Raw genomic sequence first — 72089 nt, 5'->3', positions numbered from 1 at the left:
TGGATAAAAACTGCCTTTTAGCCTGTTTGTTTTTGTACCCAGAGCCCTGTAACGCCTGCCTGATGGCAGCAGCTCAAACAGTTTATGTCCAGTATGGTAGGGGTCTCTGATGATTTGCTTGGCTTTCTTTAGACAGCGACAGGAGAACAACTCCTCTAAAGAGGGCAGGGGACAGCTGGTGATCTTCTGAGCTGTGCTGACCACTCTCTGAAGAGCTCTTCTGTCCGCTGCTGTGCAGCTGGAATACCACACACATAAACAGTATGTTAGGATGCTCTCTATGGAGCTCCGGTAGAAGGCCACCAGTAGACTTTGGGGTAGATGGTTAGCCCGTAAGACCCAAGGAAGTACAGTCTCTGTTGTGCCTTCTTGATGGTGGCAGTGGTGTTGGTGTTCCAAGTAAGGTCGTCCCTCAGATGCACGCCCAGGAAGCGGAAATCAGAGTCTCTCTACACACAGGCCCCATCGATGACCAGCGGTTGAATGTTAGCCTTTGTCCTCCTGTAGTCCACTATCAACTCTTTTGTTTTTGTGATGTTTAGGAACAGGCAGCCTGTCAGTCTTGCAGGGAATGACGAGGAATTTGTGGCTGAACAGACTTCGCTGGTTGGCAAAGACTGAGTGCAAGGGGTGATGGTCATTGTCCATTATAGAGTCCAATCTGCCCAATGTCCCCATTTCAGCTGTGGTACTAAGAGCCTCCAGTTCTGTATCACCTTTCCTCACTAGCTTGTCCAGACGTCCAGCATCCTCCTCCTAATGCTCCCGCCCCAGCATAAGAAAGTACACTAGCCATGACAGACTGGTAAAACATCTGGAGGAGTCTGTTGCAGACGTTAAATGATTTTAGCTTCCTCAGAAAGTAAAGCCTGCTCTGTCCTTTCTTGTAGACTGCATGTGAATTAACTGACCAGTCCAGTTTACTATCCAGATGTACCCCCAGATATTTGTAGGTGCAGACTGTCTCCACTGTCTCCCCCTCAATATAGACAGGCACAAAGGGTGGGGTTCTAGGCCGGAAATCAACCACCATTTCCTTTGTTTTGATGGTGTTCAGCTGCAACTGATTGGTCCTACACCATCTAACAAAGTTCTCTACCAGTCCCCTGTACTCCCCCTCCTGCCCATCTTTAATACATCCAACAATGGCAGTGTCATCTGAGAATTTCTGCATGTGGCAGGTCACAGAATTGTAGCTAAAGTCAGTGGTGTACAGGGTGAACAAAACCGGGGAGAGCACCGTTCCTTGTGGAGCTCCAGTGCTACTGATCACAGTCTCTGATGTTAAGTTACCCAGTCTGACAAACTGGGGCCTTTCTGTGAGATAGTCAGTAATCCAGGTAACAAGCCCTGTTCCCACCAGTGTTAATTTCGTCAACCACGACGATGACGAAAATATTTCGTCAACGCCCCTTTTTCCCTTGACGATGACGAGACGATGACGCACTAAAAATTGCCTCCAGCAAATAAAAATATGACGAAAATAAAAAAATATTTTCGTCAAGGAGACTAAGACGAGACGAAATTTACAAGCCATGGACGAATGGACATTAGAAAATATCACTATTTATAATTAATTTGTAAATTGTAATTGTAATATAGGCCTAGGCTTAAGTGTCTTGAACTTCATAGGTGATTGCGCGCTCACGCTGTTGCCTCGCTTGTCTCTCCCGGCAGCGAGTGCATGGCTCGGCTCAGTCAGTAGTTCTATAGCCTAGTAGTTCAGTGAGTCCATTTAAGTTGAGTTTAGGTCCTAAAACATTCCCAGAGAAAGAGAAAAAATAGCCGACGTTGAGGGAAGTGTTAATTTTGAAACATGTTCAACAACCCTCTTGTCCATGACGAAGACATGTGTTTCTGCAGTAATGACAGTCGCGCCAATCCTCCTCTGATACTGTCATGTTAAACCTCCTCGAGCTTCCACTATTCTCCTTTTCACTTAGGCTGTCTTAGCCCGGCGTTCGTTGTCTGTTCTTTTTTTGTAATGTTTGCTATATTTGTTGGAGTAGGCAGTTCGCAAGCAAATCATGAAGGTCGGATTTGTGAATTTATTTAAATCAGTCACCGCGGGAGCGCGCGCCAGCAGGGGGAAAGTTGGCCTGTCTAAACAGAGGCACGGCTACTGTAGTTTTGAAAAGAATCAATGGATGGGCGATCGCTAAGGAGTTTTAAACTGTTGAGATTTGAAACGTGTTGAAATTTGAAACGTCGAGGGCAACGCTAAAAGACCCAAGGAAGTCTACAGCATTTCCATGCGTCTGCAGCATCTTCCTAGGTTCCAAAAACTCTTTTCAGGGTCATGCTTATCGAGCCTCGACACCCCCGACAAACAAAACAACATTAGTGTTTAAATATTTGTGTGCAGGGCTCTAAATTAACTTTTTCCACCACCAGCCAATTTGGCTAGTAGACATTTTTTCTTACTAGCCAAATGGAAGGTCAACTAGCCATTTTTTTCTCACCAAAATAAACCATGCGTTAATTATGTTGCTTTTAATTATTTTATTAAACTAGGCTATGTCCTCAACACAGATACACAATATAAATATTATACTCAATATAATTCAGTCTATTCTATAATTATTTAGTAATTATATTTTTATTACCTGCATTTCATTATTTTTCATTCCATTTCCATATACTGCACAGACAGCCAAACACTAGCCTATTACCTCACACACCATCACCCAAACCTCACATACAGTATAGGCCTACAACTCACACAAACACAGCATGCCTTCAACACTAATGTCACACACATACCAGACTTTCAACATACACTAGCCAAACACACACACAACCAAACACTGCAAAACCTCATATCCCCTACACAGAATCACTTCACACACAGTGGGCCAAATACCATGGACAATGCACAGAAGGCAGGTGAAGGGGAGAAGAGATGAAGGGAGGAGAAGGAGACGAGAGAAGGACAGGAGACACCCGCACGGGCGCGCACGCACACACACACACACACACACACCTACACAGTGCGTGAATGATGTCTGCATTGTGTGTTTATTTATGCTGCTGCTGCGTGACACCTTCAAGTTCCTCCAGGTCAAATTCATATTAGCTTTACTTACGATGCGCTTGGAATGACAATTACCGTTACGCTATGTCAACTAGATATCCAATAACACCACGGAGACCATGCTTACTTTGTTACTTTCGTCGCTAGTTTTTGTTATCTTTTTTTTACTTACTCGTGTCAAACTCGTGCAGGGTCTTTGCGATGGCGTGGGCGTTATTAGGAAACGACAACTCCATCGTTTGTAGTTGCGAGGACCTCGCAAATATCAGACGGCTTCTGACGGCAACGACACTGTTTTGACAGACAGCTGTTTTGTCCCTCCATTCACTCACGCCGTTTTCGCTCCACCAATACTCTATTTCACCGTCACAACAGTTACACTGCTATTACTTGCATTCATCGACACATAACCGTGCTTTAACCACTGCCACATTATTTTTCATCTGACCAAAACCTACAAACCACCGCTCATTGAACATATTTTATCAACACTAGTTCCAGCGCGCGGGTATCAAACACGCAGCCAATGGATGTGATTCTGCCTTATTGTGATTAACGGTCAGCCAATGGGTGTGGGCTACATCATGACGGTAGGACTAATGTTCATGGGTAATGTAGGCGACGTTTTAACGTTCATCAGACGGCAGCTACAGATCTGTGCGGGCAGCTGTTTAACATTCAGTCGGGCGCGCGCTACCGGCCAATTTGGCTAGTGGATGATTTTTTCTACCAGCCAAAATGATTTTTCACCCGCATTTGGCGTGTTGGCGTGCGTTAATTTAGAGCCCTGTTTGTATGTGCATGTCCTTTCTATCGTCCAGTCTGCATAGCCCTGCCAAACTATTTTTCCTGGGTATACGAAGTGTGCTCTCGCAATCTATTTAAGCCTATTCCACGCATGCCGCACGAGTCATTATCTTTCTCTGCTCGCATTGCCAATTGAAAACAAAAACCGCTAACTTGCATAGTCTGACATCAGTAATATTTTATCTGACTCGTGGTCATCGGGAAGCCACTATCAGGGAGACTTCTTGAACTTCATGGAGACTTGGGATGTCTGGTCTTACCACTGCCGGCAATCTGCAGGCTTGAAGGCACGCGGTCAGGTGAAGAAGAGCATGTAGTTTCCTCCGTGATCAAACTCAAAATCAAATAATATGCAGCAGCTTCTAATGCACGAGAGAGAGAGAGAGAGAGAGAGAGAGAGGAGAGAGGGGAGAGAGAGAGAGAGAGAGGAGAGAGTCAGAGAGAGAGAGGAGAGAGTCAGAGAGAGAGATAGGAGAGAGAGAGGCAGACAGAGAAACAGAGAGAGAGAGAGAGAGAGAGAGAGAGAGAGAGCAGCCTGCACCTGGAAGTGTGTGGGCACATGTGTGTGTATGTGATGCTCTTTTGCTCTATGATGTTGAAATGACTGATTTGGGTTTTGGTGGCAAATGACCAAGTAACAAGGTGAATATTTGCTGCAATAGGCTATTTTATTAATTCTTTGTGAAACAATAGCCATTGTAGGTTATTTATTTTACACCACAATATTGACTAAAATGACTAAAATTTGAAATGTTGACTAAAATGACTAAAATGACTAAAATTTCACTATGACTAAAATTGATATTTGTCATTTAGACTAGGACTAAGACTAAATTGGGAAGGCAATGACTATGACTAAGACTGAAATTGATTTTCGTCATTGTGACTGAGACTAAGACAAAATTAAAAAAAGCTGACGAAATTAACACTGGTTCCCACTCCCATTTAGCTTGTCTCTTAACAGAAGTGGCTGAATAGTGTTAAAGGCACTGGAAAAATCAAAGAACATAATCCTCACCGCACTGCCTCCTTTGTCCAGGTGAGAGTGTACCCTATGTAGAAGATACAAGAGAGCATCCTCTACTCCCACACTGTCCTGATAGGCAAACTGGAGGGGATCCAGTGCATGGCAGACCTGTGGCTTGAGATGGTTAATCAGCAGCACACGTTCAAAGGTTTTCATGAGGTGTGAGGTGATGGCAACAGGTCTGTAGTCATTTAGTTATTTTGGGTGTGGCTTTTTGGGTACTGGTATAAGACATGATGTCTTCCACAGTGACGGGACCTTGCCTAGCTGTAGGCTCTTATTGAATAGGTGTTGAAGAGGCTCAGCTAACTCCACTGCACAGGTCTTCAACAGTCTAGCACAGACGCCATCTGGGCCTGCTGCCTTGGGTTTGAGTCTGCACAGGACTCCTCTCACCTGATCAGCAGTGACCCTGAGGGTTGAGCGTGGGGGGTCAAGAGATGAACCAGTGGATGTTGTTGGTTGGTGGTGGTGCTGGTAGGTTGCTCGATTGATTCCCAAGGTAGGGCAAGACAGGTTGGTGTGGAGTGTAGAGTATGCAGGGTTGGTAGACAGCGGTGGGGACTGGGAAAGTCTGTTGTCCATAGGGCTGGGTAGCGGAATCTTGGGGGCAGTGTTCACGCTAGAATTCTTACTGGCCGGACAAGTGTCCGGCTGTATTGCAGAATACCGGACATTTTAGAATATCTAACGGACCTTCCCTCATACAGCCAACACACACTCCCTAATGGGTCAAAGTGGCTAGTAAATTGGTCTTTTCTACCAGCAAAACTTAAATTACACTAGCATTGGGCCAGTTGGCTGGTGTTAAAGAGCCAGCTGCTTGTATGCACCTGGAGCAAACGCACGCTCTCTTTCACATACCCGAGAGCTCGAACGAACTGAAAGGAAAAAAAGCAGCCAGCAAACGTGCTGCGCGCTAGGGGTGTAAATCACACCCATCATGGCGATTCGATTCAGTATCGATTTCCTGACCCAACGATTCGATTTTTTTTCGATTCTCAAGAATACACCACGATTCGATTCGATTCGATTCGATTTCGATTTTTTTTAACCTTTTTTTTATCTTACAGGCTAGACAATGTTTCACATTTGAAATAAATCAATGAAAGCTGTAATACCATTATACATTTTATTTGAGAAACAGTTAAGTTGTACTTCACCTAGGCCTAGGCTATGACAACCACATTCAATGAAAAATAATAATGTCTGTTTTAGTTTCTGAAAGGCCTTGCATCAAAAAGTACTGTACACAGTACAACATGTTAAGTAACAAAAATAGGCCTATACCACATTCACTATAAAATAATACTCAACAGAATCAGTGCATTGAGTGCAAAAGTGCACTGGCAGAAAATAGTAACAAAAAATAGGCCTATACCACATTCAGTATAAAATAATACTCAACAGAATCAGTGCAATGAGTGCAAAAGTGCACTAGCAGCAAATGGCAACAAAAAATAGGCCTGTACGCCATTCAATATAAATTGACAATTCTACATAAAATAAGTGCAATGAGTGCAAAATGTGCACTAGAAGCAAATGGTAACAAAAAATAGGCCTGTACTCCATTCAATATAAAATCACAATATTCAAAGTGCACTAGCAACAAAAAGTAACAAAAACATAGGCCATACTCCACAAGGCCAGCAAAATCAGTCAAAATGTGCACTAGCAACAAAAAAGTAGGCATTTACTGAATTCACAATAATGCCTCTGTTATACAGAAGGGGTGTGGAAAAGAGAACAGTAAATTGAACCATTAAACTACAGCATTGTTACAGTTCAATACTTTCAATTGTGCTTCTGGACAGATTTTTCTTTAGAAAAATCAGCTGGTCCACATGCTCAGAGGATAAAAGACTACGTTCTGAACGCACAATGTCCCCTGCTGTACTAAAGACACGTTCTGATGGTACACTTGTACCAGGTATGCACAAGTAGGTCTTGGCCAAGAGAGGAAACTCAGCCTGGTGAGCTTTCCACCATTCTAGCACCTTACCACCCAGGCTCAGAGATGCTATGTCTCTGTACTTCCTAATCTCATCATTGACTAGCTCCTTGGATGTTTTCTTCCTGACACTTAGGTCCTCAGTGCTGAAGGAGTCACCAAACAAGTCATCCAATACTTTTGTTTTCTTGGAAGCTGGGGGTGCTTCTAAATTAAACAAAAACTAGATTGCATTCTCACAGAAAATGCTGGAAGCAGGCTTGCCTTTTGGGGCAGAGATGAAACAAAGTACTATTGAGAAAACAAAGCTAATAGAAATGTTGGGAAAAATCCATCCACCCAGTCAGAAGTTATGGGCCAAACAATTCAGCCATCTTGGATTCAGCCATCTTGAAAGTGTTGTAGCTCTGCATTTTGGGGATATACTAAATGACATACTGTACATGGTATTTTAAGTTGGCTAAGGAACACTGCATATGATATAATTTTGAAAATCAACATGGCTTCGAGCAGGATTCGAACTCACAACCTCCATATCTGTAATCCAGCCTCTTTGCCATTGATATGAAATGACATACAATACATGATATTTGAAGTTGGCTAAGGAACACTGCATATGATATCATTTTGAAAATCAACATGGCTTTGACTGGGGTTCGAACCCTCAACCTCCATATCTGTAATTCAGCACATTTGCCATGCATACTAAATGACATACATGGCATTTTAAGTTGGCCAAGGAACACTGCATATGATATAATTTTGAAAATCAACATGGCTTTGACTGGGGTTCGAACCCCCAACCTCAATATCTGTAATTCAGCACATTTGCCATCCATACTAAATGACATACATGGCATTTTAAGTTGGCCAAGGAACACTGCATATGATATAATTTTGAAAATCAACATGGCTTTGACTGGGGTTCGAACCCCCAAACTCAATATCTGTAATTCAGCACATTTGCCATCCATACTAAATGACATACATGGCATTTTAAGTCGGCCAAGGAACGCTGCATATGATATAATTTAGAAAATCAACATGGCTTTGACTGGGGTTCGAACCCCCAACCTCAATATCTGTAATTTAGCACATTTGCCATCCATACTAAATGACATACATGGCATTTTAAGTTGGCCAAGGAACGCTGCATTTGATATAATTTTGAAAATCAACATGGCTTTGGGTGGGGTTCGAACCCTCCTCCTCCATATCTCTGATGCAGCAGCATGCATTACCACTAAGCCAAGCAGCTGGCTATTATGCACTGTCCAGCAAGACTATATTACATTGCATTGCAGAGCTGAACAATAGACTTCTAGAATGGTTGCTCGCACCTGCTCGTTAAGAATAGAATCTTGAGACAGTGACAGTTGAAATGGAACCCTTCACTGGCTGCACCTGTTGTGATTGACTGAAAGACGGTTAGTATTGAGCTCTAAACTGGGGAGAAAATGAGAATGAGTTTTTTGTCTTTACAACATCGTTGTAAAAAAAACTAAAAGGAGTTGGCACGTGTCCTTTTCACAGATCGAAGTCATGCTTGTGATCTCTGTAACAGTCTTTGAATGAAGTGTATAGGTTAAATTTTTCAGGCACAAATGGACCTCCGTGTGGGACATGCGCTGATCTCTTGAAAAATGCACTTTTCGAAAGACTGGGATTCTCCATAGACCCAGGCCTGTTTTTTTTACAAACCTGCCATTTAAAATGTATTGGGAGTTGGGAGATGAAACTTTCACAATTTGGAGACATCCCATAGAGCTCGCTAACAACACGTCAACTAAACTTCTAGGTGAAAGTGTTGATGTTTTATGACCGAAAAAGCCTCCTACACTCTAATCTCTAGAGTGGCGGAACTTTGGATCATGAAGGTTCCACCATGGTTTTCAATGGGGACCCAGGCTTTCACAAAATCGCCAAAAACGGGAAAACGACAAGAGACACGGAGAAGCCTATAACTATACGCGATCTCCAAGCCGAGCCGGTCGTTTTAGTGTTTGAACGGTGTCTCTATCTCGAAAGGCCTAGGAGGAGATCCATTTTCTATTTTTACTGCCCCTGCACAAGAGAACCAAGAAACAGGACTTAGAGATTACTATAATCGGGCCTTGCTCTGCAAGGGCCATGCTCCGCAAGCCCGCTTAATAAGAAACAGGACTTAGAGATTACTAGAATCGGGCCTTGCTCTGCAAGGGCCATGCTCTGCATGGTCCTTGCTCCGCAAGCCCGCTTAATAAATAATAAAAGAAACAGGACTTAGAGATTACTAGAATCGGGCCTTGCTCTGCAAGGGCCATGCTCTGCATAGTTCTTGCTCCGCAAGCCCACTTAATAATAATAAAGAAACAGGACTTAGAGATTACTAATAATCGGGCCTTGCTCTGCAAGGGCCATGCTCTGCATGGTCCTTGCTCCGCAAGCCCGCTTAATAAGACAACAGAAGGAGTATAGTTAGAGTCAAAGTATAATATGGCAGTAGGCTTTAGCCATAGTAGTTTTAGTCTATAATATAGGCCTACATACATAAGTGTGTGTGTGTGTGTGTGTGTGTTTAAAAATATATAAAATGTACATAATGTAATATCTGTATAATATGTGTAATATGAGTAGGTTTAAGTAGGATCTTTATGATGTATCTGAATAAGCTTAAGTGTAGAATGTATGAACAGTAGGCTACCTTCAGTCTCAGTTTCCCATTCATCATCACACGTCTGGGCACGAGGAGGTGTTTTCTGGGCCTGGGCCTCTGCTTCATTCTGTAACTGTCACAGACACATACACTCATGAACACCAACTTACTACTAAGTTACATCAGAACGACACCCAACCGGTCAAAGTATTACCATAACAGCACTAACGACTACAACTAATAACACCAACTAATGATAGATAAATAAATAAATAGATAGATAAATAAATAAATAAATAAATAAATAAATAAATAAATAAATAAATAAATAAACAAACGCTATACTTTATATTTTTTAAAGTATATGATGAGAAACAACATACCCTCTGTTCCTTCAGTTGTACTGCTTCCTCCGCAATGCATTCAAAGGTTTGGTTTCTTTTTTCATCAGTCAGGAACGGGAGCTTTTTAAACCTCGGGTCCAACGCAGCTGCACTAGTAGGGTTGGAAAGGGGGGTCCACGCGCACCCCCCGGCTTTTTTTACGCCACCTGATTTTTTTGTATCTTTAAAGTGTCTACTTTAAGAATTTGACAGGTGCCAAGCTGAAATAATGTCCCTTGGCCTTCATTTTTAACCATTTAATGCACCTGACAGGAACCCAACAGATTGAAACAATGACAGAGAATAGGTCATAACTTTTGAAGTAAACTACATACAGAGACAAATTAACACATTCTCCTATACAATATTGACCTGAGGAATGAATCTAAGTTATTGTTTTTGACCTTTGACAACATTTAAACAGCATATTTGCTCATAAACAGCAATAAAATGACCAGAAATATGTAGACACTCAACGATCTTTTCATCCTTTTGAGTTTTGCGGTCTTTTTTTCACCACCTGCTCTTCCTTTATCATTTGCAGTGTAAATATGAGTATTAAATTGGGTATTAAGCTGACATTATGACCTCCAATCTCCATTTTTGACCCTTTAATGCGCCTGACTGAAACCCGACAGACTGAAACAATGATATAGAATGGGTCATAACTTTTGAAGTAAGCTACATACAGAGACAAATGAACACATTTCCCCACACAATATTAACCTGAGGAATGATATTAAGTGGTTGTCTTTGACATTTGACAACATTCAAACTGCATTTTTGGTCATAATCTACAATAAAATGGCCTAAAATATGTAGACACTCAAGTATCTTTTCATTCTTTTGAGTTTTATTTTCTTTTTGTCCACCACCTGCTTTTCCTTTATCATTTGCAGTGTAAATGTGAATACTATATCAGGTTTTAAGCTGAAATAATGACCCACAGTCTCCATTTTAACCCTTTAATGCGCCTGACTGGAACCCGGCAGATTGAAACAATGTTACAGAATGGGTCATGACTTTGGATGTAAACATCATACAGAGAGATCAACACATTTCCCCATACAATGTTGACCTAATGAATGATATTAAGTTCTTGTCTTTGACATTTGACAACATTTGAACTGCATTTTTGGTCATAATTGGCAATGAAGTGGCCTAAAATATGTAGACATTCAAGTAGGCCTATCTTTTCATTCTTTCGGGTTCTATTTATTGTTCAACACCTGCTCTTCATTCATAATTTACATTAAAAAGTGTATGATGTAAAAATGTACGAGTATTAAGCTGGAATAATGACCCACAGGGTTCATTTGTAACCCTTCAATGGACCTGAATGGAACCAACAGATTGCAGCAATGATACAATTCATTGGGCAGTCATGGGTAAATTGGGCTGTCAGCGGTAAGCGGTTAGGGCGTCAGACTTGTATCCCAAAGGTTCGACTCCCGACCCGCCAGGGTGTAATCAACCAGTGCTCTCCTCCTCCATGACTGAGGTACCCTGAGCATGGTACCGTCCCGCCGCACTGCTCCCCAGGGGTGCCAATGAGGGCTGCCCCTTTGCACGGGTGAGGCATAAATGCAATTTCGTTGTGTGCAGTGTGCAGTGTTCACTTGTGTGCTATGGAGTGCTGTGTCACTATGACAATGGGAGTTGGAGTTTCCCAATGGGCTTTCACTTTCTTTCTTTCAATGGGGGTTAACATTTGAAGTAAACCACAGTACAGAGAAAAGGTAACCCATTTCCCATACAATACTGACCCAAGGAATGCAATGAGCATTTTTTTTGCCTTTTATCAACTTTTAAATGCGTTTCTGGACAAAAACGGCATTTTAAAAAAGCCCTAAGTTTGTCAGCCATGAGTGTGTTTCACACTGGCATGTTACGCACACCACAGATGCTGCCTTGTCGTGAGACACCTGACAAAGACCTTACAGGTCGAAACGTTGTGTCAGTATTTCACGAATTAAATTACGACAAGGGAGCTTCTGTGGTGTGCGGATAGTCCTTGCTTTTTTCTTGTGTGTTCCTTTATGTCCTGCAGCAATTGCTTTTTGGGATGTGCCTTTACCTCACATTTTTTTAAGGTTCTGCAAATAAGTCATAAAGAAGCCTCCTTTGTTTCTTGAACCAAGAACCAAGGAGGAAGATATATTTTTGAAAATGAGATACTGTTTCAATCTGAAACTCAATAGAATAATCAAATGTATACTTTAAATGAGCAATAAGAAACACCCAATAAAACTTGAAAGAATGAAAAAAGACTGCTTATTTTCTACACATTTTGCATATTTTAATGCTATTTTTGTCTAGGAACACCATTTAAAGGTTGATGACTGAATTGAATTTCTTCATTCAGTATTGTATGGGAAATGGGTTAGCTTTTCTTCTCTTTTTTTCTCTCTCTTACTTCTGAAGCCAACCCACACTAGATCGTTTTATAAAGTATTATACGTTTAAATGTTGTCAAATTTCAAATCAACAACTTCATTTCCTTTGTCAAGTCAGTATTGTATAGTAAAATGTGTTAATTTGTCTCTGTATGGGTAGATGACGTGACGTATATTTTTTTCTGTCGCAGGCTCTTAAAATTAAGTAAATTCATGCTTTCGAAATTGTCAATGCTTTAGATGAATAAACTAATGTCGTTGTTGTGAAAAAGTAATGTCTAATAAATCCAGAGCTTAAATAAGTATACTTAATTTTGATTCAAATGTCACATTTGTCCTATGGTGTGACTGAGGCAAGCCTGGTTCTCCATATTAAAACATTTTAAAATAAATAATCAAAGCTCAGTCATTTGTCTAAACAACCCTGGCATGTTTTTCAAGGTGTCTATTTTAGCAAGTGGCAAAGCTTAATTTTTTCCCTGTTTTTCTGAGACCGTATGGACGCAGAAAACAATGTCCTGTGGTGTGACATCATATTTTTGGTTAATTCTGTGGATAATTATCTATTGTTGAAGCTCCAGCAGTACATAAATTGTGACTTTAGACCCTTAAGAAGCCAATGGCAAGGGTGGATTTTAGATTTTTCTCTCAGAGTTCTTCAGTCAATCAATTATGTTTTGCTACCACAAGATGTATTAGTTTTGTAGTCCTTTGGTGTGACAGCCATAAAATACATTTTGACAATAGTGTATATTTTTCATATTTTTTTCTTATGTAGATGTATGAAAATGCATCTTACTAAAGGTGAAATTGTATTTCAGTTGGCAACGACATGGCTTTAAATTAACTCAAAAGCTCAAAAGTCCTATGGTGTGATGGTAAAAGTCCTATGGTGTGATGGTAAAAGTCCTATGGTGTGACACTTTGGAGTATCATACCAAAGGACAAACAGGTCACACCAATGGACTAGATATTTGAGAAATAGCTTTTAAAACAACTGGTAGTACATTTTGTTTTTTTGTTTTTGTTTGACTAGATAAATATTGTGTATTCAAATTACTTATTCCTTTATTGGCCTTTGGAATTTATACTTTGATGCATTGTTGATGAATATTTGCTGTTGATTTTAGATTCTAGATTGTGGATGTTTGATTTCAAATGATGTAAAATGTCATTAATGGTGCTTTGAAACCATAAAATATAACGGTAACAGTGAAGGAAAGATCAGTGAGAGAGTATATAGAGGAGTATAGATGAATAAAGTATGCTGTGGAGAGCTCAATATACAGCATAAATGTGCTGTCCAGCTTGAGATACCAAACAGGCACTGGCCACTACACACTACAGGTTCAATGGTGTGACAGTCATAGCATACCTACAAAAGTGTGCAGGTTACATTCAATGACCGCATGGCTGTCATTAAGAGTTACGATAGGCGGATAATCGACGTTTCAAAGACTTATAAGTGTAAAGTGTAGCTCCATATTGACTACAACATTATATTATGATCAAAAAACAAAATAATCATGTTGATATATTTGTTTCTGGCTCAGTTTTGCATTTCTGTCCTTTAGCGTGACATGAATGTCCTACGGTGTGACATGTTTTAAACGCTCAAATATTTGTTTGAGCTTAACAATATGTTTGATAAACACTGAATATTGCATTAGGGAAGAACAAATTATCGTCCCTGAAAAGTTAGTATAAATTCGGACAATTTTGAAAATTTAAAAGAAAGATATCCCTGTTTTTCCTCGAAGGTTTCTAATAATCTCACATCTAATGGGGAAAAAAAATACTTAAATGGTAATTTCTCATTAAATTAAGACTTTAAAAAATTGCAATAAATATGAAGAGTGTAACAATGTTCATAAAACTCCACCAAGCCATTTCTACATTACTTAATATATTTATTTCTTAACGTCACACCAAAGGACATATTTTCAGCAAATTGCTTTATCAACGTAAATAAATAATCAATGAATAGACCAACATTATGACCACTTGGATTTTTTGAAAGATTAATTGCTGCACTACGTAGACATATACTTTTTCCCCTCATAAACAATGTTTTGTGAAAAAAATGTTTTTTGCTGCCTATCCGTCATCTACCCGTATATAGTTTAATTCAAAAGTTATGACCCATTCTATATCATTGTTTCAATCTGTTCCAGTCAGGCGCATTAAAGGGTTAAAAATGGACATAAGCCTAAAACCCGACATAATAGTCACATGTACACTGCAAATGATAAAGGAGGGGCCGGTGGTGGACAAAAGACAATAAAACTCGAACGAAAGAAAAGATACTTGAGTGTCTACATATTTTAGGCCATTTATTGTCGATTAAGACCAAAAATGAAGTTCAAATGTTGTCAAATGTCAAAGGCAACAACTTAATATCATTCCTCAGATTAATATTGTATGGAAAAATGTGTTCATTTGTCTCTGTATGTAGTTTACTTCAAAAGTTATGACCCATTCTGTATCATTGTTTTAGTCTGTCGGGTTTCAGTCAGGCGCATTAAAGGGTAAAAAATGGTGACTGGTGGTCATAATTTAAGCTTAATACCCGATATAATACTCACATTTACACTGCAAATGATAAAGGAAGAGCAGGTGGTGAAAAAAGACAACAAAACTCAAAAGAATGAAAAGATAGTTGAGTGTCTACATATTTTGGGTCATTTTATTGCTGTTTATGAGCAAATATGCTGTTCACATGTCATCAAAAGTCAAAAACAACAACTTAAATTCATTCCTCAGGTCAATATTGTATGGGAAAATGTGTCAATTTGTCTCTGTATGTAGTTTACTTCAAAAGTTATGACCTATTCTCTGTCATTGTTTCAATCTGTTGGGTTCCTGTCAGGTGCATTAAATGGTTAAAAATGAAGGCCAAGGGACATTATTTCAGCTTGGCACCTGTCAAATTCTTAAAGTAGACACTTTAAAGATACAAAAAAATCAGGTGGCATAAAAAAAGCCGGGGGGTGCGCGTGGACCCCCCTTTCCAACCCTACTACACGGTGTAAGAATGGTTCCTCGTCTTCGTACCGTTCTTGGAGATCCTCGGCCATGGCTCGTTTCATGTCTTTGATCAAGGGAGTGTCGTCCGGTGCACATTCGAAATGCGTCAGCAATTTCGTTCTGAGGGGTGCGATGACTGATACTGTGGGTTGCTTTTCTTCGCACATGAGCGTGGTGGCAGCTTTCAGTGGGGCCAACAAGCTAACCATTTGCTCTGCTGCGGTTAGGTCACTTTCCGTGAGAGTGTGAATGTCGCTTGCGCCTTTCCTCAGCTTCTTGTCCAGGAGTGTTGCCGTCACCGCAGGCTGTTGTTCCAGGAATCGCTCTAACATCTCGAATGAACTGTTCCACCTTGTCTTCACGTCCGATTTAAGCTTGTGGCACGGGAGGTCGAGCAGTTTTTGTTTTTCCTTGTACACTGCTGTGGCAACTGCGCTGCGATGGAAAAAACTCACAATTCTCCTAACTCGACCCAACAGCCTGTCCGTGGCTGCGATTTTGAGGCCATCTTGAGTGGACAGATTGAGTGTGTGCGCGAAGCACATGATGTGGGGTGACATCCCGGCCTCTTCCCCAGCCCTCTTCATGTTGGATGCATTATCCGTGATGAGGGCTGGCGCTTTGTCACTCAGACCCCACTCTTCACACGCAGCTCGCAGGACGTGTCCGAGGTTAACTCCTGAATGTGTCTCCGCCAGCACACGCGTCTGTAACACGTAATTGTGCATCTCCCATTCGTGGTCAATGAAGTGGCATGTTACTGTGATGAATGACTCTGTAGTGCAGGAGGTCCATCCGTCACATGTTACAGCTACGCGCTGTGCCTTCTGCAACTCTTGAATGACACCATCACGAACTTTGGCATATAACTTTGGAATCACTGATTCGCTGAAGTGCTGTCGAGAGGGAATGCAATACCTCGGCTCCAGAGTGTCGAGCAGGTAACGGAAGCCTTCGTTCTCCACCACGCAATAGGGGCGTATGTCTCTACATATGAAGAACGCGATTGCCTTGGATATATTCTTCGCCCTCTTAGAGCTGTTCGAAAACTTCTGAGGGAAAAGTGTCGTCAATGTTGTAGAGGGTTGTGCTTTTTCTTCGCCGAGGATATCTCTATGGCGTCTTTTTAGGTGAGCAGACAGATTGGATGTGTTGCCACAGTAGCGCGCTTCCCAACGACATTTTCTGCATATAGCCATATCCTTAATCAGTTTCCCTCCATCTTTACGGAACCCGAAATACTTCCACACAAACGACTTGGAACCGTGAGGGGTGTGTATGTCATCTTTTTCCTTCGCCACGTCTGTTTTGCCTACCTCTTCTTTTTCCTCTGCTATGTCAGCCATGGCTGTTTAGCCCACTGTTTGCGTGTGTGTGAGTGCATGCGGAAAGAGGGTAAAGGAAGCGAGGTAGGAGGATAAAATAGGTTTAGCGCCACCCGCAGCACGGGAGTCTGAATTACGCCCAGGAGCAAATGGATAAAATAGACCAGGTATTTTTTATTTATTTTTTTAAAACATGAATCGATACTCTTGCGGACGTGTCGATGCATCGTATCGTCGGCTGTTGGATCGATAGTTTTTTACATCCCTACTGCGCGCATAGGCATATCTGACCAAGTTATCGACTGAAAACATTGTGTTTTATCAGCAAACCAGAAGAGGATTTCCCTACTCAAATTGGGTAACGGTGTGATGACTGTAATGGTTGTGCAGTAACGGTAACAATGCTACTGAAATTTGAACTGTATTGCGTTGTGTTCCTGCGCCCTCAAGGGAATTGACACGTTCCGTACGACGCGCTCTATATTTGATATAGGCTATGTGGGCGTGTGAGATACATCCACTAGCCATTTTGGCCGGTGATGAAAAAAGTGATAAAGCCCTGCATGCACTTTTACTGGGACTTCTCATGAGCATATTGTTCTCTGAAATGTTTAATTTGACCCTCGACTGTAGCATAGCCTACTTGGAGATCCACCACCATTTTTCAGCAGAGGTAAAAGTGAAAGTGATTCGATGCTGCGATGCTGCGGGTCCCAGGCTTGACTTCGCATCTGGGCATGAAACGGTTTTGCAAGCGCAATGCCCTTTGTGTTTACTGATAAAATACAAAAAAATCCCTATATTGTTCCTCGACATCAGCCACAGCCAGCGTGAGTCAAGTGATAGGGAAGCAACTTGATTTGGGAGAACGCCGTGGGGGACGAGAGCGCAAGCAACATTGCGTGCTGTTTAGACTATGACACGGTCATTTACATAGGCTATTCATAACTATTTTCGACTTTGTTCAGTTTCATATCACTGGTGTTTTGTGTAACATTCAGTATTTAAAATGAGCTAATATTATTTACTGATTAATTTTAGTCATTTTTTGTCGGACATTTTGGCCGGTCACATTTTATTTTGCCGGTCATTCATGATGCAAAACGGCCAATGTCCGGCCACAGCCGGCTAACGTGAACCCTGGTTGGGAGTGACATGAGGAGAGAGAGAGGATGGGAGGGTTGAGAGTGAAGGGATGGTAGTCAGAGGTGGGGGCTGGGGATGTGTGTTGTCCATAGGATGGGGCGGAGGGAAAGTGGGGCTGGGGAGAGGAGAGATAGGTGGGACATTGGGTAGCTGTGGGGGGTGGGATGATGAGATGGCAGACAGAGAGTAGTCAATGTCAGAGGCAGGTGGGGAAGGTACTTGGGGAGTGACACTTAAACTCTCACTGTCCATGTCACTACTAGAAGTCACCCCAAAGCCAGAGTTATTGTCGAACCTGTTATAAAAACAGTTAAGCTCGTTGGCTCTGGAGGCGTCACCATCAGCCCTTCCTGCTTTCACTCCACACCCAGTCATTTTTCTTATTCCCTGCCATACCTCCTTCATGCTGTTGTTATGCATTTGGTTTTCTACCTTCCTCCCATATGCCTCCTTTGCTGCTTTAAGGCTGTATTTTAGTTGATGTTGTACAGTCCTCAGCTCGGCCAAATTGCCCTCCTGAAAAGCTTTCTTCTTTTCCTTGAGTAGCACCTTGACCTCACTGGTCACCCATGGCTTGTTATTGGGGAAGCAGCGCACTGTTTTTGTGGGTACAGCAATATCAAAACAGAAGTTCAGGTAGTCTGTAATGCATTCGGTTGCCTCCTCCAGGTTGTCACTACTCTGTAATACAATCAGTGCACCCAAAGCAGTCCTTTAATGCCTCCTCTGCTTCCGGGGACCATTGCCTGAAGGTGCATGTAGTGACCGGGAGTCTCTGAACTTTTGGGATGTAGAGTGGCTTAAGATGTACAAGGTTGTGGTCAGAGTTACCAAGAGGAGGAAGTGGGGTGGCACTATAAGCATCTTTCTCATTTGCATAAAGGAGGTCAATTGTTTTGTTTTTCCTGGTTGAACAGTTCACAAACTGATAGAAATGTGTGAGGGTGGAATTCAGCATTACATGGTTAAAATCCCCCGTTATTAAGAAGGCATCCGTGTGTTGTGTTTGAAGCCTCGCAACAGTGGAGTGGATCGCGTCACACGCGCTTTCTGGAATGGATCGTGGAGGGATGTACACGCAGATAACAATTACATAAGAAAATTCTCTTGGAACGTAATATGGACGTAAACTCACTGCAAGAAGTTCCAGGTCTTTACTGCAGATTGTCTCCTTCACTGTTATATGACCAGGGTGACACCATTTATTGTTGACATAAATAACCAGTCCGCCTCCCTTCTTTTTCCCCGAAAACGTATTGTCTCTAGCTTCCCGGTATAGCTTTTCGTTCCGTACAAGGGCATTCAGTTCATCGATCTTGTTCGCCAGCGAATTCACATTCCCCATTACAATCGCCGGAATAGATGGTTTGTACCTCCACTTTTTCTCTCGTCGCCTAGCTCTCACGGCAGCTCCAGCTCTGCATCCTCGAAAGCTGAAGACTTCTTTGGGAATATCCACATGATCGGCCACCGCACCAGCGAACTTCCGCAGAGACATCAGCTGGCTGCGCGAGTAAACAATGTTGCAGCGTCCATAGCAACGCACAGACTTGTCCGCATCCATTGGATATAATAAAATAAATAACTCCTTGTCCGAGTTTAGGTATAAAAAATCTAATCAATAACATACAAGGAAACAAAAACTAGTAGTTAAGCTAAGAACTGGTAAAATAACAAATGAAAAACGACACGAAAGACAATTACAACAGACATAAAACACGGAGCTACTAAACTTGCTGCCATTCACGCTGGCGCCCTATGACACCTGTGTGTGCGTGTGTGTGTGTGTGTGTGTGTGTGTGTGTGTGTGTGTGTGTGTGTGTGTGTGTGTGTGTGTGTGTGTGTGTGTGTGTGTGTGTGTGTGTGTGTGTTTGTGTTCATGGGAAGACCATGTGTGTATTGGCCACTCACAGCCAGTGTACAGTGTGCATGTCTGTTAATGAGAGCAAGTGTGTGTTATCTGTAGAGGTAAGTGTGTGTAATAATCAGATGTGTCATTATGTTTCTCCCAGGCTGCAGTATTGTAAACTCACAGACAAGAGTTGTGCGGCAATATCAGCTGCTGCCAGATCAACCTCCTGCAGCTTGAAGAGTCTTGACCTCTCTGGCAATATTATTCATGACACAGGAGTTCAGCATCTCTCAGAACTCCTCAAGGATCCTCAATGCAAACTGGAGACACTAGAGTGAGTATTAACACACAGCAACAGACCTGTGGGGGGCGCTAGTGATGGGGTTTGGGGTGTGTGATGGGAGGGATACACATGAGTAGTGAAACACTGTGATGGGAAGGATAGACATGATTGGTGATACACTGTGTGTGTGTGTGTGGGAGGGGGTATTTGTTAATATGTTAGTGTGTGTGTGTGTGTGTGTGTGTGTGTGTGTGTGTGTGTGTGTGTGTGTGTGTGTGTGTGTGTGTGTGTGTGTGTGTGTGTGTGTGTGTGTGTGTGTGTGTGTGTGTGTGTGTGTGTGTGTGTGTAACATGGCCATGGTGGAGCACGTCAGGGTTACCTGCACCTGTGTACATCACACTGCACCTGTTGTAACTGCCAGCACTAATGTAGAGAACTAACTTTGATATGGCTGACCTGTAGGCTGCTGCTGCACACACACACACACACACACACACACACACACACACACACACACACACACACACACACACACACACACACACACACACACACACACACACACACACACACACACACACTGCCGGTGCTTCACACACACACACACACACACACACACACACACACACACACACACACACACACACACACACACACACACACACACACACACACACACACACACACACACACACACACACACACACACACACACACACTGTTGCTGCTGCTGAATAGCTATTTCTGTCCAGTGGAGCAGACCAGCAGCAGCAACAGCCTCCAGTAGCAGAGAAGGAGAGAGATAAGATGTAGTGAAGAGTTTTGTTATCTCATCTTTTAACTGATTATCCTGATATCTGTGTCTATTTCTGCACTCTAGAGTGAGTGTGGGGTTTTTCTCTATTAATGTCAGACAGGCACTTTTGGTCCGGTGAGTTTCTGCAGATTTCTTTACTATTACTGCTCCAGAGAAATTTGGAACAGGGCAACATCCTAGCGATAGAACACCATTCTCGCTGATCTCCCAAGGTAGGATGCACACTGGCCTGTGTCATCCCAGAGCCTTTATACTCTGGGCCCACCCAGGCCCTTTACAGATGCAAATTAGCTTGACCACACCTCATCTGAGCTGGCACTCAACACAGATTACAATGCTGACACACTGGAACGATATATACATAAAGTCACAGACATATATCTATATTCCTGCATATACATGTACATATAATAATCTGCATATGAATCATATAAGAATAAAAATATTACCACATAGCCCCCCATTTTGAGTCTCAAAAAGACTCACAAAGGGTTACAATTTTGTATCTTATATAACTTCAATCTTCAATCTTCAAATTTCAATTCTTAAATCGTGGCGAAAACCTTCCTCTTGCAAAAAAAACAATTCTGCCAATTTAAGGGAAAAACAAGACGTGAAGGGAAAATTCCAACGATGGCTTCATTTCAATATGACAGCCCTGCATGTTCAGTTAAGAATTGATTTAACATGAATTTCTAACCATTCTGCATTAAATTTTAACTGAGTACTATAGGCCATCTGCAACCCTTAACCGTGTTACAGTGTTACACATTACATTATGGTTTATGTATCTGTGATTAACCCATGATTCTGTTGACCATTCTACATTGTCTTGAGTTATACTAAATATTTGACTAGTTATATGTCTCTTCGCTATTTGCTTATCAATTTACTGTCTTCAAACTACCAGGAATATCCAATCATATCATTTCACCAATACCTTGCACACACTTTGTCATCCTATCAATGAATATGTAATATCACACTGTTTCCACTCAGCCACCTATTCCATACATTCTCTCCATAGAATTTCTATGCTATTTATTGATGTCCAAATGCCATTACACTCTTCTGTAGGTTCTGATATCTTTAAACTTGGCATACGTAATACAATCATACCCAGAAATATCCATCTCTCTCTGCTGACACACCACAGTCATTCCTCACTTTTTTACTCATTGCATTTGACCCACTCTCATACATACAAGCTTCTTATCTCAGACCATTATCTAACATGTTAACCTATTAGACAATAAATACTTTGAATTTGAGCTTTGTATCCTGAATTTGTGCTGCCTAATGCACCTCTATGCTACCCTTGAAACTAGATAGTATTTCGCTTTACCACCCCAGGTATTCACCTTAAATCCACCAAATGCTGCACCAATACCAATGTGTCAATAGCCTATTTAATCTTTTCTCCTTGCCAAGAAATGCTGACTCTGTCAATTACCTTTATCTACACTGGTACATTGACCATAGCCTTGAAGTTGGCCCATTCTCTCTTCCCTCAGCAGACAAACACTTCCACCCTTTGTTCATCGCAGACCATTATCATAATCCAATCTAGGGTAAGCCTTCCTGTCTTCCTCATTCACTCCATGCTAAATTGGTTGTTAACTTTGAGCTGTTTCAGTCCCTCCTTTCCTTTGAAATGTTTAACAGCCAACTTTAAAAGTCTAAGAACCACTTCAAACCAGTGACAAATCAATTGCACACAGGGCCCCAGCCAGCCAGCCAGCTTTTTAAATCACCCTGGGTCTCCACCCCGAAGGCTATCAGTTACTCCTCGACCCCCTGGTTATCAATGCATTGCAAATATATGTTAAGCATTCTCAACTTAGTCTGTTAGTTGCCAGCACATTAACATCCATTGCTTCCCTTAATTCTTTAAGATCAGACATGTTAACTTTTCCTTCCAGCCTCCTCGGCACCTCTCCTTGACACACGCCATTTACATCTTAAAAACATTCAACCCCCTCTATGTTGGGGCAGACACAGCTCTCTCTCACCCAAACCAAGCCCACTAACTCTCTGTTCAGCGACTTCTCTTAAACACTTATTTTTTCCACGTTTCTCCTTTTTTATTTTATTTTATTTTATTTTTTTAATTTTATTTTAATATTCCATTCCATTCTGCTCTTCTCAAATGAAAATTAAAAGCTAGTTCCGGATTCCAGCCCCTCATAGTCATTTTCCACCTTCCATCTCTCTCCCCATTGCCATGGTAATTAAGCTTCTCTCTAGTGGCCAAACCAAGTAACACACTGTTACCGCCAGGTTTAAGTTGTTTTTTTTATGTTTTTTCCCCCTGTTAATTCTGTCTTGTTGGGGACCCTTAATTCCATGATTGTCCTCCACAGAATAGCAGCGCTCATCAGTGGCGGCACCTGGGGAGTGGGGCGGAGCGCTGCTGATAAAACAGAAGGCTGACCACAGATCGCTCTCCTTCTCCGAGCATCCGGCCTGTTGCCTACTTCCCGGTTGTGACTGCAGCTGTACCCTTTTGCATTTTGGAAGCCATCGTCTTTTTTTGTCACGTTTTGTACTTTTTCTACTTACAACTGGGGCGCGGCCCCCTTGTTTTTGTTCGCTCATACCCTAGACATTTTGCATCGGAGCTCGGCACCTCTTTGTTCACCCCCTCCCTTTTGTTTAATAAATATCTCTTATTTTATACCGTTTCCGATTTTGAGTCCCTTTCATGTTACCACCTGTAACATATTGGGCGCTCACCGGGATATAGACCTAGACCTCTCGCGTCACCTCGTTTTTGTAGTCTTGTTCGCATTTTGGCCGTGCTGCGTTTTTCCCTGTGGTGAGTACCGCTTTTTGGGCTGGGTGTTTTTGTTTTCCTTTCTCAAGTCGTTTTTGTGGCTATCCCAGGAGGGGGCTCCCTGAAGCCTCGAGCTGGGTACGCCACAGAAGATACGTAGTTAGTCAGGCTCTTGTTTTCTCTCTGTTTTTTAGAGCAGGATCAGAGTAGGACCCACCCCTGCCCAGGTGTTTTTCACTCGCCACTTGTCCCCCCCAACGCATGAGCCAAACTGCCTGCTTTTTTTGGGAAGTCTGTTTTTGTGGTCCTGTCTGCACAACCGTTCCTGTCTTAATTGACCACCTGTTGCTACTTGATCGTAGCTTGTTTGTAGCTCCATTTCAACGCCCCTATTTGGCCTTGACTTGCTGCTACTTGGCTCGGGAGCATTTAGTTAATCTCTGTGCCTGTTTAGTTGCCGGTTTGTTATGCACACTCGAATTGTTACGACTATCCGTGATTGATCAGCTGTTCGTTATCATTAGTAATCATGGCCGCCATCAAAGGTTTTGTTGAATCCCCGTCACGCACTAAACTGCATCGTTTTAGCAAACCCGAATTGTTGCGTGGCCAAAAGATCAGTGGGCCTCTCTCCTCCAGTGTGTTTTGACTGGGAAAGCCCAGGAAATTTACTCGTATCTCCCAGTTGCGAATAGTGTCATCTACGCCGATGTAAAAGATGGCATTCTGCGCGGTTACCAGTTAACCCCCGAGGCGTATCGCCAGACATTCCGTAAGCTTCGAAAAAAAGCTATCATATGTCATAAGCATATGTCGAGTTTGGCCGGAAAAAGGAAACTTCGTTTGATCGTTGGTGTGCTGTAGTCAAAGCAGATGACCGAGCAAAACTATGCGAGTTAATACTTCTCGAGGAATTTATCAACTGTTTGCCACCTTCTGTTGCAACACATGTCAGCGAGCAGAAAGCTAAAACTCTGTCCGTTGTACACTCTCATCCATCAGGACCGTGCCTATGCCAAATATCGCTCATCGTCTCCTGTGTCTAGTAATCGCAGTGGCACCTGCACCTGTACCTTCTGATAAGCCAGGCTGTTTCTACTGCAGTAAACCTGACCATGTCATAGCTGATTGAAGCGCAAACGTGCGAGAGATGCTACCACTAAGAGTGCTGGTTTGGTGCACTCACTTTCGCCCCTACAGCGTTGCTCCGATAATGTCACAACCGTAGACGAGTCGTTGTATGAACCATTCCTGTTAGAAGGAACCGTGTCCGTGTCCGGTGCCTCTCCAATGCCAGTACGCATATTACGCGACGCCGGTGCGAATCAAACTATACTTCTACAGGGGGTCCTGCCATTGTCAGCGCGCACTGCCACAGGCAGTAGTGTGCTGGTTCGTGGCATTGGAAAGGGGGTATCCAAGATGCCCCTCCACCGTATTTTATTGCGGTCTGACCTTGTTAGTGGCAAAGTGACTGTTGCTGTCCATAACTCTTTACCCATCCCAGGTGTCACACTATTGCTGGGTAACGACATTGGCCGTGGTAACGTGTTTAGCTGTGATGTGCCGCTCGAAGTAGTGACCACACCGTTGGTATCCGACACGCCCGATCAATGTGAGCGCGAGCATCCTGATGTGTTTTCCGCCAATGTAGTGACGCGTGCCCAAGCTAGAAAGGCTGTCGAGTCCAAGGTGGACCCAGACGTCATTCTAGCCGACACATTCATGTTGAAGCCAGAGGCATGCGTTAGGCTCAAGGCAAAAGGTCCTAATAGCAAAATTGTGTTAGACCCGGCAATCCCGAAATTACTGCACGACGGCCCTGACTTCTCGTTGTCCCCATCTGAGCTGATTAAGCAGCAGAAAGCTGATGATAGTCTTGTAACCTGTTTCGATTCATTGCGTTCCAATTCGGAAATAGGCGCCGCCTCCGAGGGTTTTTACCTACACAATGGTGTCCTCATGAGGAAATCTGAGGACTGTCCGTCGCCAATCCTGCAGGTAGTGGTACCGTCCAAATACCGCTCCGCCATCCTGAGCATGGCCCACGATGGTCTCGCTGGCCACAGTGGCGTAGGTAAAACGTATGATCGTATTCGACGGCATTTCTTCTGGCCAGGTGTCAGGCGTGACGTAGCAGAGTTCTGTAGTTCACCCCTGTCAGCTTGCTGGAAAGCCCAACCAAATAATACCACCTGCGCCCTTACACCCCATCCCAGCTATAGGCCAGCCATTTGAGCGCGTAATTATAAACTGCGTCGGTCCACTCCCCAGATCAAAAAGTGGCTACCAGTATCAGCTAACCGTCATGTGCATGTCCACACGCTACCCTGAGGCTATTCCCCTCCGGAAAATTACCACCAAAGCTATAGTGAGGGCGTTGCTGCGGTTCTTTTCGTTCGTTGGTCTTCCACGTGAAATTCAGAGCGACCAAGGCAGTAACTTCATGTCCAAAGCGTTCGCCAAGGCTCTCCAGTCACTCCAGATCACCCACCAGGTGTCCTCAGCGTTCCATCCTGCCAGCCAGGGCGCATTGGAGAGGTACCACCAAACGCTCAAACGTATGCTCCATGCGTTCTGTCTGGAGACTGGAGCGTCTTGGGAAGATGCTGTGCCTTGGTTACTGTTTGCATCTCGTGAAGTGGTCCAGGAATCCACTGGTTTCAGTCCAGCTGAGCTCGTATTTGCCCACCAACTGCGCACGCCACTGACCGTGCTTAGCGAGCGTTGGATTGGTGTTGCTCCGCCAAAAAGTCTGTTGCAATTCGTGAGCGACTTTCGCACGCGCCTGTACCACGCTCGTGCTATCGCTAGAGCCAACCTTGATAATGCGCAGAACAAGATGAAGCATCGGTTCGATCAAAAAGCTCGTAGCCGCAGCTTCGCTGCTGGCGACAAAGTTCTGGTGTTAACGCCTATCCCNGGGTCTGTATTCCAGGCCAAATACCGCGGTCCTTACAGTGTCGAAAAGAAACTGACTGGATTATGTGATTGCTACCCCTGATAAGCGCTTCAGCTCTCGCGTTTGCCACATAAACATGCTGAAGCCTTATCACACTCGTGCGCCGCGTGATTCACCTGTTGTCCTACTCTCCGCAGTAGCTGAGAGTGAGGATGTTGACACGGCCCCCTTGCGCTGCATTGTCCAGGGCCGACTAAAGAATTCAGAGATGTTGGCAACGCTGCCAACCCATTTGTCGCATTTAACTGCAAAACAACAAAGTGACATCGTGTCGTTAGTCAATGAGTACCCGGAGATATTTCGCGATGTCCCCTCCAGGACGAATGTACTACAGCATGACATCGATGTAGGGAGTAGTCTCCCAATTAAACAACATCTGCATTAGGGCTGGGCGATATGACGAGACATATCGTGAGGACGAGAGAAACGTGTCTATCGTGACCTTTCTCCTCTATCGTTTATATCGTGATAAAAAAATATTTTCATTATTACAGCTAATACACATTTTAATATAATTTCACCTCATAATATAGCCATTTTATGATTGTAAACATGTGAAAAAAATAATTTTAAAACTACTTGTGGGCCAAACTAGTCTATTTTATTGTTTTACTCCCATGATTTATTTCTGGTCGTATGCTGTCGAGAGAGCGCACGCAGCCTATTCAGTCTGTTTGACTCAAACTTTGAGTCTGCAGTCACTCCTCGGTTGGCGCCCCCTAGAGTGCAGTACCCGGAAAAGTGTCTTTGCCACTGCCTTGCCAGCTAACGTGACGAGCACCGGGCAGCAAGCGTGCGAATCATGGCTGGAAAAAGGCGTTGGACAACTTACCAAAAATGAGCCAACTAGATGCTGCGGTGAAGTTTGGCATTCCTACCTGTGCTGTTTTGTAGATTCTGAGCACGAGACTTCCCCCCCGAGTCCCCCTCCCCCTTGCGCTTCTGTGAAGCGCATCTCTCCTACACAACCTCTGCTTTGCAATGGATCTCGAAAGTAATGGAATTGACACGTTCCGTACGACGCACTATGGGCTACACATTTTGGCCGGTGATGAAAACAGTTATAAAGCCCTTCGTGCACTTTCACTGGGACTTCTCGTGAGCACATCATTCTCTGAAATGTTTAACTTGACCCTCTGTAGCCTACTTGGAAATCCACCACCATTTTTCAGCAGAGGTAGGCTAAAAGTTAAAGTGACTCGATGCTATGATGCTGCGCATGCCATTGAGTCCCAAACAGTTAGGTTTGACTTCTGGGCATGAAACGGTTTTGCAAATGCAATGCCCTTTGTTGTGTTCACTGATATATTGGTAAAAATACGACAAACAGAATTGTTCCTCGACAGCAACCAGCGTGAGTCAAGTGATTATTGGGAAGCATAACGTGGTTGGGGACAACGCTAGTGGGGACGAGAGCAAGCAATAGGCTATTGCGTGCTGTTTATAACAAGTTCTTACATAGCCTATTCACAAATATTTTCAGCTTTGTTCAGTTTCATATTAGGCCTACTGGTATTTTGTAACATTAAGTGCCTATTTAAAATGCGCTAATATAATTTACTGACTAATTATAGTCATTTTTTGTCAGACATTTTGTCCAGTCACATTTTATTTTGCCGGTCATTCATGCCAATGTCCGGCCACAGTTGGCTAACATGAACCTTGCTGTTTATGGCCGCAATTTGCGCATCTGTGGTGTTCTTGGTTCGTGGGACTCTCACATTGGGAAACGAGATGACTGGTGAAAACAGGCGATGAAAGATTTTTTTTTCGACCCTGTCCGTCAAACTGGTTGACTATGTTTTTTTTTGTTTTTTTTTAAGGCTATATCGTGATACATATCGCTATCGTGATATAAAATAATCCATATCGTGATATACATTTTTGTCCATATCGCCCAGGCCTAGCATCCATACAGGGTCAATCCGACGATCCTTTTATGTTACCATCTGTAACACACACATCCACAGAAATTCACTTTTTCTCGTCGATGTTAAAATACCTTATTGGTTCACACTGCATGCATTTTCACATTAATTCAAAGACGCTGCCTAGCCATCCAGACCTCCACACTTCCTGCTAGCCTATATGATTTCACATTCAACACACAGTCAAAGCTTATTGAACAGATGTCATATACAGCCGCAACCACCAACCAACTTACTCGCCATGTCGCCACTCTGTTAGCTCCCACTCTTTAGTTACCTTGTGCTCCTCTTCATTCCTTCTTCCATTCTTATTCTAAGTTTCAAAGTAGGCTATCTTTCTATCTTGCTATGTATATTATTCACTGAAATAATTCCAGCCAACACAGTCTCCATGTCGCTCCAGACCTGCTTCTCATCCCTACCTGACCTGTTCCTTCTACACTAGATATCTCCATCCAAAAAAATTATTCTTTCCATCTTGTCACACTTCCAAAACCCTTTTAATTCTCTGTACCTTCTTCTCATCTTTCAATCCGATCATTACCTACAAGCCAATCAATGTTCTCTCTTTCTTTTTTCTTTCTCCTTTCTCTTTTTCTTTCTCTCTCTCTCTCTCTCTGATATTACACCATATCCAGAGCCAATTAGTTCAAATACAAAATTACACACACACTTCATTCTTTGGATCCACAAACACACACACAATAAAAAATACACACACACTGGCTTACTCTCTCTCTATCTCTCCTCTATGCCCAAATTCACATACAGCAAAAATTATTAACTTCCACTATTAAACTAAAAGCTAAACATCTTCACCTAGTATTTAAATTTGTCCATACAATTATTCCTCTTCTCCCTGAGTAATGCCACACACACATAGTAGGCCTACACTCATACACACCGAGATCTCTCGTAATGAACTGTGCCTGTCCTACATCAAAGATATTATGAAAGTCCTTCTACCAATTCAAACCTCGTTCATAAATCATAGCTTCTGGTCATAAAATACATGATCTAGCCACCTTGTCATTCGCCACACACCCTTCGATAACATCTTTACATAAGATCATCCATTCATCACTCAGCGCTTCATTCGGCCCGATTCTCACAAAAATACGACTGCCCATCATACGTCTTTGGGATCGACCACCTCTCATATGAATGCCTTTCAGAATTTAAACACTGCTTTTAAGGCCACATATTTCAGTGTGCAGTGTGCTACCCTAGTGTACGCAACTCTCCCTCACCGAAAGAACAATATTTTGAGCATCTAATTTTGCTGATCGTCCAAATCATCTCCAAAAATGTGCCTGCCCAGCATAAGACCTTGAAATCGACCACCTACCACCTACGCCGTTCATATTGTACACCGCTTCTAATAGGCCACATAAAAGTGTGCAGTGCCCGCCATTTGTATAACTCAAACACCCCCTCATTCTCGGTAATATGCTGGATCATCCATTTTTGGTTTCTTTATCTTCCCCAACCTCATCATTTCAAACAACTGTACACTTCAGCTTAACTTCCCACTTCCTTAGCTAACATACTACAATTATTTGAAATAATTAACGTTATTGGAATCTACTCACCGGGCCCAGAGTGCAGTCCAACTTTTGCCGTCGGCAGGTCTCTGATGAATTTCTTCCAGTTGGTTCGTTCCACTTCTTACTTGGCCAAGTTTTTTGAGATGTTGTCCCACCTGGAATAATCCATCTTTCCCCTGTCTGCGGCTCCATCATCATCATCGCACTTCTGACACCATTAAATGTGGGGTTTTTCTCTATTAATGTCAGACGGGCACTCTTGGTCTGGTGAGTTTTCTGCAGATTTCTTTATTATTCCTGCTCCAGAGAAATTTGGAACAGGGCACATCCTAGAGAGAGACACCATTCTCGCTGATCTCCCTAGGTAGGATGCGCCCTGGCCTGTGTCATCCCAGAGTCTTTATACTCTTGGCCCACCCAGCCCAGATGCTTTACAGATGCTAATTAGCTCAATCACACCTCAGCTGAGCTGACACTCAACACAGATTACAATGCTGACACACTGGAACGATATATACATAAAGTCACAGACATATATCTATATTCCTGCATATACATGTACATATAATAATCTGCATATGAATCATATAAGAATAAAAATATTACCACAGAAGCATTGGTGGGTGACTTGAGAAGGGAGATTCCAGCAGCAGCAGCAGCAGCCTCCAGTAGCAGAGAAGAATAGAGATAAGCTGAAGTGAAGAGTTTTAGTATCTCATCTTTAAACTATTTTCTGTGTGTATCTTCTGCACTATAGAGTGGGCAGTCATTTGGATGGTTCACGTCGTACCTTGAGAAGGGAGATTCCAGCAGCAGCAGCAGCAGCAGCAGCCTCCAGTAGCAGAGAAGGATGGAGATAAGATGTAGTGAAGAGTTTTAGTATCTCATCTTTAAACTGATTATCCTGTTATCTGTGTGTATCTTCTGCACTCTAGAGTGGGCAGTCATTTGGATGGTTCATATCGTACCTTGAGAAGGGAGATTCCAGCAGCAGCAGCAGCAGCAGCAGCAGCAGCCTCCAGTAGCAGCTCCCACTCCTCAGATGCTGCAGAGCTGCACCTCACACACAACACCCAGCAGCATCCAGGAGCACAGCTGCTCTCTACTCACACTCCCACGTCAGTCTGCATCACACACACACACACACACACACACACACACACACACACACACACACACACACACACACACACACACACACACACACACACACACACACACACACACCTGCAACAATTGCAACATGTTTAACTGGACAGCATGACAACTCTGAGGTGTAAAGTTAAGGTACAGTAGTCTGCTGGTGTGTAACGTGACACATTACATCAGTACTCTACAGACTGGTGTGTAACGTGACACATTACATCAGTACTATACAGACTGGTGTGTAACGTGACACATTACATCAGTACTCTACAGACTGGTGTGTAACGTGACACATTACATCAGTACTATCCAGACTGGTGTGTAACGTGACACATTACATCACTATACAGACTGGTGTGTAACGTGACACATTACATCAGTACTATCCAGACTGGTGTGTAACGTGACACATTACATCAGTACTCTACAGACTGGTGTGTAACGTGACACATTACATCAGTACCAGACTGGTGTGTAACGTGACACATTACATCAGTACTATCCAGACTGGTGTGTAACGTGACACATTACATCAGTACTCTACAGACTGGTGTGTAACGTGACACATTACATCAGTACTCTACAGACTGGTGTGCAGGGCTCTAAATTAACGCACGCCAACACGCCAAATGCGGGTGAAAAATCATTTTGGCTGGTAGAAAAAATCATCCACTAGCCAAATTGGCCGGTAGCGCGCGCCCGACTGAACGTTAAACAGCTGCCCGCACAGATCTGTAGCTGCCGTCTGATGAACGTTAAAACGTCGCCTACATTACCCATGAACAAGTCCTACCGTCATGATGTAGCCCATGCCCATTGGCTGGCCGTTAATCACAATAAGGCAGCCTCACATCCATTGGCTGCGTGTTTCATACCCGCGCGCTGGAACTAGTGTTGATAAAATATTTTCAATGAGCGGACTAGCGCGGATTACTTTGGTTTTGTAGGTTTTGGTCAGATGAAAAATAATGTGGCAGTGGTTAAAGCACGGTTATGTGTCGATGAATGCAAGTAATAGCAGCGTAACTGTTGTGACGGTGAAATAGAGTATTGGTGGAGCGAAAACGGCGTGAGTGAGTGGAGGGACAGGACAGCTGTCTGTCAAAACAGTGTCGTTGCCGTCAGAAGCCGTCTGATATTTGCGAGGTCCTCGCAACTACAAACGATGGAGTTGTCGTTTCCTAATAACGCCCACGCCATCGCAAAGACCCTGCACGAGTTTGACATGGATATACGAGTAAGTGAAAAAAAAGATAACAAAAACTAGCGACGAAAGTAACAAAGTAAGCATGGTCTCCGTGGTGTTATTGGATATCTAGTTGACATAGCGTAACGGTAATTGTCATTCCAAGCGCATCGTAAGTAAAGCTAATATTAATTTGACCTGGAGGAACTTGAAGGTGTCACGCAGCAGCAGCATAAACACACAATGCAGACATCATTCACGCACTGTGTAGGTGTGTGTGCGTGCGTGCACGTGCGGGTGTCTCCTGTCCTCCTCTTCGTCTCCTTCTCCTCCCTTCAACTCTTCTCCCCTTCACCCATCTTCTGTGCATTGTCCATGGTATTTGACCCACTGTGTGTGAAGTGATGCTGTGTAGGGGATATGAGGTTTTGCAGTGTTTGGTTGTGTGTGTGTTGCGTTCACTGGGTATTTGCAAAGGGGAGGCGTTTATCCTATACGTGGCTTGAGTGAGAGGGAGAGGACTTACCGGGGTGATCCAATGAAATCCCAGGCACAGTGGGTTTACATACAGTGTTGAATCTCGCCCTCAAACCCGTGCCTGCAGTTCACCTGGGGAGTGCTGTCGAGACAGCAGAGCCCATAAGGCTGGCGCTAATAACCGATAATTGTGCTCGCTGTCCGCTGAAACTTCACAATATTACTGTAAGTTCTGAGAAACCAATGTGGATTTCAATGAAATGTACAATAACCTGGGAATTATGTCCTTCTGATTTCCTACAGCGTTGGCATTTATGAGTCAGGCTCCGCTAGCATCTTGCTAACAAAATTGCTTTACGGTCGTCGTGATCACAGCAATGCAGCCGGCCGACCAATCTAAACGCAGTGTGTGAAGCCACTCGTGACGTCATATTGACAATAAAGACGTATTTTACAAAGATCCAGCAAGTTTAAACATTCAAACTAACTGCTGTTTGAAAGGATAATCTATCCTGCCTTTTGGAAAAATAAAATGAAACGATGATACCAATTCTCTCCCAAAGCAATGGCAGCATCGTGGTTGAGCTCCATGCGACCCCATTCATTTCAACAGCCTCTGCGCTCCTTGGCGCTCCTCTGCGCTGTCTGGATGGCGCCACTTAGTGGACAGTACCACCCGGAAAAAGTAGCGAGATTCCTCTCTCGTATTACCCATAAACTCTCTCTGTCCCAGGCGTCAAAACGCATGCGTGCTTAAATGCAGCGGGAAGTCCAAAATCCTTAATGGCGTTTCATCAAAACAAGCAGCTCGCCAATGGTAAGTCCGCTGTCTCTCACTTCTCTAAGCTGCGGTAGTTTAATGGTATTTTAAATGCGTAAATCAACTTGTGGTTAACTGTCTCTTTTGTAAGCTTGCCGCTTGTAACTGTAAACTGTTTGTGCTCGATACTCGCACTGTTGCGAGTGGTGTTTGTAGCAACATTAGCCAGCTGATTCTTGGTGCAGCGAACGGAATTATGGGTAGTGTAGTTCGGCTCTCTTCCGTTTTCTGGTGATTTACTACTGATTGAATTAACTGTAGTACTGCAATGGACTGCTTTATATTGTTTGTTCTCTTGGCTTTGATTAGTGGGGCAGGTTAAGTCTGATTATTTATGGTCAAATACATGAGGGTTAATTTTAATATTGGAGCTGCACCAGCTAAGCTTTCTAATTTGTACTCTAATCTTTGGGTTAACTGGTAGCAATGCATTCTGGTAGCTGTAGTGTAGATCTGCTTATGTAATGTTGAATGTCATTTAAATATCTAAATTGGGTTATGCAGTGCTATGATTATTGTGCAATGCTATGTACTTTAATCACAATGTCTTGATGCTGTTTGATGTTGCATTAATGTTTCTGAATATGGCTACCTGGCTATCATGTTTGTGGGGTCTCATGACTCATGCTGCACACTTACACTGTGTGCAGAATTATTAGGCAAACATGTTTTTTTACCATATTGCCCATTATATGCATATTTTCCGCCACCAACCTCTATGGACATGAACACCTATTGGATTTAAGCATTCCAGGTCATGCATATTGGTATAATAAGAGACAGTGTGATCGGAGGGGCCCAATACCCTATATCAGGGCAAAATTAGTGTGCATAATTATTAGGCAACTTTGTTTTCCTCTGGGAAAATAGGCCACAAAGGAGATCTAACAAACTCTGAAAAGTCTATAAACAATTCACAATAAACAAGTCTTCCAGAGGGATGTGGCTGTCTTGAAATTGTCCAGATATTGGTCATATCCGTCTAATGCACCGTTACGAAGTCATCAGTGTCACATGCATTGTGCTCACAAAGTAACTGCCGGATTGAGAAGAATTGAAGGTCAAACTATCACAAAATGATTACCCTAAAGTGCTGTTATATCCCAGAACTGAAACCTACATCGTGTGTCCACAAGAACATTGTATTCAGCACTCAGAGACATGACCAAGGTAAAACAGGTTGAAACCTGAAGACCACTCAACAAGAAATGCAGTCAAGACTGGGTCAAGAAAGGTCTTTAGACAATTTTGTCAATGGTTTTATGAACTTGTGAAAGTGACTGTTAATGGACCAGATCGATGAGCCCATGGCTAGATCGGTAATGTGCACACTCAGATGAGTTCCTGAGTTCTACTCAAATGCCAGCAGAATACTGCATAAATACCATTGTCTTCTTGAAAGTTGCAAACTTTTCCCTCACAGATCCAGCTATGGGCTCATCCACCCTGTCTGTCAATAGTCACTTTCACCAGTCCATAATACCTTTAAAACCTCGGTCCTAGGGTATTTCTTGACTCAGTCTTGACTTAATTAACTTGTTAAATGGTTGTCTGGTGTCATCCCTTCTTACCTTTGCTATGTCTCTGAGTGCTCAACAACCTGTTCTTCTGGACACCTGATGTAAGTTTGCATTCTGGAATATGATAGCACTACAGGGTAATAATTTTCTTGTGGTTTCACCTTAAATTCTTCACATTTTTGGCAGTGACATTTCATGTGAGACTGATGACTTTGCAACGGTGCATTTGATACTTCTGTGCTAACGTTACCAACGTCTTGCCAATTTCAAGAGAGCCACATCCCTCTGGAAGACTTCAAAATTGTTTATAGACTTTTCAGAGTTTGTTAGATCTATTTTGTGGCCCATTTTCCCAGGAGAAAGCAAAGTTGCCTAATAATTATGCACACCGGATATTGGGTATTGGGCTCCTTTGATCACACCCCCATCTTATTATACACATATGCATGATCTGGAATGCTTAAATCTAATAGGTTTTCATGTTCATAAAGGTTGGTGGCGGAAAATACGCATACAATGGACAATATGCTCAGAAAACATGTTTGCCTAATAATTCCGCACACAGTGTATTTATGAACTTTCTAGATGTTTAGATAATATTGCTGGTTTATATGTGCACAAAGTTGACTCGCTATTTTCTTGTACTCTTGTATTTGGGATCTGCAGGTTAATAACCTAAAGACTGTATGGGAACTAACCAAAAAACTATGGAAAAATGAACTAAGAAATTAACACAAAGAAAATAAAGAACCCATAAGAGTTATTTCCGCCTGCTGCTGTTTGATGCCCTGTTCGGGGGGAATTCCGAAACAATGTGTGTTTGGCTAGTGTATGTTGAAAGTCTGGTATGTGTGTGACATTAGTGTTGAAGGCATGCTGTGTTTGTGTGAGTTGTAGGCCTATACTGTATGAGGTTTGGGTGATGGTGTGTGAGGTAATAGGCTAGTGTTTGGCTGTCTGTGCAGTATATGGACATGGAATGAAAAATAATGAAATGCAGGTAATAAAAATATAATTAATAAATAATTATAGAATAGACTGAATTATATTGAGTATAATATTTATATTGTTTATCTGTGTTGAGGACATAGCCTAGTTTAATAAAATAATTAAAAGCAACATAATTAACGCATGGTTTATTTTGGTGAGAAAAAAATGGCTAGTTGACCTTCCATTTGGCTAGTAAGAAAAAATGTCTACTAGCCAAATTGGAAAAAGTTAATTTAGAGCCCTGCTGGTGTGTAACGTGACACATTACATCAGTACTATACAGACTGGTGTGTAACGTGACACATTACATCAGTACTGTACAGACTGGTGTGTAACGTGACACATTACATCAGTACTATACAGACTGGTGTGTAACGTGACACATTACATCAGTACCAGACTGGTGCAGGGATTCCTCCAGCACTTTTATTCTTAAGGCGCCCACCTTGACAACAAACATATATCACCTTGACTTAGTTCCCTGAAAAGATAGTTTTTGTCTTGTTAATGTTAATTTGCTTCATCATAAAAGTATACTCTTGGGGGTTTTCATAGCCTACTTCACTACTGCCGGACATCTCTAAAAATAACACAGTGCAGCCGTACAGACTGGTGTTTAAAGTAACACAGTGCTGCAGTACTATACAGACTGGTGTTTAAAGTAACACAGTGCAGCAGTACTATACAGACTGGTGTTTAAAGTAACACAGTGCTGCAGTATCATACAGACTGGTGTTTAAAGTAACACAGTGCAGCAGTATCATACAGACTGGTGTTTAAAGTAACACAGTGCTGCAGTATCATACAGACTGGTGTTTAAAGTAACACAGTGCAGCAGTATCATACAGACTGGTGTTTAAAGTAACACAGTGCAGCAGCAGTATCATACAGACTGGTGTTTAAAGTAACACAGTGCAGCAGCAGTACTATACAGACTGGTGTTTAAAGTAACACAGTGCAGCAGTATCATACAGACTGGTGTTTAAAGTAACACAGTGCAGCAGTATCATACAGACTGGTGTTTAAAGTAACACAGTGCTGCAGCAGTACTATACAGACTGGTGTTTAAAGTAACACAGTGCAGCAGTACTATACAGACTGGTGTTTAAAGTAACACAGTGCTGCAGTACTATACAGACTGGTGTTTAAAGTAACACAGTGCTGCAGTACTATACAGACTGGTGTTTAAAGTAACACAGTGCTGCTGCAGTATCATACAGACTGGTGTTTACTGGTGTTGACTGGTTTGCTTGTTAAGGTTTGTAAGAACCCAAAACGTAATAACTGCCCATAACGTAATAACTGCCCATAACGTAATAATTTGGGCCCATTTGAAACGTAATAAAACCCATAATGTAATAACTTGCCCATAACGTAATAACACTTCCCTACCCATAACGTAATAACGTTCTGCCCATAACGTAATAACTTATTACGTTATGGGCAGGCTATTACATTATGGGCCTTACTCTTAAAAAAAAGTGTTGATAATGTAATAACGATGCCCATAACGTAATAACTGCCAGTAATGTAATAATCTGGACCCATTTGAAACATAATAAAGCCAATAGCGTCAAATAGCAACAATGGTAAATGTGTAGCCAAGTGTTTTAAGTGTTTTAAGTTAACATTAGCTAAGGTTGGTTGACAGGTATTGCTAACCATGCTAATAATACTAAATTGTTAACTATTTAAATTTTATTCTGTAAATAAAATGTAACTAGAAGCACTCAGAGAGCGCAGACTTCCGCCAAGGAAGCTTCTTGATACATTTGACCATGTTACACCCTAAGTCTTTCTACCTTGTTTTAGTGCTGTTCCCGCAATTCAATTTCTGGTCATTAGGGGGTGTCTAGATAGTGAAGAATCTTTTGAAAAGTCCTGGTTCCGGTTCGTGATCCGGATCACCACCAGAATTTAAACACTTGTTCCTTGTGTCATTACTAACAGCTCCACAAAGTTTCTTCCAAATCAGTTGATTCGTTTTTGAGTTATCCTGCTGACAGTATCTTTAAAAAATTCCTGGTTCCGGTTCGTGATCCGGATCACCACCAGAATTTAATCACTTGTTCCTTGGGTCATTATCAACAAACCCACAAAGTTTTGTCCAAAAATGTTGCCAACAGACAGAAAAACAGACAGACAAACCAACACGACCGAAAACATTACCTCCTTGGCACATCTAGGGGCTGTGACAATGTAGTTTAATGATGGTATTAAACTACCAATTATGGTAATATTGCTTATTATGTTATGTTAATGTGATATAATTAAATATATATTTTTATATTGTTTCTAAACTGAAGCAGGTTAGCTGATATGATTACTATACAAACTATCTTAAAAATGCTAATTATGGTACAAAATCAACTGATTAACTACGAATCTAGTCTTACTCAACAAAAGTAGGTTAGCAAAGATACTAATAAGGTTAATTATTGTTAGGCTATTTCACTGTTTTCAATGCTGTATACAGTAGCTCAGAGTAGATGGTTTATAATAGGGGTAGGGAACCTATGGCTCGGGAGCCATATGTGGCTCTTTTGGGAACTGTATCTGGCTCTTACTTACCTAGGGTTGCCAACCGTCCCTTGAAATACGAAATCGTCCCGTATTTATAAATAAAAGTATGTGTTGCATATTGAGCAGAAATGGGACACAGGACGTTAAAATGCGTTAAAATGCTGGAATTTACATCTAAGAAATAAAAAAAAATTCGGGGGAGGACCCCTACACCCCCTGCCACAATAAAGTTGTCAGTTGGCAACCCCATACTTACCTGTTAACCACAAAACTTAACAACTTGACAGTACACTTACTTGTACGGCTTAATTGAAATGCTCTTAATTGTATGGCTCTCACGAGCCATACAATTTTTAATTCAGCTTTTATGGCTTTCTCCACCAAAAGCGTTCCTGACCCCTGGTTTATGCTAACTATGCTAGCACTCAGCACACACAGCATTTTTAGCATTTGCTGTGGAAATGCAGTCTAGTTATAACCTGGGAAATTCCATGCTGCCTTGTCCAATCGTTCCAATGTGAAAGACCTCATGGAAACATTATACTTGTGTGCAGTTTGTACCATTTTACCAAATTAAATTAACTCATGACAACATCTGAACATCAAATATTATCTTATTGCGATGAATTGTAAAATACATTTACTGTAGATTTATTTATTTGAAATAGGCCTATATTTTACATTTGAGATTGAAGTGGATTAAGAGAATAGATTCATTAGAATCGAGGGGGCTGTTTTCCAGCAGGGGCCATTTTACTATTTTGCTTGAAAATAAAAATAGAACACACTGAAAAGAGTCCTCACAGGAAGCACAAGAGTCCTCATAGGAAGCACAAATCCCTTTTCAGTTTTTGTGGGTATATCAAACAGTTCGGTCCGGTCCAACGTATTCAGACCCGAAGGTCTTGGCCGGGGTTCCTGTCACTTCGATTGTTCTCATTGTTTTTGAAATGAGTGTTTCTTATTTCACCATTTGTCCAAGCTGATGGATGAAGAATGTTGATGCAGGTATTTTTTATATACTGTATACTGCTTTATCATTGCGTCATTGCGTCAGGAGATAGTGGCTGATCTATCTGTTCATCCATCACATATGGATTGAGTTTATTGAGAAGACCTGGGAGGGATACCTACTGGCACAAAACAGCACATATGGGGATCACTTAACTCTCCAGAGAGCATCCCAATTGTTTAATGTTAAATTTGTTAAAGTGTTGAGTCTTGGTTTAGATGCCACCTCTGTAATATCACCATCTGGTATTTCTGTTAAGACTTCCCCAGTTTAACTCTTGGATATTTTGCTGAGGGGCAGAGTGAGCATTATGTCAGTTTAGATGGTAGTATTCACCCTTATTCAGTCCTTCAGGACACAGAAATGCACAGACTGTATGGTCAGCTGCCTTAAGGGCCGTACACACTAGTCGCTACTAGTTACTTGCTCAGCGAATGAAGTCAATAGAATGTTGATGTGTTCCAGCGAGACTCGCAGGCGAGTAGGCGAGTACCGTACAAGCGATGAGATGTGGGCGGATCCCGAGTTAAAAATATTTTATCTTCGAGCGAGGCGAGTAAGCGAGTAACCAATTGGAATGCAGAGTTTGGTACTTCTCGTCTGCTCATTGGCAGTTAAAAAAGTGGGAACTTTCAGCGAACGTTCCATGAAAGAGTGGCGAGTAGGCAAGCAAGCGAAAAGCTAGCTTTGTGTGTGTACGCCGCTTTATGTTCATGGTGCTGAAGCTGCCTCCTTGTCTGATGGTGACTCTGCCTATGTCTCTGATGTTGATCCTGCCCTTGTCCCTGATGGTGACCCTGCCTCTGTCCCTGATGGTAACCCTGCCTCTGCCCCTGGTGGTGACCCTGCCTCTGTTCCTGATGGTGACCCTGCCTCTACCCCGGATGTTGACCCTGCGTCTGACCCTGATGTTGATCTTGCCTCTGTTCCTGATGGTGACCCTGCCTCTGTCCGTGATGGTGACCCTGTCTCTGTCTCTGATGTTGATGATGACTCTGTCCCTGGTGCTGAAAAACCCATGTGTCATGGCGCTCCCTATTAACCTTCAGAGGTTTTACAGAAAAGTATTGGTTTTGTCCTTGAACAAGATATGGCCATGCTTGGGGCATTTAAAGCGATGGTTCGGAGTAGTTTTTTGGCTTGGTGCTGAAGCTGCCTCCTTGTCTGATGGTGACTCTGCCTATGTCCCTGATGTTGATCCTGCCTCTGCCCCTGATGGCGAAGCTTTAGCAGGACAGAATCTATTCAGCTTGAGTTGATAATAATAAACTCCTGCACTATTTCCAAACTTCCAAATGCTTAGTTTGGTGAATAGAGACCATATTTGTACTACTATAGAAGTTTGATGTCATGACATGTTAATTTTCTGAGGTAAGTTTGGAGATGTATGTGAATGCCCAATAGCACTTGTGCCAAGCTATTCGGAATAGCCATACAATAACTCGGTAACTCTGCTAATGTTCACCCAAGCCAGAAAACACTTTGGGTGGACTACTGGATGGATGTCACGGTTCAAATGGCATTAGGGTGAATCTACTCTGAACCATCACTTTAATAGAGTGTCACACCTGATCCGTCAGCTGTGCACCATGTTTAATCAAAAAGTATATACAGTATGAGATGCTTTTGTGGAGAGCCTACTTGAAGGCGACAGTGGAGGTGACATATCAATAAGACGCAGCAGCGGTCTCAGCACACGACTGAAAGGCTTATTATGCAAGAACAGCCAATGGATGAAAGCGTGGATACTTCTTAGTCATGTAGGCTACGGGATTTACAAGATCAAGGACATTTACTGGAAAAAGTAACGTTAGTATTACAGTATGTGGATGTTATTCTACCTTATGTTTATGTTGAGTATGCATAATGTTTGTTTACATTTTTTACATTTAAAACTTTGAGTCAGAACAAAGCAAGATCACAGCACACTCCAACTCAAACTTCAGCCATGACATTTATGGGAAGTAATGCCAATTTTATGTTGAACTCATTTTACCTAATGTTTATGTTGAGGATGCTACAGTATGTGTGTGTTTTTTACGTTTCAATATGATGAAAAGTATTCTGGTAAAAATAGATTTTTTTTTTACAGAATAGCAGTCTGTCATTTTAATTGATATTATTTTTTGTATAACAAACAAAAGACATTTCACTATTGGTGTAGTTCATGTATGAAATTTGCAGTTCAAATTTTTGCATTAAAGGAATTGAAATTGTGAATACTGTAGGCTATGTGTTTGTCATTATTATAATAACTAAAAATTCGTAGTCCGACAATTTGATTGAACATGTAGGAAATGCAGAGGATAACTGATTAAAATATCCAGTCACTGTTATTTGCTGCAACAATAGAGGTCAGACGAAATATGAACAATACAATAATAAAGTGCATTGCAAATACTGAAGTCATCTGTGCGTTACTGGCAATTATTACGTTATGGGCATCGGTATTACATTATCAAAGCTTTTTTTTAGTGTAAGGCCCATAACGTAATAACATGCCCATAACGTAATAACTTATTACGTAATAACTTATTACGTTATGGGCAGAACGTTATTACGTTATGGGTAGGGAATTATTATTACGTTATGGGCAAGTTATTACGTTATGGGTTTTATTACATTTCAAATGGCCCAAATTATTGCGTTATGGGCAGTTATTACGTTATGGGCAGTTATTACGTTTTGGGTTCTTACAAGGTTATTTAACTCAAGTGTGTGTGTGTGTGTGTGTGTGTGTGTGTGTGTGTGTGTGTGTGTGTGTGTGTGTGTGTGTGTGTGTGTGTGTGTGTGTGTGTGTGTGTGTGTGTGTGTGTGTGTGTGTGTGTGTGTGCCTGTATGTCTGTGTTAAAGGAAAGATGGCCCCAGGGATTACACACAGAGGGGCTGTGAATGCTGTGCTGAAGTTCCAGACACCAGCCACTGGGTCCTGGTGGAGCCTGAGGTCTCCACAGAGAAGAGCATCTCAACCTACAGCCTGAGCTCTGCTGCAGGGAGCTATGAGTGCTCAGAGTCCAGTCTGCGTTGGTCGTGTGTTGGTCCAGTCACCCTGCAGTATCGCTTCATGGACTGGTACATTTTTACTGAAGAGCTGGCCCGTATGCAGTGCAGTCCAGCTGGTCCTCTGATGGACATCAAGCTCATGACAGGAAAGCTGGAGGAGATCCACCTGCCTCATTTCCTGTGTTTGGGAGGTAGCCAGTCTGCTCTGAAGGATGCTGTGAAGGTTCTGCATCAGCAGGATGGTGGAGTGTGTCTGGAGACGTGTGAGCTGAGTCGCTCCCATGCCAGGCTGGTGAACCTCTCCTTGTCCATTCTTGGTAATGTTGTCAAGTATGTGAGGTCTTTTCTGTCTTCTGAAACAGAAGAGAACAAGATGGAGATCCACACATATGTTGACATCTACAGAAGCAACATACAACCCCTCACTTTCCGCATCTACCTCATGCCAGAAAATGCCCATTTGAAAATGCAAGTGGAGAATCAGGAGGAATCGAAGGACTTTAAAGGAATCAGACTAGCCATGCCCGACCCTGCACAGTGCCTTCAGTTGAACCAGTTCTACGCTTTACAGACAGACTGTGAAGACTCCACAATCTTTCCAGTAAAGCTTAAACTCAGAAATTATGTCAGTACCCCCAACTTCTCTGTAGTGCGCCCCAAAAAAGCTGTTGATTTCTGGATCACAATCCATGACTCCACAGACAATCAGGAGATCTGGAAAGCAGAGATCCTGGAAACTGACTGCTTGACTCTCTCAAGGATGCCTAGCGGAGGTCCCGTCTCCACCCTCCCCTGTGGAGCTGAGCCTGTTGACACCCACACTGCTGTGGACCAGGCCACGGGCCGTCAAGACGTTCAGACACCTGAGTGCTCAAGCAGAGGCCTGAAGGTCAGTATGAGCCCAACAGATGTTATTTGTTTATTCCTTAGTTCTTCCTTTAGATCTTATAGATACTAAATACTAGCCATCATATCTACTAAATAGCATATGTGGAACTCATGAATAATATCTAACTGCTAGTTAAATACCTCCTCAGTAGTCTTGACCTCATATAAAGACTGATAAGCAGAGTTCCAGGACTAACCAGACCTACTCTATTCTTCTACATGTCAGTCGAGCACCAGGACACAGACTGTGGACCTCTTCAGTACGTTTGATGAGTTGCAAGAGAAGGAGCTGAAGCGGTTCAAGGCATACCTGTCTTTGGAGAACATGGAGGGCTTTGAGCGCATTCCCAGAGGACAATTGGAGAAGTGGGATGCCACAGACCTGGCCACTAGGATGACAGAGAGATATGAGAAAGAAGGGGCTGTCAGAATGACTGTGACCATCTTGAGGAAAATGGAGCTCAACGACCTTGCCAACAGACTAGAGGTAACATGTGCATTATTTATAGAAACAGATTTGTGTTAGCAATATAATAACATCAACCTGTTGTATGTCTCAAAGTAGCGTCCCTGTGCACAACCACTGTACAGGTGCTGGTGATGTCTCAAAGTAGCGTCCCTGTGCACAACCACTGTCCAGGTGCTGGTGATGTGCAATAAAAGTAATCCAAGTATAGGAAGGATGAACCACTGCACACTGTTATTCTTTGCTGGTGGTGTATTTGGTGAACAACGCGTTTCGCTGTTGCTTAGAGTGAACCTGATGAAGCAACAGCGAAACGCGTTGTTCACCAAATAAACTACCAGCAAAGAATACCAGTGTTTGGTGATTCATCCTTCCTTTACTTGACCAACCTTGTATGTCTTGTAAATGTATTCTTTTTTTAATTTAATAAGGAACCATCTGGAAAGGCTTCAACAATAATACATCTGAGATCTGTCCATGCATCATTGAGCCCCTTTTGACCATATTGCTCTGCATTGCAGGAGTCCATCACCTTGACAGTCCAGTGAGAGGAGCTTCAGGTACAGATGTTTGGTTTTATTCTCATTGTCTGTATTCCCTTTATTTATTGGAGGTGTAAAATAAGGCCATAGTGACTATGAAACCACCTCATCACCCTGTCTAGAGCTTACTAATTCTCATTTTCATTTGTAGATCAATCATAGAAAACTAAAGCTGTAGCTGTTACCATTATCCATACAGCAGATGCAATGAATACTAATTAGCATATATATATATATATATATATATATATATATATATATATATATATATATATATATATATATATATATATATATATATATATATTAATTACATTCATATTAATGACATCATATCAATCCACCTGCAGGACACCGTGGATGCAGCAGATTTCCTCAAGAGGAACAGAAGAGATCTCATCCAGAGGGTGACAAATGTGATGCAACTGGCAGCTGGGGCAGCTGTGGCCTAGTGGTTAGAGAGTTGGTCTTTCAATCTAGGGGTTGCAGGTTCAAATCCCCGCGCCTGACCTCTACCTAGACCATCCATGGCTGAAGTGCCCTTGAGCAATGCACCTAACACCACATTGCTCCAGGGACTGTTACCAATACCCTGAAAAATAATAGTTGTAAGTCGCTTTGAACAAATGAAAGCTTTGTTTTCATCCAAAGCAACCTGCCGTCGTTTTAAGTACAAGGTATTAATTCTATTGGTATTGGTTACAGTCCCTAGAGCCGTGTGGGGGTTAAGTCCCTTGCTCAAGGGCACCTCAGCCATGGAGTGAGATAGGGAGTGAAGGGTGGGACTTGAACCTGCAACCCACTGATCTAAAGCCCATCTCCTTAACCACTAGCCCACGGCTGCCCCACTCACTGCACTCACTTCACTGCTATGCTGTGAGAGTTGGGCATTGAGAGGAGTTGGGAAGAAAAACTGAACCACTTATGCTTCCCCTGACCCCATGGGAACTTCTATTTACTTACAGTTCAGAGGCAGTCATGAGAATGGGTTGGGTTTGTAGATATGGGTGTTAAAGAAAGCACTGAAGACATGTTTGTTATCTTCCAAGTTTATATGTTCTTAAAATTTTCTATCTACTGTAATATTGGGTAACATACTTTTTATACTTTTTATACTTTTTATACTATGTACCCATTGCTTTTTATGATACCGTTATGATGAGGAAATATGATGTTCTTTATATATTATGTATTTTGTTTCTTTTATGGACTTGATCTCAACATGGGCGGACAACACATGTGAAAAAAGTTAATTTACCTGTTATAGTTATTAATGTGTGCTGTCCATGTCAAATAAACCATGTCAACTTCTGAGGCAGCGGAACAGGTGCATTTAGACAGGTCATTTTAAATCTGGTGGTGCACGCTGACCAGACAAAAGTAAATTAGCAAGTAGTGGGATGGGGCTTCCTGATACTACTACTGTACAGTACAATACGACTTTCCTCTCAGCTGTACAGTACAATACCGCTTTCCTTTCAGCTGTACAGTACAATACCGCTTTCCTTTCCGCTGTACGGTACAATACCACTTTCCTTTCAGCTGTACGGTACAATACCACTTTCCTTTCAGCTGTACTTGTTATGTTTGTAGCAATGATAAACTGGGCGGTTGATTCTCTCTGAAATAGAATGTCAGAGGTGCAAGTTAGTGTAGTGTGTATACTTCAAGGGTTTGGAGTCTTGAAAAGGACATGGACAGAGGGACCTCAGCTCTCAGTTCAAACTCAGGACTTCTGAGAATAATCAAGGAAGTCAGAAAAATTTTTATGAATATGAAACTGAATTCAATTCATTTGAATATGTTTCGTTTGTACAACAGGGTTGGGAAGCAGAGAACACTTCCATCGCCATAGAAACTATGGGCTGATATTTACTTCCTGTTCAGAGGAATTCATCATTTGTAGATACATATTACAGTATTTCTCAATTGGTTTTGTACATTTCTCGAATCTCGAACATGATATTCATTCTCAAAACAGCTTTAACAAATGGCAAAACACGGTGGATAACCTGCAAAACCGAGTCTCTTGCTCAAAACCCTTATTTGTCTTTCAAAACCAAGTTTTTTGTGTCAATGAACGTATCAGCGCCAGCAGAATGGTTAGTCATTGTGTCATAGTGTATGGACAAGCTAGTCAAATCAATTTCTCATGTTGTCAATTGAATACACTCTTGAGGATCTTTTCTGAAGCGAAATGCTGTTTAGATTGGATGGGAAATGTTGTAAATTCAGTTTTATATTACATTGATCAGGTAAGATTGAGATAGTTTCATGCATTCAGTGACAAAGCTTTTTGAGTGATGTGACAAAAGCAATTGATAGTGTACAAAATCACTGAGAATTGTACACAGCCATGGCATGGTGGACGAGAGCATTTGCTATATGCCGAAAACAATGAGAAACTGATTTGACCATGTGCACAGGTAACACCAGGAAGTCACAATTGAACTAAGACTTTTGAGAATCATTATTCTGTTGTGAGAAATGTACAAAACCAATTGAGAAAAACTGTAATAAAATGTTTTATAAAATTTGTATGAAATGTGTTGTTAAGCAGTACCACAGACAAGTCTCAGTTATGTTTCGTTATCCGTTAAACTGGAATCTAAAGGCTAGGTATTGTGTAAATATTCAACATGAAATAAAAGGGCTTTTTTTTCAAAGTGGCATTTTTTCTCTCTGTTGTAAATGTTTTGGGTTATTTTCAAGACAGCTTTTCCTTTTGGAAATACACAGCCTACCCAAATGATGTCGCCACCAAAACAAGGAGACACACACAACTTTTGTCTCTTCTCCGCATCTTTACATCGTTATTGCTCAGTACCTATATAACTAAGTAATAAATAAATAAAAGGTGAAATAGACAAAGGTCCATGTTGTTGGACCGCCTTTAGCTTTGATTATAGCAAACATTTGCTATGGAATTGTATCAATAAGCCCTGTATATTTTCAGCTAGTGTCAAATACATTTTTCACCAATATTGTCACTGCTGACGGTAGCCTTGATCTGGACTCTGAGGTTGCCAATCCATGTTGAGAAATGAAGTGTCATGCCCCCTGAACCATGCTTTCAAAATTTGAGTCCTGTGAATCCTGTCATTGCCACTGGAATTTGTGGCAAATAAGAATAAGAAGCGATCAGTGAAGGGAATTACAGGTTATTCACTAGTAGTCAGGTGTTCTCATTCCTCATTGTTAGAGCAGAATTCTGTAATAATTGATCCAAGACCTGACACCAAACCTGTAAGACCTTAACCTTACATTTGAAGTGATGCCAATGATTTGAGTGATCTTTCACATGACTTCAGGATGTGGCTGCACTACAGTAGTTCAGGGAGCACAATGAAACCTTTATATACATCGACTGAGAAAAAAAGAATAAAAATAATATACCATGCTTGGCTACTTTTTTGTATATTCAGGAGTAGTGAAGCAGCTATTAAACACTGTGGCTGTTTAGCAGTGTAATGTTGTGCACTATCGTCTCTGGCCGCTTATTTATATTGGATTTTTATATTCCCATTCAGCTGCCAGCTAATTGGATTCTTGTTTATTTGTGTTGTGTGAAATGTGAAGCTGAAGTGATTTTGATCTGCTGATTACTTTTCTTGTTGCAATTTACACAAGATGTAAAGACTGATGTGAAATTGATTTATTTTGAGAAGTCATCAAATAAAGCTTTCCTTTGATGTGCAAAGCATTTGCCGTTCCATGTGATTTATTCATGTAATAGTTTATGTTTATAAAATAATTGTCATTGATAATGACAGTGAAATTGGTCACAAAGTGTAGAAAGCTCATAATGTGATTTCTTAAAAATATATTGTCTAGGGACATGCAGCCTGGAATGGATTGAAGATATTTGAAAATATTCATGTCATACGTACTGTGGGCTATACTGGCATGTCACAAGTTATATGAATTCTTGTTGAAAAGACAATATCCACAGTTGGATAAAGTAGAAGTAGAAGTACTCTTAAATATGTAATTACAACCCTAGTGGTGTGATATTACAAAGATGAAACCATGTAGTATACCACTAGTGTTGTAATTAATTTAGCAAATGTTTCTTTAGGTTTTGTATTTCTATATTTTTTCTAACCTTTTTATTAACCTTTTTATTTATGCTATTTATTGCTGATTGATTGAGACTGCAAACTTAATCGCCACAGATGGGATTCATAAACTTTTCTGGATCTGAACCTGAATCTAATTACATCTGTAAGAGTTCTACTACTTCCACTCTGTTCTATTCTACTCTGACAATATCCAGCGACTTCAGCAGTGGTAGCACTGAGGTGTTGATGACTGAGGTGTTGAGGGGAGGATGTCACACGTGGCCTTGAAAGTGTGTTTGAATGCTGAGGGGAGTGGAGGGAGCACCTGCAGCACGTCAACATAAATAACGCAGCTGCGAAAGTCACCTCAAGAGCCTCTTAGCTGATCTCCCCTTAACACAAAGTACTTTCCTCCTGTGGCAGTAGATTATATATTATATCAGAGTACTTGCCGCATGTGGCAGTAGATTATATATTATATCAGCATACTTGTCGCATGTGGCAGTAGATTATTATACCTTCACAACAATGCTGATGCTCGGACAGCTGATCTCTTTCTTTAGTTTCAGTATTATTAGTCTAGTGTTTGGAGAGAAGCTCTTCCATAGTCGAGATCACTCGGATGTCATGATGCCAAATTCACATCAAGCCGAACTGGTGACGGATACGGACACTGCTGAGGTAGGCCTAAATCACTTCTTTGAGTTGGTCCACTTCTATAGACTGGTGGTGGATTTCTTGTTTCCTTGTTATGCACTTAATTACTGTACATATTGTATATATTGTACATTGTACATACTGTCTTGTTGTATATAATTTTAAAATAAAAAGATTGTCGTCATCAGAGAGGTAAATCAATGCTTTGAGTTGGTCCATGCACTTCTTTAGACTTGTTGATTTCTTGTTTGATTTTTATGTAATTCTTACTGTACAGTGTAAATGCTGTACTTATTGCACATTATATTACCGGTATATTGTACTTATGGTATCGTGCATCATTTTAGATGAAAATAGATTGTTGTCATCATTTGTTGTCACAATTTAGACTTGTTGATTTCTTGTTTGCTTGTTAGCTTGTTATGTATTTACATGCTTGATACTTAACATAGAGTACTGTGCTTATTGTATCATGTATAATTTTAGAAATGTTGTCATCATTTGTCTAATTGTATTACCTTTTGAGGAAGAAAAGATTGTGAATTGTTGTTTACATCCACCTCTGGTATTTAACCCATTGTGTCCTGGAGCGACATATACGCTGCATTCAGGTTCTTGAGATTTGAGCTGTTTTATTAAAAATATGGGTATGTTAGAGCTGAATGAACACTTTCTAGTGAAAAAGTGAAGGTTCTAGCTTTTAAATTCAACTTATTTTATGTTTTTATGTGCTTCAGAGGCTGAGATTTTTAGGTTTTAGTAGAGAGAGGACAGCTTTTCCCAAAAAGGGCTTAGGCTAAAATGGGTTAATAGACCAAGAATGTTGGATAGTCCTCTCATTTGTTTATTCGATTCTGTCAACATTAATCACACTTTGCTAACAGCAGCGGTTCTAGCCATTTTGGGGCCCTAGGCACAGCATAGACATGGGGCCCTTTTGAGTTATGTTTGCTGGTATTGTCCATGGCAGAGGCCCTAGCTAGTATTGTCCATGGCAGAGGCCCTAGCTAGTATTGTCCATGGCAGAGGGGACTGTTGGGGGGCCCTAATGGGCCAATTAGGTGGGGCTCTAGGCAACTGCCTAGTACTTTGTATGCTTATTGGTTAAAAACACTAAACACTAAAGATATCTTCTGTGCTTGCCTCTTCAGGGGTTTCTCTCCAAGTATGGCTTCATTAAGCCAGTGAAATGGGAAGATATTCAGTGGAGTGGAGAGGAGTTCTCAGGAGATTTCACCAGTGGGGACACCGCACCTCTCATTCAGGAAGCAGGAGATGAGCGGTGGTCAGGTAAAGAGTCTTTGTAGAGTAAATGTGTCTTTACCCACACAGATATTCAAGAACAAGACACATTGAATTCCCGAGAGGAAAGCTAATTAAAAGTAACCCAGGGAGCTGACAGGGGGGGCAAAGGGACACGGAGGGCCCAGTATTGGGTCCCCATTCCATTGTGCTGAATAGGGGGCCCTTTCAGACAACTTTGTCCCAGGCCCGGCCAAAGCTGTCAGCGGCCATGAAAGAAACTAAATACTTTAACGCAAATTACACATACACATTTAGGCAAAGGAAAGGTGCTTTTACTTGAGTATATTTTAAGATAACTAAGTACTTTTACTCAAATTACACGTACTCCAGGCCTACTTTTACTTTTTCTTCAGTAGGATTAGGCAAAGTAAAGATACTTTTACTTTAGTATAATTTTTCTGTCCTCTTTCCCACCTCTGGTCAGGTATCGGCCCCACAGAAGAGAGCACTCAGCAGTTCCTCAGCGCCCTGAAAGACTTCCAGAGAGTGAGCGGCCTGCCGGTGACCGGCCTGTTTGACGACGCCACTAAGGCGGCCATGAACAAACCGCGATGTGGCGTTCCAGACAAAGACGCAGACGCAGACACAGATCCCAACACAGCGGAGACACACACTAGTGATGTTCCAGACAAAGACGCAGACGCAGACGCAGACGCAGACGCAGACGCAGACGCAGACGCAGACGCAGACACAGACACAGAACCCAACACAGCGGAGACACACACTAGTGGAGTTCCCAACGTAGCCAGGTCAGGTCTGGGTAGCACTGAGATGGGCAGCGGTGCTGAGACCAACCAAGAACACATGAAGAACCCACGAGACAAATCTACAGCTAATAGAGGAGCCCACACACACACGTACAGTGAAAGACTCTCACGCAAGAAGAGACATCTCGCTACCTTGGTGGGTACACTGTAAAAAATACCAGCTGCCTCAGAATCCCAAGTTCATTTAAATCCTTATTGCAAGTTGTGAGAGGCTTTGAATTGCAACTGTGAGTTCAAACAGCGCACACACACAACTCCATACAACTTACTGTAAAGATAAAGATTTTAAAGAAATTAACTTGGAATTCTGAGGCAGCTGGTAAACTTAAAATTTCAAATTAAACCATGCTGTTGCCATTGCAGTGTATAGGAGAATAACTTAACTAGGACTGTATAAGTTATCATGACTTACCACTGGTATATATATGTATAGGAGAATAACTTAACTAGGACTGTATAAGTTATCATGACTTACCACTGATATATATATGTATAGGAGAATAACTTAACTAGGACTGTATAAGTTATCATGACTTACCACTGATATAACTTAACTAGGACTGTATAAGTTATCATGACTTACCACTGATATCTTTTTGTTTTTACAGTGGCCAAAGAGGAGAAAGAGGAGGCATGTAGATGAGCTGGGCTACATGGCGTTCTCCAAGAGGGTGCTGCGCTGGCGTCTGATTGGTGAGGGCTACAGTAGTCAGCTGTCTATAGAGGATCAGAGGTACGTCTTCCGACTCGCCTTCCGGATGTGGAGCGAGGTGTCACCTCTCACCTTCATCGAGGACGCCCGCTCCCCCCTGGAGGACGTCGACATCAGACTGGGCTTCGGGACAGGTACAGTACTCTACATAACATATTTACTATACTATATCGACATCAGACTGGGCTTCGGGACAGGTACAGTACTCTACATTATATATTTACTATACTATACTATATCGACATCAGACTGGGCTTCGGGACAGGTACAGAACTCTACATAACAGATTTACTATACTACGGTATATCGACATCAGACTGGGCTTCGGGACAGGTAGGCTACTGTAGGCTACATAACATATTTACTATACTATATTGATGTCAGACTGGGCTTTGGAACAGGTGCAGAAGTCTACATAACAGATATACTATACTATATTGATGTCAGACTGGGCTTCGGAACAGATACAGAACTCTACATAACTGATTATCTATACTACGGTATACTGACATCAGACTGGGCTTCGGGACAGGTACAGTACTCTACATAACATATTTACTATACTATATCGACATCAGACTGGGCTTCGGGACAGGTAGGCTACTGTAGGCTACATAACATATTTACTATACTATATCGACATCAGACTGGGCTTTGGAACAGGTACACTACTGTAGGCTACATAACATATTTACTATACTATATCGACATCAGACTGGGCTTCGGGACAGGTAGGCTACTGTAGGCTACATAACATATTTACTATACTATATCGACATCAGACTGGGCTTCGGGACAGGTAGGCTACTGTAGGCTACATAACATATTTACTATACTATATCGACATCAGACCGGGCTTCGGAACAGGTACAGTACTCTACATAACAGTTATTCTACTTTATTGATATTAGACTGGGCTTTACTGTAGGCTACATAACATATTTACTATACTACGGTATATCGACATCAGACTGGGCTTCGAAACAGGTAGGCTACTTTAGTCTATATAACATAAGGGCAGTCATGGGTGAGCGGTTAGGGCGTCAGACTTGCATCCCAGAGGTTGCCGGTTCGATTCCCGACCCGCCAGGTTGGTGGGGGTAGTAATCAACCAGTGCTCTCCCCCATCCTCCTCCATGACTGAGGTACCCTGAGCATGGTACCGTCCCACCGCACTGCTCCCCATGGGGCGCCACTGAGGGCTGCCCCCTTGCACGGGTGAGGCATAAATGCAATTTCGTTGTGTGCAGTGTGCAGTGTGCAGTGTTCACTTGTGTGCTGTGGAGTGCTGTGTCACAATGACAATGGGAGTTGGAGTTTCCCAATGGGCTTTCACTTTCACTTTCATATTTACTATACTATATCGACATCAGACTGGGCTTCGGGACAGGTAGGCTACTGTAGGCTACATAACATATTTACTATACTATATCGACATCAGACTGGGCTTCGGGACAGGTACAGAACTCTACATAACATATTTACTATACTATATCGACATCAGACTGGGCTTCGGGACAGGTAGGCTACTGTAGGCTACATAACATATTTTCTATACTATATCGACATCAGACTGGGCTTCGAAACAGGTAGGCTACATAACATGTTTACTATACTTCATTAATGTAAGACTGGGCTTTCGGAACAGGTAGGCTACATAACATATTTACTATACTTTAGTAATGTTAGAACAGGTAGGCTACATAACATATTTACTATACTGGGGTTTGGAACAGTAGGCCTATAGTACTCTACATAACAGATTTACTACTATATTGATATTATTATTGTGGAGGACGCCCGCTCACCACCTGGAGGACGTTGACATCAGACTGGGCTTTGGAACAGGTACAGCACTGTACATAACAGATATTGGTGTCACCAACGTGGTGCCCGCGGGCACCAGGTAGCCCTCCAGGAGCTTCTGAAGTGCCCACCAAGGATGCTATTAAACAGTGACGAGTCCGACTACCAGATTTTAGTCACAATTAATGCTTTTCGTAGCCCCTTAATGCGCGCCGTACCTCCAGTGGCGCGCTGTAATAGACATTGAAATGTAACTACCATAGCACTACAATGCTATGACACAACATAGGCCCTTTAGCAATGCACCACGACTTGGTCAGATTCAAGATTCAAGATTCAAGATTCAAGATTCAAGATTCAAGATTCAAGATTCAAGATTAGTTTATTACGTCTTATTATAGGTTTGAAACCTATAAACAGTAAAAATTGTTGTGTTTTTCTTGTGTCCTCAAAAAGATTTTAAAAATAAAAATAAAAAAAGAGGGGGGGGGGGTGGAAAAAAGTGCAAAGAAAGTGCCTTGTTGTTTTCAGCATGAATTCAGTAATCTTACTGCTTGGTGGAAGAAACTACTTTGGAGTCTGGTAGTATGAGATTTCAGGCTTCTGTACCGTTTCCCAGATGGTAAACAGTCCATGGCTGGGGTGACTAGGATTACCATACTGGTAACAACAAATGTATAAAGCCGCGTCTTAAGGGGTTAATTTAAATAAATATTAACAATAAATATTTATTATTTATAACCTATAAGCAAATTATCATTTAATAATAGTGTGATTTGAGAATGATGTCAAGAGATGAGTAGAGGATTTTGAACAAAAGTAGCCCTCGGGTAGCCCTCAGTAGCCCGCGGGTAGCCCTTGGTAGCCCGCGGGTAGCCCTTGGTAGCCCGCGGGTAGCCCTCAGACCCAGAAAGGTTGGGGACCCCTATTCTATACTTTATGGATATTAGACTGGGGTTTTGAACAGGTACAGAACTCTACATAACAGATTTACTATACTATATCGACATCAGACTGGGCTTCGGAACACATTTATCATCTATTGAAGGTGATTTACATTTTGTTGTTTCTGTCCATCTGTAGAATTAATATCTTCTATTTTCAATTCTGTCACCACATCGGTTATTCTGTCCTGTGAATGATGAACTTCTGCTGCTAAATGAATCATTTTTAACATCGTGTGATGCTGTAAATTGTGAGTATTTTACTGTATACTGTACTGTATATTGTGTGATGCTGCATATTGTCTTTGTCTACGCAGGGCGCCACTTGGGCTGCACTCAGCGGTTCGATGGCACTGGTCGTGAGTTTGCCCACGCCTGGTTCCTTGGGGACATCCATTTTGATGACGATGAGCATTTTACCGGCCCCAACATGGGAGATGGAATAAGCCTTTTGAAAGTGAGTTCACACAAATATGTATGTACTGTAGTGGTCTCCAATTATTTTTCTCCAAGGGCCAAATCATGTAGAGCAAGTGAGGCTGCGGGCCAAACCAACGCCCCAACCCGATGACAAACAAGTTAGATGTCTGGACAGAGAACACCTTCTTGTCAATGTCTGTTGTGAGACTGTTAGCATAAGATCTAACTCTCTGTGAATGCTTTGGAGAGATATTACCCACTGAACAAATTCATATTTTCATTCGTTCTGACCTCATGGCGGGCCAAATGTCTGCCATGCGCGGGAAGGATTTGGCCCGCAGCCGGCCTTTGTTTAATAAATTAAGGCCCTTGAATATTCAGGTGGAAGTAGGCCAAACCAACGCCCCTACCCGATGACAAACAAGTTAGATGTCTGGACAGAGAACACATAACATCCATTTTGATGATGATTAACATGTTAGCGGCCCCAGCATGGGAGATGGAATAAGCCTTTTGAAAGTGAGTGCACACAAATATGTATGGCATGGTCACAAATAATCTGCAATAATGCCATGATAAAACCAAATTTTGAGGCCCTCCTTATTAAAGTTGAAACTGTATAACTGTAATGTATAATATAAATTATATACTGTATCCCTCTGTATGTGGCGCTATATAAATACATGTTGTATTGTATTGTATCCACAGGTGGCGCTATATAAATACATGTTGTATTGTATTGTATCCACAGGTGGCGCTATATAAATACATGTTGTATTGTATTGTATCCCTCTGTAGGTGGCGCTATATAAATACATGTTGTATTGTATTGTATCCCCCTGTAGGTGGCGCTATATAAATACATGTTGTATTGTATTGTATCCACAGGTGGCGCTATATAAATACATGTTGTATTGTATTGTATCCACAGGTGGCGCTATATAAATACATGTTGTATTGTATTGTATCCCTCTGTAGGTGGCGCTATATAAATACATGTTGTATTGTATTGTATCCCCCTGTAGGTGGCGCTATATAAATACATGTTGTATTGTATTGTATCCACAGGTGGCGCTATATAAATACATGTTGTATTGTATTGTATCCCCCTGTAGGTGGCGCTATATAAATACATGTTGTATTGTATTGTATCCACAGGTGGCGCTATATAAATACATGTTGTATTGTATTGTATTGTAGGTGGCGCTATATAAATACATGTTGTATTGTATTGTATCCCCCTGTAGGTGGCGCTATATAAATACATGTTGTATTGTATTGTATCCCCCTGTAGGTGGCGCTATATAAATACATGTTGTATTGTATTGTATCCCTCTGTAGGTGGCGCTATATAAATACATGTTGTATTGTATTGTATCCCCTGTAGGTGGCGCTATATAAATACATGTTGTATTGTATTGTCTCCCTCTGTAGGTGGCGCTATATAAATACATGTTGTATTGTATTGTATCCACAGGTGGCGCTATATAAATACATGTTGTATTGTATTGTATCCCCCTGTAGGTGGCGCTATATAAATACATGTTGTATTGTATCGTATCCCCCTGTAGGTGGCGCTATATAAATACATGTTGTATTGTATTGTATCCACAGGTGGCGCTATATGAATACATGTTGTATTGTATTGTATCCACAGGTGGCGCTATATAAATACATGTTGTATTGTATTGTATCCCCCTGTAGGTGGCGCTATATAAATACATGTTGTATTGTATTGTATCCACAGGTGGCGCTATATAAATACATGTTGTATTGTATTGTATCCCTCTGTAGGTGGCGCTATATAAATACATGTTGTATTGTATTGTATCCACAGGTGGCGCTATATAAATACATGTTGTATTGTATTGTATCCACAGGTGGCGCTATATAAATACATGTTGTATTGTATTGTATCCACAGGTGGCGCTATATAAATACATGTTGTATTGTATTGTATCCCTCTGTAGGTGGCGCTATATAAATACATGTTGTATTGTATTGTATCCCCCTGTAGGTGGCGCTATATAAATACATGTTGTATTGTATTGTATCCACAGGTGGGGCTATATAAATACATGTTGTATTGTATTGTATCCACAGGTGGCGCTATACAAATCACTGATTCTTGAGAAAGTGGCTAAAACAGGTTGTAATGTTGACAGAAAAAAACAAAGTGAATTACAAAATTATATGGTATATCCTCGTAGACTAAGGTCTTGGCTTTTCAGAAATGCACAAGGCCAATCTCCCCATTATGTATTTTTTTCAGAAATCAGGCTTTTCTCCAATCATACCTTGTTTTTTGTCAACACCGTCAGACACAATTAAAAGTTATTAAAATTGTATTGATTTGGTTGCATATGTATCTGGAGTTTTTAAGTGATTATGTGTATTTTTTGGTTCACACATATGCCTTTAAATGTTGAAAATTCACTTTTGTTCTATTTTAATGCTGTTTCATGTGTTCTAATTTTAAAATATGTACCGTCATACGATGCTTACTTAACGCCTAAATAGAACAAACATTTTTTTGTAATTTCACAAATATTCGTGTAGGCTTAAATTGGCTATTACTTTGATAATTCAACAACTCCTAAGGAAAATGTTGTAAGCACATTCCTTTAAAATGTCCAAAACTCCTTCTTACGGTGGTGACTTAAGAACTGACGGTGGTGACAGTAATCTGAGAGTGGTGAAAGTGGCCAAATTAGTACCTGCATTTAGCAAAATAAATAGCCCTCTCAAGTCAATGGCATCTTGCATAAACACATTATTTTTGTGTGTGCACAGTATGAGCATGTGTTTTTTCTTCATTAGTTAGATTATCTAGGAAGTAAGCCACTGGTTGTTGAAAATGTGGTAAAAACATCTTTTAAGTTGTTCAAATCCAAAATATAGAGGTGTATTATCATCTTGGCTGTGTAGTGAATGCATTGGCCAAGCTCCCCATGTTTAACATTTTTCATAAAATGAGCTCTTTCTTGTTTTGTCAACAGCGGCAGACAGAATTAGAAGTAAAAACACATGTTTACTGTATTAAAGTGAATTACTTTAACAATTCAACATAACTGTAGATACTTATTGTATGCATATTCTTAAAACATGTCAAAAACACGTAAAACATGTGTTTTTTGGTAAACTCCATCAGATGTCACCACCGTCAGGTTTTCTGACAAAAAAAAACTCCAAATGCACCTCAGTGGTGGCTAGAGTATCATTTTGGATCACAATTATTACTAACATGCCTAGTAATGTTTCATTAACCAGCACAATTTAGTAAAATATGGAACAACATGATGAGCAGAACAAAATCTGACGGTGGTGACATCTGACGGTGTGAGACAAAAAAACACTCTTTTAAATAGTATGCATTGTTTGTTCACATTAGCCATTTCATTTTCGCTCTGTTTCTTGGGTGCTTCATACCTTTTCTGAAAAAAAAAATATTTATTAACATTAATGTAATACAATACTATTAAAACCCCCGACGGTGTTGACAGTTTATGGTTGGGACAGTACCAGTGTCCAAACAAATTAACAAATTGAGGACAAAATAATAAACTTACAGGAGCTTCAGTGATGGTGAAGTAGGCAGTAGAGACATAGGTTTGAAAAGGGGTCCTCAGTAATGAAAATTACCTTGTGCATACCTGATTTTATTGTCTTTTAGAAAAAATCTGACGGTGGTGACCAATATGCTGGACACATTTTGAGCAATCAGTAAATAATAGTAAATATTGTTTTACATCCACTATGTGCACATCTGTAGAACCACTTTAATATGGTCTTCCACATCATGGTGATATTGTTCAATTCTGTTAGTGATTTTTGTATTTTAAGTCAATTGAACAGATGATGCCAGTCCTTGGGACAGGCGTTTTTACAGGGTGTGGACAGGTTTATAGCCATGAAAAGTAATAAAATTACACTTAAATATTTCAAACAACTGTGTATTCGTGTAACAGACCCCTTGGCCATTACCTGGGTTCATTTTGTTTGTGAAAATTTAGTTGATTTTCAACAGAATTAATATTTTACTGCTGGGACATGTTTTTGCCAAACTTTCAAGAATCAGTGATATACATGTTGTATTGTATTGTCTCCCCCTGTAGGTGGCGCTATATAAATACATGTTGTATTGTATTGTCTCCCCCTGTAGGTGGCGCTATATGAATACATGTTGTATTGTATTGTATCCCCCTGTAGGTGGCGCTATATAAATACATGTTGTATTGTATTGTATCCCCCTGTAGGTGGCGCTATATAAATACATGTTGTATTGTATTGTCTCCACAGGTGGCGCTATATAAATACATGTTGTATTGTATTGTCTCCCCCTGTAGGTGGCGGTGCATGAGATTGGCCATGTGCTGGGCTTGCCTCATGTCTACAGATCTGGGTCCATCATGCAGCCCAGTTACCTGCCGCAGGAGAACACCTTCGAACTGGACTGGCACGACAGGAAGGCTATCCAGCACCTCTACGGTAAAGCACCGTATACTCATACAGTACAGTACTTTACAGTACAGTACAGTGTACTTATCAATGGGCAGACTGGACTGGCACGACAGGAAGGCTATCCAGCACCTCTACGGTAAAGCACCGTATACTCATACAGTACAGTACTTTACAGTATACTCATACAGTCCAGTACTTTACAGTATACTCATACAATACAGTACTTTACAGTATACTCATACAGTCCAGTACTTTACAGTATACTTATCAACAGGTAGACTTGGCAATTACAGAAGGCTATTCAGCACCTCCACGGTACAGTATTACATTACATTACACTTAGCTGATGCTTTTATCCAAAACGACTTAGTTATTTTTTTAAGTACAGGGTATTAGTTACAGTCCCTGGAGCAGAGTGGGGTTAGGTGCCTTGGTACAGGGTATTAGTTACAGTCCCTGGAGCAGAGTGGGGTTAGGTGCCTTGGTACAGGGTATTAGTTACAGTCCCTGGAGCAGAGTGGGGTTAGGTGCGTTGCTCAAGGGCACCTCAGCCATGGAGTGAGATAGGGATTTGAACCGGCAACCCTCTGATCTAAAGCCCATCTCCATAACCACTAGATCACGGCTGCAAAACTATCCCTACATACTGTAGAATGTTTGTTTTCTCTGTATATTTTCTTTGCACTTCGTATCTGCAAGTGTACTTGCTATGATTATGTCCTCGATTTGAAGCCGCTTTGATTAAAAAGTGTCTGTCAGTCTCACAGTCTCCCTCATTCACTATCATGAATCTATATCGCTGTTTTTATTAATGCTGTTCGATGTTTACCAATGCTCTTTTCACACTGACTTGCATCTGCATCATGCCAGGCAGCTGTAAGGGTCGTTTCAGCACCGTGTTCACTAATGCTCTTATACAGTACATGGGTTCTAGTACCGTGTTCACTAATGCTCTTATACAGTATATGGGTTCTAGTACCGTGTTCACTAATGCTCTTATACAGTACATGGGTTCTAGTACCGTGTTCACTAATGCTCTTATACAGTACATGGGTTCTAGTACCGTGTTCACTAATGCTCTTATACAGTACATGGGTTCTAGTACCGTGTTCACTAATGCTCTTATACAGTACATGGGTTCTAGTACCGTGTTCACTAATGCTCTTATACAGTACATGGGTTCTAGTACCGTGTTCACTAATGCTCTTATACATGGGTTCTAGTACCGTGTTCACTAATGCTCTTATACATGGGTTCTAGTACCGTGTTCACTAATGCTCTTATACAGTACATGGGTTCTAGTACCGTGTTCTGTTCACTAATGCTCTTATACAGTACATGGGTTCTAGTACCGTGTTCACTAATGCTCTTATACAGTACATGGGTTCTAGTACCGTGTTCACTAATGCTCTTATACATGGGTTCTAGTACCGCGTTCTGTTCACTAATGCTCTTATACAGTACATGGGTTCTAGTACCGTGTTCACCAATGCTCTTATACAGTACATGGGTTCTAGTACCGTGTTCACTAATGCTCTTATACATGGGTTCTAGTACCGTGTTCTGTTCACTAATGCTCTTATACAGTACATGGGTTCTAGTACCGTGTTCACTAATGCTCTTATACATGGGTTCTAGTACCGTGTTCACTAATGCTCTTATACAGTACATGGGTTCTAGTACCGTGTTCACTAATGCTCTTATACAGTACATGGGTTCTAGTACCGTGTTCACTAATGCTCTTATACAGTACATGGGTTCTAGTACCGTGTTCACTAATGTTCTTATACAGTACATGGGTTCTAGTACCGTGTTCACTAATGCTCTTATACAGTACATGGGTTCTAGTACCGTGTTCACTAATGCTCTTATACAGTACATGGGTTCTAGTACCGTGTTCACTAATGCTCTTATACAGTACATGGGTTCTAGTACCGTGTTCACTAATGCTCTCATCACGTGACAGGAAGCTGTAAGGGTCGTTTCAGCACGGTGTTTGACTGGATCAGGAAGGAGAGGACGCCGTATGGAGAGGTCAGGGTCCGCTTCAACACCTACTTCATGCGAGACGGCTGGTACTGGCTCTACGAGAACCGGAACAACCGTACCCGCTACGGGGACCCGGTGGCCATCCAGGCCGGCTGGCACGGCATGCCCACCAGCGGAGTCGACGCATTCGTACACGTGTGGGCGCGGAACGTTGATGCCGTGTATTTTTTCAAAGGTAAGGCCATCGTGTAGACCAGTGGTTCTAAACCTTTTTTGAACAAGCGCCCCCTTGACCACATCATAAGCCTCCCAACGCCCTCTTGACCTAATCCTAAGCCTGCCAACACCCCCTTAGTATTAACAAATAAAATAGGCTCTAATGCCCCCCCCAATGGGAACTAAGCCCCACCCCCACTCAGCTGTATCCTCAACGCCCCCCTCACCACTGTCATGGCTATAATGGCACGTCTTATGTGAACGAGAAGAGCAGCTCAAAATGGTAAAATATCAGAATAGCAGTGTGGTGTAAAATATCAGAATAGCAGTGTGGTGTAAAATATCAGAATAGCAGCGTGGTGTAAAATATCAGAATAACAGTGTGCTCTGGTCTCTCTGGGGTGTTAGTCAGAGTGACCTTGAGCTACTGGGCTGTTATCCTCTCCCTTCTCCACAGAGGGTGTGTGTGTGTGTGTGTGTGTGTGTGTGTACACGCGTGTGTCTGTGTGTGTGCGTGCATATGTGTGTGCGTTTAGGCGTGTGTGATCTGCCTTCGTCTACTGTATATATGTGCGCTATATGTCTAAAAAGGCCTTTTTCTTTTTCTTCATTTCCTTGTGTGCAAATGCTCCTCCCCCATCCTGGTTGTGATGCTGGGCAGGTACGCAGTTCTGGAGGTACGACACGGAGAGTGACCAGGTGTTCAGCGAGGACGCGGGGGGGCAGCGCTACCCGAGGCCCATCTCCGCCGGCTTCCCAGGGGTGCCCAGCCCCGTGGACACGGCCTTCTACGACAGGAGGGACGCTCACATCTACTTCTTCAGAGGGGCACTGGTGAGCAGGGGCGTCGCTCAGGGGGGTAAAGTGGGGCTGAGTCACCAGGGCCCCATGTATATAGGGGGCCCACACCTGAGTCACCAGGGCCCCATGTATATAGGGGGGGGGCCCACACCTGAGTCACCAGGGCCCCATGTATATAGGGGGGGGGCACACCTGAGTCACCAGGGCCCCATGTATATAGGGGGGGGGCACACCCCTATATATAGGGGGCCCACACCTGAGTCACCAGGGCCCCATGTATATAGGGGGGGGGCACACCTGAGTCACCAGGGCCCCATGTATATAGGGGGCCTACACCTGAGTTACCATATAGCCCATTTATGAGACATGACTGGGAGGGGGGGTCCCTTGGAGCTGGTTGGCCATGGGGCCCACAATATGCTGCTGCGCCCCCTGCTGGTGAGTGTGTGCCCTGCCTGCCGGCCCCGTCCTCATCTTGTAAGAGAGAATAAACGCTGGAATAAATACATATTTAATATAACATCTTAATATTTAATGCTGAGTGTTAAATATATATGTAGTACACACAGCAGTGTAATGATGTGATTTGAATGTAATATTTACTTACAGGACTTGCTCTTCTCTGGTTTTACATTCATATTTTATTTATAGTTAGAAAATATGGCAAGCAAAGGGTCTAGCCCAGTGTAACATAAAAAAATAAAAGCATAAAAAATCTTTAAGAAAAAACATAGAGAACATGAAACATAAAAACTGTGCGCTGCCTGTGCAGTGCATGGCATGCCTATCTCTCATTTAGTATTCTAATGATATTCGGTATAACCTCCTCTTTTGTAGGTTTACGCCTTTGATGTGAAAGCCAACCGCTTGGCGAGAGGCTACCCGAAGAAGATCACGCAGGTGTTTCCTGCCGTGTTGCCAGGTAACCACCCGGTTGCTAACCTGGACGCCGCCTACTTCTCCTACACGCACAACGCCGTGTTCCTGCTGAAGGGAGGGGGCTACTGGAGAGTGGCCAGCACTAGGGACCGCTTGAGGAGACCCTCCCTGCCCCACAATGCACTGCTGCCACGACGTGAAGTCCATGAGCAGTGGTACGACATCTGTAATGTACACAGCACAGCGCTGAAGGTGGCACGCAGATGAACATCTGAATATGTACGACATCTTTAATGTACACAGCACGGCGCTGAAGGTGGCACGCAGATGAGCTCATCTGCTCAAGTTGACGGAGGCAGGCAGCTAAGAAGAGGGAGAAAGGGAGAGGGAGAGAGAGAGGGAGAGGGAGAGAGAGAGGGAAAGAGATGGACAGACCATAATGTCGACTGTAAGGTACAACATCTGTAATGTGCACAGCACAGCGCTGAAGGTGGTCTGCTCAAGTTGACAGGGGCAGGCAGCTAAGAAGAGGGAGAGGGAGAGAGAGAGAGAGGGAGAGAGCAGGGAGAGGGAGAGGGAGAGGGAGAGGGAAGAGATGGACAGACCATAATGTCGACCGTAAGGTATATCAGCGCTGAAGGTGGCACACAGCTGAACATCTCTCTGGTGCTGTGGGGGCATGAACTAGTGGTTAAGGAGATGGTTAAGGCTTTAGATCAGAGGGTTGCAGGTTCGAATCCCTCCCTTCCACTCCTTATCACACTCCACAGCTGAGGTGCTCTTGAGCAAGACACCTAAACCCACATTGCTCCAGGGACTGGAACCAATGCCCTGTACTTCAAAAATAAATTCACAAAAAGTGGTATGTACTATGAAAAGATAAAAAACACTATTTGAGGCACTCCTTACTAGAGTTAAAAAGCCATTATTGATTACTGTCTACATGCCTGCGCGTTTCGACCCATTGTCTTCATTATGTTATGTACTATGTATGCAGCAAAGGGTTATAACTGTTCTAGATTTGAGCCATGCATCCTGCAAATCTGTGTCAGACTAAGAAAAGAAAAACACATTAGTGGAAGTTGCTATAATATGAATGATATATTTGAATATTTATATGTAGAATCATGGATAGATGTTTTCTCTGTTACAAGTGAATACAAATCTGTGAATACAAATAAGGACAAGCATATTCTGCTCTGCATAGTGTATGTGTATGAACAAAAACAGAAATGTTGGCTGTAAATTGTAATAAATGATTTATTTAACATTGTGTTGTTCATTACATTGCTCCCTGGGCTGAAGATTATAGTACAAGAATAGATAATTAGCTACTACAGAAGAATCTTTTGTTTTGAAACAAAATAGAGCATCAGGAGGTTCAGCAAAGGTGAATTTTCAAGAATTTGTTAGTTTGTACCGCACATTTTTGAGTCTCCAAAGATAGACGTCAACACTGCTATTTTCATGAACAAGACATCTCTTCACTTCCTGTGAAATATTATAAGTTGCTTTGAAATTGAATGTGCAGTGAATGTGCAGTGTCCCAATGCATGTCCACTCTTGAAAGTACAGTCTACTTGAAGAATGTTGACATTTACTCACCTTTTGTAAAGACACTGCTATTATTTTGAGCACAACTGTATAACTGCCACAACCAACATCACATCATAAAAACATCTAGGTGCACTGTGTAATATGTGTTGGCATTTTCCATCCAGAATCCATGCAGCCCATTCACTAATGTTACCTTTTTCATGAATACTTTCCACCACCATCAAATTCTAAGTATTCATTATGACTGGGAAAATTGCACTTTTCATACATGAAAAGGGGGGATCTTCTCCATGTAGCCCTGTAGACCCGTTCGCAATTTTGAGTTGAGGGCGTTTCTCACTGGATTTGAGTTAGTGGGTTCCTAGACATTAAAAATCACGGAGGTGCTCGTCCACCATAGTGCCAGATTTTTCACAATATGGCTGCCAAATATGGCCGCAATTGCCTATGACAAATATCTGTCTTTTTTACTTTTAAACTGTTTATACACATGTCATACATCAATTCTGACCAATTTTTGGAGAGGAATTCAATTCTGACAATTACATGAGTATAATGTGTGATTTTGACCATAAAAGGTCATTGCCAAGGTCAAATTTGCTATTCTGAAGAACGTTAATAGACTTCCATTGTAAAAATAAGAGACAAATGATCAATTATGGCATGAGGAGTTATTNTCTGAAATTACTATGATTATTTGTATCAGTATAGTCCTTAAAAGGTCAAGGTCAATGTCAAGGTCAAGGTCTTTTTCTATTCTGAAGAACTTAGGGACCATCATAACATAAACAATTAATGAATAAATGTGACGATAAAGACCTAGGCTTAAATTAAGCCCAAAACACAATACATTTACTAAGGTGGAACATTGTATCATTCTAGTGATTAAGTTATTTGAACTCGAAAAATCATGTTATCATTATGATCATCATATCTTGTGATAATGGTTTCAGGCATTTTAATGGCAGGGGTATGCCAGGTGTGTGCTCCTGCCACCCATGTTGCTTAGGCTCATGCCTTATTTTGGTGTCCTTGGTTCTTGCAACTATGTTGCAGACTCTATGAACTAGAAATGCCCCTCTCTGAATGTGCCCTCTTATAGCACTACTGATGGGAGGAAGAGCATTGATTCCAGCACCACTGCTGTACATTTCTACTCTGTGATCATGAAATATTACAGCTGTTGTGGTTGATCTGGCCCCAGCCCAGACACGCACCAAGTACTTCTCAGCCAATGTTGCATCTTGCTCGGTCAATATTTTGGCCTCTCCAAAGTTAACCAAGTACTGGACTGGATCAGAAACCATGGCTGCATGTTTAGTCCCAACCTCATGCAACCCCCCTACTCATGCAATCATCTCCTTACAGGATATGTTCTTTGATCACAGTCAGTGACGCTCCAAGATGAGAGACTAATTGATGGAGGGGAAGCATTCTCCGCATCTAGCCAGTGCCATACTGCTGGTAAATCTCCTGCATACCAAGTTCTTGGAAATATGGGCTGTAGTGGAGAAGCAATGCAAATGTGTCTGTATCATTTGAGTCTATAACAACTTTTCCTGCTCTGCTTCACACAAACAGCACACTCAACATGCACCAGCAACCTGGCCTAAGCCTCCTCATCAACGCAGTTCAAGAGCTCTGGAATCTCTTCACCATCAGCTGACTTTGCTGGTAGCACCTCATTCATCAACAAACAACAAGGCTGACAAATGACAGTAGTATTTGCCTCTGGCTTGATAATAAATCATGTCTGGAACTAACAATTGGAGATTTCACTTCTTTCTCCACAGAGGCCCAGAACTTATCAAGTTGGTGAGGAATGGGTGTTTGTCCGTTCACGCCAATGATGTCAACGGCTGTTGGTACGCCCCATGTGTTCACCTTCCTTCAATGACATCTCAATGTAGGAGTCACAAGATGGATGAGCTGTGGATGTCAGCAGAGGGTTATTGCTGAGTTGATGATGGCATTGATGACAGCGCCTAAATTCTGCCAGAGGCATCTGACGGATCTTTGACATGAAGTCTACCCGAACATGAGGACAAAATGTAGACTCAGAGCTTCATTGGGTGAGATTAAGGTGAGGTCCAATTTCACTGACAAGCTTTGACTTGTTAACAATCAACGGAAGGTCACCATCTAACAGGGGTGATGCTGAAAGGACATAATGAGATCTGCTGAATACTCATGCCCCGTTCCTCAGCAATGTCCATTCTCTCCTATGTGCCTCAGCTATGTCTTTAGATGAGACCAACTTCTGCTCCTTTACGATGATTGCTGGTGTCTTCTATGGTTGATCTTTGTACTGCAGAAGATTCCTTTTTGAAACAGTTCCACTTATCTTATGTTCGTGAGAACTAACCTATCCTGCCTGTATAAGCTGAAGACAAGCTTGCAAGCAAGCTTTGGAGACGGTTGCGCAGGCGAGGTGCGACAACCTGGTTGCTCAGCAGATTGTGCAGTGGAGCGGGCACATTAACGGTCACTGAGTATGGATTATGAGGATCCACCACAAAGTCTAGCAACAATCACACATTTCAGTTGAATGTAAGGCGTGGAGTGGTGCTCAATGCATGTTGGAGGTGGCATTCTGTCTGCTTCAAAGTGGTGTTGTTGGTGAGAAAGTTGAGGACATCAGTGATCATTCTAATCTGATGGAAAGAGCTCAAACTTTGCTGCAACATTACAGTTTCGATTGGTTTGGCTAATTTCTTGAAACCGAGATGACATTTCTATACATTTTGGGTCATTTGGCTAAACATTCTTACACTTCTGCACAACAGTTCAGATAACTAGCAAAATGTCATATACCTCCCAAAAACAGCTCATTCTTGCATCAGCACTAAACCTTCTCCCACATAAATAGTACCATAAAAATGGCATATATCCTTCTCAATTGGTTTGGCTCATTTGCATTCATTTAGTCATTCTGTCAAAATAAACTGGATGGTTCAGCATAACGCCATGGATCCTCATCACTTGCTCATATCACTCAAAAAACAGTTTACCCTGTGTCGAAAAGTAAATTCCTTCCACAGAATGGCGTTTGAAAAAAAAATCAAGAAATTAGTCAAATAACAGAGGAAACTGTAGTGTACACGGTTGTAAAATTATTTTTCTACAAACTAGTAAGAGTTACAATACCATCTGGCCTGTTGAACACACTGTCATGAATTTACTGTTTACAGTAAAAGAAAATTTCTTTAAAATATTATGTCCTTGACAATTTGACAATTGTGTAGACTACTTTGCATAATGATGACTCAAACAATGAAATCATTCTGACATGTTTTGGAGAGGCAAAACCATTAGACTGAGAATTGTCTAATTCGATTAGATAAGAAAGGTCCCATTTATTTGGAAAATGTGTCTAAATGTATGCTCAATGTGTCCAACTGTAGGGTACTTTCGTATATAGCCATGTGCTGAGCATGTACTAAACAGTTGGAACATGTGCAAAGCATTTGAAATTTGATTTGAAAGCAATGAAAAATGGCCATTCTGTTGTGGGAAATTGTAAAGTTGGTTTGGAGATTTGTCCGTAGTATGTTTTGAGGAATGTCAATCGTCAGTTTCGAGAAATTAGCCAAACCAATCGAAGAAAAAGACTGTAACATTGCATTGTGGCTCCTACTACATAGTTGTCCTCCATGAGCCCTTGCATACTCTCTGAAAGCTGCTGCAACCGTTTATGGTCACCTCCCACAGCACAGTTACTAGCCATGACGATCCTGAAAAACCCACTGACCTACAGAAAAGCAACGGTACAGCTCAGAAATGTGTTAACACTAGAACCTTGATTTATTCAAGATACCATGATCCATAACATAGGTAATTAATGCAGTTACGTACTGACAAAGATTGGCATAGGACGTTATGGTAGCCACATATTGATTTTTTTTCCTTCTCTTTCAGAGACAACAGCATTTTTATGATGATGCCCCAAATCCAGCCAAACTTCAAAGAATTGGCAAGACTCTGACTTGTCTTGATTCAAGCGCTCTCGACTTTGCTCAATCAAGGAGGCCCTCAAACTCAAATTTGGCAACTGAAGCCAGTGAGTGGTTGCAATGCCTGTACCTGTGCAAGCACTGGATAGTCTGCTTTGTCCTTGTGAGGCCGGAATACCCTCCCACTGGAGAGACATGCATCAATGCATCATCCAGGCCAGAACCTTGAAGCAATTTTCCTGATATCTGAGAATAACACGCATCCAATGGAAAGGGGCCAATACAGTGGAAGAGATCCTTGAAAGTGCTCCGTCTCGTGCAGGTTTTCATCACACCAAAATTGCCATTGATGCTTTGTTCATCTGTCTGCGAATACTGGAAAGCTGGATAGGCAGTGTCTGACAGTCGCACACTCAGAATGGGTCTTTGTATTATTGGAAGGGAAGCCAGCACGCATCATTGGCACAACAGCAGATGAGACAAGTGTGTGCAGCAGCCTGCATCAAAAGGTCTCCTCCTGACACACACCCAGAGCGAATCAGGGGCTGATCAAGCATTCACACTTTCCTAACTACACCTTTTGCAGTTGCAACATGCAGTAATGTTGCTTGCTTGTTTTCAGGATGCCAGCAGCACATGTCTGGGGTGGTAGCGCAGGTCGAACACTCTGGCTTTGCATGGAATTCAGGTATCCTCTTGGCATGGGTTAAATTTCCTCTGCAGTATATATCAGCTTGGCTTAATTCTGTGCCCGACACTGGAGACTCTTGAAGGTGTCTGTTCTACACGAAGCATCTTGAAACAGGTAATAAGGTTGCAGTGGTTGGTGAAACCCTTGGTACCAGAAAGTGATGATTTGTCAGCATAATGCAGAGTTTGGATACCTGGCAATGTATAATCCTCCCTTGTAAAAGTGCTAGGTATGGTTTTCTGACGGTTTTTCGAGCCATTCCACAACCATAGCTAGCAGGAAAGACTGGTCAGATCTGATTGTCTGGTAGCTTGAACATGAACCAATCCTTTGAAAAGTTGCGAGAAGGTTCTTGATGTGAAGGCTTTAGTGCTGTGGAAACACCAATAGCAATGGTGTTCGCCTTATTCCGCTTTGAATGTTATGCACAAGCATTTGAAAGAGGCCATGAAGTTGTATACTCTTGTGATGTCCTAACACACTTCTCCTCTTCTAGTGGGGGCTCCTCTCTGTGTTGACTGTTTGCAGTGCATATTAATATGCCCTGTCCTCTGACTGTGTGGAAAATGTTAGATTTACATTTATAGCGGCTGTTCCTTATTCTGAATAATGACCTAATAGGCAAGCACATGGCCGAGTTCTTCAGAATAGGGAAACGACCTGGAACATGACCTTGACCTTGACATTGGCCTTTTAAGAACTACACTGACACTATACTGACACAAAATAATCATCATAGCGATATCAGCGACATAACTTCCACCTCATACCATAATTGAGAATTTGGTTTCTCATTTTTACAATCAAAGTCTATTGGACATTCTTCAGAATTAGCAACAAATTTGACCTTGGCAACGACCCTTACTAAGGTCACAATCACACATTCTCCCCCGTGCAAGTGTCAGAAATGAATTTCCTTCTTCAACAAAATTGGTCAGTACTTGATGTTAGTTGGCATGTGTATAAACAGTTTTAAAAGTAAAAAAAACACACATTTTTGTCATAGGGGATGGCTGCCATATTTGTGGGCCATTTTGTGAAAAAATCTGGCACTATGGTGGACGAAGCAACTCCGTGATTTTAATGTCTAAGGAACCCAGTAACTCAAATTCAATGAGGAAACGGCCTCAACTCAAATTGCGAAGGGTCTACGGGCTGGTCCTGGACTAATGTCCGCTATTTTGAATTTCACTAGCCTTCTTAGCTGAAAACGTTACTGTCTTTTGGTCATCCTCATAAATAGACTTTAATATTCGTTAAATGTTTAGAACTCATCCAATTGGCAAAGGCAGCCACATTTCAAGAGCAGCTTTGTTGCAATACCTCTCTGGCCACCGTAGGCTACCCTGTTAACTTGTGTCATTGTTTCCAAAAACACATTAGATGTGCAACAAGTACCGGGAAGAGATACCAGTACTGCGCATAAGTGAGTGCCACCCTCACATTTTTGCCGATTGTAAGTAGATATATTTAATAGGACACATTAAACAAATATCATTGCACATGATAGTGACTGCTAGAACCTATAACGCCTTTAACTTGTTCACTCGCAACAAAAGCAAAAATACAGCCATTATTGTTTGAACATGTGTCAACAAAGGTGAGTAGACCCCAGATTAAATGTAGAGTCTAGATGATTTATCTCTGAACTTACACTTAACTATTCCTGATAAACGCTTCGCATAGGCCCAGGGTACGTCAACCCAAATGTTCAAAGAGCCATATTTGCCAACAACCACACACACACACACACACACACACACACACACCATACACAAACCCCACACACACACACACACACCATACACAAACCCCACACACACACACACACACACACACACACACACACACACACACACACACACACACAACATAGATAGCTGGAGCCGCACAAATCTAAAAGCCTTTCTATGAGAAACCTGGCACTGTCATACATAGGCTGTGTGCTACTCACAATATAGACTAGCGAGAAATAAAAAATGCCATTCATGATTAAATGTTATTTCCCTGCGACTCCTCGAGAGCATTACGATTACCGCATGACTACTGCTGTACAACAGGCTATTGACTGCTGGTGTGCCATCCTGCATAATCTTTCATTTCTTGCAAGTTGTGGCATATTTTGCATGGCAGTCTCTCAGTCTTTTTTAATCAGTAGGCTACTCATGGACATGTTTCCCAGTATACTTTAAGTGGGCCCTGCAAGTAGGCCTAGGCCTACTTGGTCAAACATGTGTTCTCATACAAATACAAGTATTACTTTTTAAAACTAGGGCTAGGGGCTAGGGCAGATCAGGCATTAGTGTAGTGTAGTGTACTGCCAATTAGGATGTTGTAGTGAGTAAGGATGTGTGTGAGTAAGGGGTTGCATCATTTTGATGGTGTTTCAGAGACAGAAAGG

The 72089-nt window shown here is 41.9% G+C and overlaps 3 protein-coding genes across 4 annotated transcripts; 2 read left to right on the top strand and 1 right to left on the bottom strand.

Moving 5' to 3' along the window:
* Positions 1–4855: 4855 nt before the first annotated feature.
* Positions 4856–16741, bottom strand: LOC134444633 (E3 SUMO-protein ligase ZBED1-like). Its single transcript, XM_063193885.1, has 4 exons — positions 15254–16741; positions 9503–9587; positions 6871–7026; positions 4856–4893 (listed from the first exon to the last, which is right to left on the bottom strand). Exons 1-4 carry the CDS (start codon positions 16604–16606, stop codon positions 4856–4858), a joined length of 1632 nt encoding a protein of 543 aa, XP_063049955.1. The 5' UTR covers positions 16607–16741.
* Positions 16742–42360: 25619 nt separating this feature from the next.
* LOC134444637 (NACHT, LRR and PYD domains-containing protein 1 homolog) lies at positions 42361–44950 on the top strand. Of its 2 annotated transcripts, XM_063193889.1 has the most exons (4): positions 42361–43462; positions 43688–43948; positions 44449–44487; positions 44820–44908. In XM_063193889.1, exons 1-3 carry the CDS (start codon positions 42635–42637, stop codon positions 44473–44475), a joined length of 1116 nt encoding a protein of 371 aa, XP_063049959.1. In that variant the 5' UTR covers positions 42361–42634; the 3' UTR covers positions 44476–44487; positions 44820–44908. The 2 variants fall into 2 exon arrangements, with proteins under 2 accessions (XP_063049959.1, XP_063049960.1); XM_063193890.1 differs by lacking the exons at positions 43688–43948; positions 44449–44487 and having other exon boundaries at positions 44820–44950.
* Positions 44951–49160: 4210 nt separating this feature from the next.
* LOC134444645 (matrix metallopeptidase-21-like) lies at positions 49161–63754 on the top strand. Its single transcript, XM_063193896.1, has 10 exons — positions 49161–49211; positions 50339–50477; positions 50917–51108; positions 51205–51395; positions 51868–52105; positions 55039–55178; positions 59488–59629; positions 61569–61826; positions 62469–62641; positions 63446–63754. The coding sequence occupies exons 1-10, from the start codon at positions 49161–49163 to the stop codon at positions 63752–63754; spliced, it is 1833 nt and encodes a 610-aa protein (XP_063049966.1).
* The last annotated feature ends 8335 nt before the right edge of the window (positions 63755–72089 follow it).

This window comes from Engraulis encrasicolus, unplaced genomic scaffold (genome assembly GCF_034702125.1).
Source record: "Engraulis encrasicolus isolate BLACKSEA-1 unplaced genomic scaffold, IST_EnEncr_1.0 scaffold_63_np1212, whole genome shotgun sequence".
Taxonomy (NCBI): Eukaryota; Metazoa; Chordata; class Actinopteri; order Clupeiformes; family Engraulidae; genus Engraulis; species Engraulis encrasicolus.
The sequence above is the reverse complement of the archived record's forward strand: the minus strand, read 5'-3'. Positions and strand labels throughout refer to the sequence as shown.

What these genes read in the sequence shown, in the direction of transcription:
- LOC134444633 (XM_063193885.1), bottom strand. Translation starts at nt 16,606, where the DNA reads ATGGCTGACATAGCAGAGGAAAAAGAAGAGGTAGGCAAAACAGACGTG. An exon ending in AACCATTCTTACACCGTGTA is followed by an intron (nt 9,588 to 15,253) that starts GTAGGGTTGGAA and finishes TGTCTGTGACAG; the next exon opens with TTACAGAATGAAGCAGAGGC. An exon ending in AGCATCTCTGAGCCTGGGTG is followed by an intron (nt 4,894 to 6,870) that starts GTAAGGTGCTAG and finishes TCTTCTACATAG; the next exon opens with GGTACACTCTCACCTGGACA.
- LOC134444645 (XM_063193896.1), top strand. Translation starts at nt 49,161, where the DNA reads ATGCCAAATTCACATCAAGCCGAACTGGTGACGGATACGGACACTGCT. An exon ending in CACAGCGGAGACACACACTA is followed by an intron (nt 51,109 to 51,204) that starts GTGATGTTCCAG and finishes AACCCAACACAG; the next exon opens with CGGAGACACACACTAGTGGA. An exon ending in TGCCGTGTATTTTTTCAAAG is followed by an intron (nt 61,827 to 62,468) that starts GTAAGGCCATCG and finishes GATGCTGGGCAG; the next exon opens with GTACGCAGTTCTGGAGGTAC.
- LOC134444637 (XM_063193889.1), top strand. Translation starts at nt 42,635, where the DNA reads ATGGACTGGTACATTTTTACTGAAGAGCTGGCCCGTATGCAGTGCAGT. An exon ending in GCTCAAGCAGAGGCCTGAAG is followed by an intron (nt 43,463 to 43,687) that starts GTCAGTATGAGC and finishes TCTACATGTCAG; the next exon opens with TCGAGCACCAGGACACAGAC. An exon ending in ACCTTGCCAACAGACTAGAG is followed by an intron (nt 43,949 to 44,448) that starts GTAACATGTGCA and finishes TCTGCATTGCAG; the next exon opens with GAGTCCATCACCTTGACAGT.